The sequence below is a fragment of the Leuresthes tenuis genome, unplaced genomic scaffold (genome assembly GCF_036924035.1).
Source record: "Leuresthes tenuis unplaced genomic scaffold, fLeuTen1.0.hap1 SCAF_10, whole genome shotgun sequence".
Lineage (NCBI taxonomy): Eukaryota > Metazoa > Chordata > Actinopteri > Atheriniformes > Atherinopsidae > Leuresthes > Leuresthes tenuis.
In genome coordinates, this window is record NW_027325364.1 from 32,122,734 (window position 1) to 32,194,822 (window position 72,089).

Consider the following 72,089-nt stretch of genomic DNA (forward strand, 5'->3'; position numbering starts at 1 on the left):
CAAAAATCATTAAAATGTTACCCAACCCGGGACACGTTGTACTACAATATATTTCAGTCTCATTATGCTGGCTATTACGGTTTTTGAGAAATTTAACGTTAAAATTTGCCCAACCGTTAACATGAGGCTTGTTACCGTGGCAAAACAAATCCTATGCATTCCTAAGTGGGAGCCTCAGAGTGAATGCAATATAACCAGAGCCACCTCAGACATAACCAGAACCAACTTAGACATAACCAGCAGATGCTAACATAATGCTAAAATGCTAACATACTAGCATCATTAGCATTTTGCAGGGAATCCTAAAATGCTAATGTTACATCACGTAGACATGCTCTAAGAGCTGATGCTATGAGGTTATTATGCCGATTTTCGGAGGACTTTTGCTCGGCCGCACTATAACGTAGAGACATCGTTCAAATGTTCAAACACGCGGGACGCTTTGGACTACAACATATTAGCGTCTCGTTATGCTGGCCACTACGATTTTTGAGATATGACACTTTAAATTGGTCATAATTTTAATGCTAATGATTGACATGCTGATTTTGGAGAGGCTTTGCTCGGCCAAACTTTATCATACAGACATCGTTCAAACTTTTAAAGACTCGGGAAGGTTTGGACTACAACATACTTAAGTCTCATTGGCGTGGCTTTTACAATTTTTGAGAATCTTCAACGTTAATTCTATCGTAACTTTAATGCTAATGAACACACATGCTGAATTCGGAAGCCTTTTGCTCGGCCATAGTTTATCGTACACACATCGTACAAACATTTAAAGACTCTGGACAATTTGGACCACAACATATTGTAACCTCATAAGCAAAGCAGCAAGGGGGCAGAAATGGGCAGTAGGGCATGCCCATATCAAAATTTCCAGAAATTTTCTAGTTAATATTAAAATTCTGCACAGGGAGGGCATTTCCATGTCTTTCGATCAGGTCAGAGAAAAATTCTCTTTACCTGTACATAATATTTTCCGATATTTACAAGTCAGACATTTCATAAAGAATCATTTAACTCAGTTTCCCTCAATGCCACCACTTGATTCTATTCTTGAAACTCCACCTGAGGTGAAATGTATCAATGCTGTACACTACAATATTTTAAATGGAGGGTTCCTCATTATCGATAATAAAAGATCACTGGGAAAAAGATGCAAATATAACAATGGTCCAACATACTTCAAAGAATTCAATCTTTCTCCATCTGTGCAAGGCATAGGCTCATTCAATTTAAGATTGGACATAGGCTCCATATGTCCAAAGTTAAACTGTCAAAAAATATTTCCTGATGTTAATCCCTTTGTGATTGGTATAAACAAGCACCTGCCACTCTCTACCACACAATTTGGTGGTGTCCTAGCCAAACGGCATTTTGGAAGTTTATTCAGCAGTTTTTGGAGCTACCATTCACCCATGCCCCTTCATTGGACTCTTTGGTGTATCAATAGACAATATCTCCCTCAGAAAGCTGCAATTGAACTGTAGGCTATACAGTTGCGGCCGCTTATTCTTTTAAATTGGAAAAGTGAGCGCTCCACTTCTTTTGGCAGATGGATCTGTGATGTTTTTTGCTTTTTTCAAAAAATTGAAAAAATGAGATAAACACTGAATGGATCAGTGACCAAGTTTGATGTGACATGGTGTCCTTTTATTTCCAACACTGATAAAAATATTTTTTGGTCCTGTGAATATTACTTCTACATTATAGTTAAATTTTACAAGAGATTTTTTATTGCCTTGTTTTTACTTTAAAATTTTTGTATTTTTATCTTATGCTACTTGACAATTATAAGTATATTCTTAACTTAATTAGCTAATGTAAATTCAAATGACATATTCAAGTAATTCATATTCAATGAATGCATTACGTTATCAACTTAGAAAGAGCAAGTAAAGTTGACTTTGCCAACCTGGCAACTTCATTGAAATCTGCATGGTCATGCAAATTCTCCTGTCTGTCTCAACAGCAACACGTTGAAAGCCACAGGGAGGCCATCATCCGCTGCCTAATGGAGTTCTTGGGGGAGTCTTCGGGGGATCTTATCAAAGATTACCATGTAAATTCCATTTTTTTCACATCACTGTGACTCGCGTATACGCAATACTTTGTTTTTACTAGCTCATGCAATAGGTGAATCGGTTGACATTTATGTGGTTTTAACAAATGAGTGTTAACATGAATTCTATCACTGATGAAACCTTGGAAGAAAATACAATGCAGCTGAACATAGATTCACATCAGGGCTCTAAATTAACTTTTTCGATCATCAGCCAATCAAAATTTCCACTAGCCACATTTTTTCCCATGCAAAAAAGACGAAGAAAAGAAGAAAAGCTTTCAATTAATCTTACAGTGAAGTTGGGAATGTATATCCAATTAAAATAATTACGATAAAATGAGACTTAAGTACATACAAAAATTATCCTAACATTTCATTACTCATGAACCCTTGCATACTATTCAGGGGTCTAATTTGACCAATTTTTTGTACATAAAAATAAAAAAACAAACATTAAAACTTTTCTTTTTAGCTAGAAATTTGACGATTTATTTTAATGTGACCCTTAATATACAAAAATGGAAATATTTTACAACTTTCTAAACGTGTTTTAGTGCAGATAATGCACAAAATTACACACAAAATGTAAATGTACAGAGAGACTAATCATGAGGGGGATACTGTGAAATGCTTGAATATGAACAATATGTAAAGGTTAAACATGGTCAGAGCTCTCTGAACTGACTTTGGACTCTGACTCAGAGTCCCCATCTAAATCGGTTCCATTTTTCCCTTTTCTCACAAAGTGTGGCTGGCGTGTGCGCACTCTGTCACCATGCCAGATTTCTATGGCTTTGCGTGGGTCGAAGTCTTTGATGTCTGGTGAGCGTAATTGTGTTTTCAAGAGGTCAGCGAGTGTCTCCCCTTTCAGGCTTGAGCATCAGTCATTCTTTACCTGCTTCATAACACTAAACCCTGTCTCACAGTCAGCTGTACTAGTTGGAATGATGAGGAGGGCATCGAACAGCTCTCGGCTGTCAGGACACTCATGGCGCAGCATTCTGTTGACTGTAGGCTCAAAGGTCCCTGTTGCAGGGTCAGACAGACGATACAAAATGAGATGTTACGGTACGCCCTTTCAATGACTTTCAAGCACATAGAAAACAAATTTTCTAATGCAACTTTAGTTAGTAAAAGATGGCACCACATTTGGATTGTACCTTTTAACAAATGACCTACTCAAGACTCAAGAGTAATTCTGCTGTAAATTGACCCATAGCCCTATTGTTCAAGGTCATCACAAGGTACATCAGATGTTTTTCTTAAACTCAATTTTCTTAAACTTTATTCAACAGTACCTTGGCTGAACCCTGCAGTATATAGTTGTGTTTTCAGAATGGTCCACTGATCTGGAATCAAGTCGATATCCACTCCAGCTGTCAGTAGAAGAGGTCTGAAGTGACTAATAACCTGGTCTACGTCATCATCACCAAAATCTGAGAACAAAGGGGAAAGACGTTGATACAAAGTTAAAGCTGCAGTCTGTAACTATTTTTTAGTTATATTTATATCTGTGGGGAGGGGCTTAGAGGGCAGAGCTGCAGCGCAGCAGAGAAGAAGGAAGAGGGACCTGGAGGCTGTACTCGTTCAAATCTTCTGGCTAAGTCCACTTTTTTCTCAACACTACAACTGCAGCTTTAAGGAGTTGTCTTACAACATAAATGGGCATATATTTGTTTATTACGTTTTAATTACTGACCTGCACTTGTGTCTGTCCCTGGCCAGCACTGGAAATTTATCAGTCGCATTGCCTTCAGGACACCACTGTTTACACCGGCAAACCTAGAAGTGATGCACTGACACAGGGCAGATCTGGCACAGGGCATCTATGAGATCATTCTTGGACTTGTCATGCTGGTCAGGCTTAGTCGGTTTCAGGAGAAGTCCCTCATAGATGTCCGTCTCCAGTGCTGCTCTCAGCTTAGGCCTGGATCTACAGTTGTGCACAAATCAATGGATTAATTATTTATCTTTACATACATATTGTGAAAAAACACAACCTAAAATCAAATAATGAATTGTATGACATATGATACATGCCTTATACATAATCACCATATTTTAGATTTATTATTATACCGAGACCTCAGTTCCGCATTTCGTTCTTTTCATGTCTCATGGGCAGAATGACAATAAAGTATTCTATTCTATACCTTGATTGTACTTTTCTATGACAGCCTGAGTGGAGGACAGGCAGCTATGAGCCTCAGCCAGGGTTACTGCTGACTTCTGCAGTGAGTTGGAAAGGTTGCTCAATTGAAAGATGATGTCATGCAGAAGACAGCAAAACTGTGGGACTCGGCCATCCTTGGCTATGTTAAGGAAGCCCTTGGCCTTTTGCCTCTGAACATCTTTGTTAGGAGTGGTCTCCTCCTGGGAATACAAACAAAACAACAGCATTACATCACAGAGAACATTTACACTGAATTCCAAATTATTATGCACATATGATTTTAGTCTCATATTCATTTTGTTTTTCCAATGCAATTGTTGCCTGGTATTGTGTCTCCTACCTGTTTTAACAGACATGTGTAAGGAGGTTGTCCCACATTGTTAAGCAAGGCACAAATATTAAATTATCCACCTACACTGCTGGTTTTAGTAGGCTATAAATTATCATACATTTTCCTGTAAATGACGTCCAACAGCAGCATAGCCCCTGAGGAAATGGTCTAGTGCTTTGAGGAGATGTGGCAGCCACCTGGTTCCACCTACTCTGGTTGGCATCAAAGCCTTCATGTGGAGCTCCCTGAAGTGTTGCTTTAGGCTGGCCCTGTTTGCTCCACTCTTGCGATACAAGGTGTGAAGTCCACTCAATATGTCCTCAACCTTCTTGGCCATCACATTTCTCCTCACTGCATCTGAAAAGGCGAGCTTAAGTCTATGGGCCATGCAATGGATTCCCAGCACATACTATCGGTCTGCACGCAGCTTGGTAACTATGCCATTGTTGACTCCTGTCATTACAGCTGCTCCATCTGTGGTGATGGCCACCAGCTTGCTCTTCCAATCAGTGCTCACTTCACTCTCCATTACATTACACACAGCTTCAGCTATGCTTGCAGCATCTTCCCTTCTTCCCCTCACTGACACTCCTGACATAGACCATCTCTTCCTCAATCACTGCACTGTCCAGGGATCCTCTGACATGGTAGACATCAACTTGCCCTCATCTTTCTCATCACATCCTCAACGATGTAGCGAATCAACTATTTTGCCTGATGGTCATTTGTGTATGTCTCTCCTATCTTCAAGCCTTTCTTTCTATCAACCCTGAAATAAATAATAACCAAAAACACATTAAAAAAAAATGTATAAAAATGCTTGTATTAGGGCAATCGTGGGGGCCACATGATACGTTCCTGTTAAACCTTTGCATTTTATGTGACTGATAACGATAATGATAGCCTCTGAAACGTGTACCACACGTTTAACGTCTATACGTTCGTGTTATTTTGTTCAATTTTAAGATACAGAACAGCTCGGAAAAGAAATTGCTTATGGGCTAACGACCGGAGATTTTGCTCAGCAGAACGTGAGTGCGCATGCGCGTCTATTTCCTGAAACATGGAAACAATAAAGTTCATCCATTTACTCACACATCCATGCGAAGTCGGTGAAAGGCCTGCCTTTTTTCCGATGGCGTGGGCATTGCTAAAAAGTAGCTCCATCTTCTCGAACTCGGACGTCTTCATTCAATCAAGGCTCCTTCCAGCTCGGCTCTCTTCGATAAGACTCGTCTTGGCGGTTTTCGTTGTCAGGCTCTCCTGATGACTTCGGGCACTCTCATGATCCTTTACAGCCTCTACTTTAAAATTATTAGTTCCTACCACGAAATGATTAGTTTTGTGTTTTTCTTTAGCTTATATTCGGCAATCCTTGCAGAACATTACGTTGTTTTCGTGATCATAAACAAGCCACTCACACCAGTTAGCCATTTCCAATTAAATTTCCTTTTTTCTGTTTCGCTAGATCCAGTACCAGTGAATTTGGCGGGTTGGTGGCTGTTAATTTAGAGCTATGATCCACATTTATTTTACAGGATGTAACAGGATGTCAGTGAAGCTGTTCAAGTGGACCAGGCTGAGCAAGTCTTGAGAATTTGTGTCTTCCATTCAAGTGACAAAGATGAAGGCCCAGCCCATGCTGATATATCCTTTGTACTTGAAGGAACTGAGGTACTTCACAAATGCGGAAGTCTTGCAAAGGCCTGTCTCCTGCTCGTGGGCATCATCTATGCCATCAATCTCAGTTAGCCACCAAAATTAAAATACACATTCGAAGTTTTACAGAAGCTCTTTCTTGAGCTTGATGCCCTGAAACTTTCACCCAAGGTCCAGTCACTGAGAAACAAACTTGTGATGAAAAAGGAAAAAGTATGTTTGAAATTTTTGACGTTTCAAAAAGAGTTTTTTCCCTTCAAAATGGGTCATTTGATGGCCAAAAACACTTGATGTCTCTTAACAGTGCACAGTCAATTTTTTTTCATTCAGGTTTTAATGATAAAATTTTGTGTTAAAAAAGAGTGAAAAAATTTTTTTTATATATAGGCCCATTGTTGATTGTTAAATTTGTGGCTGAAAGAAAAGCACTGTTGCCCTTGTCATTTTAATGATGTTAAAAAAGGCCCTATATAGAGCTGTTTTTGAATGTTTGTGGCCACCTTTGAATGTTAAATTTGAGGCTGGAAAAAAACTGACCAACAAAAACTAAATAAATAAAGGTGGTGTTGTTGAACAGAATGCTTCATTTGATTTTACTTCTTTAGTACTAAATTATGTAAGATATTGTGTAAATATTCTAAACTTCTAAATACAAGTGAGGGTTAATTTTTAAAAATGAATCATGAAAATGTATTCGTTTTAACGTCAGATTTCCAGTTAGATGCAAACTCGGTTCAAGTCGGACTTCCATTTAAGAACAGTGTAAAATTCAATGACAACATCGACATTTCTGAGTGAAGGTTACCGGAGTCATTTTTGTGGATATAACTTGCATTCTTTGGAAAATTTTACTTCACAATCACATCGTCTGTGGAAAAACTTACCTAGCATTTTTTCAGTAAACATCACTCCAATTTTTTTTCAGTGCATGTAGAACAGCTAACTAAGCATTTTGACTCTGAATAAGATGTTTTACATTTGTTTTTTAGATAACCACTGTGGATTTTTTGGTTTTGTTTCTTTTTCTTTCCTCTTTCTTTCCATGTATTATGTCCTGTTTTGTGGGTTTATTTTCTGTTTAAAATGACAAAAAAGTTCAATAAATATACATTGACAAAAAAAAAGTTTTGTTACTTAAAGATCTGACATTGAGTACTGCGTGTTTGAGATTAGCTAGAGTTGACCTGGATGCTGTGTTCTTGCAGGGGATATTGATAAGATGTCTCTGATTGGGCAGTCTGACTGTCCCTCTCTTATCTAATCTATGTGGTTTGACAATAGGTTTTATTTTAGAAGAGAACACTCTTAGCACTTACCAACACACAGGCCCTTAGCGTCCTCGACAACAGCAACTGACGCTGTTGCAAATAACAGCTGTGGGCACCGAAGGTGGGGGCCAAGCTGGGGGGCTTTGGTTGGTGGAGTAGGCTGAGGAGGGAGAGGAGCGCAACTCTTCTTTGAGGATAGAATCCTTGATCTTGCCATGTCTGGTGTAAGAGGAACCATTTGAATCCCTGATTTCACCAAGCTTTCAAGGTGATCAGGAAGTCTCATGGGTGACGGTGGAGAAGAGAACGATAGTGAAGCGTAACTGGAGGGTGTAGATGCAGCAGGTGGATCCCAGGCCTGTGATGAGGGCCATGGTGAAGGCAATGGAGGAGCAGATGCGTGGTTGTTTTTCCACAGCAAAACATGATGTTACTGTATTTCTAATAATTCATTAAGTAATTAACGCTTTACAGCAGGTTAGTGAGTATTTTGGTATTGTCCTAAAAACATCGTTCAAATCAACTGGGCAGTTGTTTTGTTTTTAGGTTCATATGATGTGCCCATCATGCCAAAATGATGGTGGAACAATCTCGCATCATCATCTTGTGCACAATGAGGGCCCAAAAGGGTGGACGGCAAAGCTAAGCACTCCGCCCCAACTGAGTGAAAAGCTCATTTCCAAAGAATTCATTCCACTAAATGGCCGCCAAACTTTCAACAATCTATAGCCTTCAACTACTGTCAAGAAAGTGTGTCTGTCCAAGTCAAGTCTCAAGTCTTTTTGTTTGAGTCCAAGTCAAGCCTCAAGTCTTTGAGGACCAATAACAAGTCAAGTCTTAACAGCAGCGCTCCGGTCTTCATTGTTCTCTGCTGTTTATTTATTCTTCAGGTCAGTACACGGTGAAAACACACCAGAACTATATTGTAAAATGGTTACAGATTCTTTTAGTAGTAGATGGTACTTTGACACGGTTTACGTGCGCCGTTCTGCTAATATATTTAAGTTTTATCAGCAGAGGGTTAGCTTGACAGGATGCTAGCCCGCGCCAGGGAAGTCTCGCGGGACTTGGTGATTAAAAGACCGTGATATTTGACCAACTCCGGTTTTGGGAGTTTTCTAATGATTTTATTTAAATCATCTTCCATGAATGTTATTTAGTGACACTGAAAGTAAAGTGAGTCCAGCTGAAGTTAAAAGTAAAGAGAGAAACCATTCTCTGTTCATTAAGTGTGGGAATTCTGAGGTTTATGTTGAAAGAATGCCATGCTAAATTCTACATTAGTTATAAGTCTGGTAATACTAGTTTTGATAGGTAGTAAGTTAAAAATGGAGTACATGTTGATGTTTAGACAAGTCAATATGCAGTTAAATCCAGTAAAGCTCAGAACAGTTAATTAATCCTGTTTAATACACTTAGTTGCCTTTATTGAAGTGAAGGATGGCAAAGTAAAAGGAGGTGGTAAATGTAATTATTACGTTTGAGGAAAAGAAAGGTCATGTAAAGCATCAATGTTGTACACTGAAACAGTTCTGTTGTAATCAATAAAAGAAGACGCAATCTGGATGCTAACAGCAGCGCTCCGGTCTTCATTGTTCTCTGCTGTTTATTTATTCTTCAGATTGTGCACGTCACTGTTTCATCAGTCCTGACACTCAGGACCTGTAACAGATATATATTATCCCTCTGTCCCAGGACAGTTCATTCCGTTTTATTCCTGATCCATGACTTGATGAAATTAATTCTCCAGTTTTACATTGTAACTCATTTGCAAATCACTTAGGATGAGGCTGATGTTCTCTGATATGATGTTGTTTCTGTTCCTTTAAGACTCTGAAAATGGCCAGATTTATATAACGGAATTAAAAAAACTTTCCAGGGGAGCGTGCCCCTGAACCCGCCTAGGAGTTCTGACTCATGACCTCAGTATTTTTTGGGCCCTGCGTACGGCCCAGCATGTCATACATCAGAATGAATTAAACAAAAATTAAAAACAATAATTTCATGAAATGAAGATTGTTTACGAGTCCCAAACCTCGAGTCCAAGTCAAGTCTCATATCTTTTGAGGGTAAGTCTCAAGTTAAGTCTTGAGTCTTTGTTTGTGCAACTGAAGTGCAACTCCAGTCCCCATCTCTGTGTTCGCATGCACATGTCATGATGTGACATGGGGTAAAGTTTAATGTTGAGTATTGTTTAGTTCTTTGTGACGTTCCCCCCATTGATCAGTCAATGTTTGATTGTTTGGTTGTTTATTGTTATTGTCTATTTGTTGTGTTTTTCTTTTCCAAAATGCTTTCTGTTTCATTATTTGGTGCATTCCTCTTTCATTTAGATAGATGGATAGAAATATATGTAGATAGATAGATTGATCCAGAAGGAAATTCAAGCATCCAGTAGCAGTAATATAACATACATTGAACATACAACACAGTAACCATACTGTATGTTGAAATTGAGAAATTTACTGAGGAATTAAACATTTGCATATAAAATAAATATAGGACTGTGTTAAGTAAACCCGTGCTAATCGTCTATGAAAAAACTAGATATAAAACTAGAGAGTAACTGTAGAAACAAAAGTCTTTTATACAACTATAAACTTTAAAAATATAAAGTGATTGTAGAAGTAGCAGAAGTACCACCACAGAGAGCTGTTGGACAGCCTGATGGCTAGAGGGACAAAAGAGTTCTTGAGTCTGTTGGAGCAGGATGGAGATAGCAGTCTGTTTGATGTTTTTTTTTGCATTAGTGCTACTTGTAGTTTTTCAACTTAGCTGTCCCTTGCCATTGACTAAAGTCAACAGTTCGTAGCGAGACCTTTTGGAAGTTCAGTGAGAATTTTCTCATTAATAAAGTTGTGAGTTATAACAGAAGCAGCTGGACAGGTTTTTTGCTCCTATACGCTGCGAACCGTGGATTAGCAAGATGTCAACAGTTAATTTGTTTGTTTTTTTAGGGTTAAGTAGTGTTTTCTTTTTAGTTATTTACCTATTTTAAGTTGTTAGTTGGGTTTTATTTGTTTAGTCAAGCAGTTTCTATTTAGTTAGCTTTAAATAGTTTTTTTTAGTTAGCTTTAATTTTCTTAGTTGTATAACTTTAACTTTTAAATCACTGATTAGTGATTTCAGGGGGGATATATGGGAGGGAGCAGGGCCTTGTCATTGCTCACATCACATATTGTTTAGGGCCAGAATGTTCTCTGTCAAGGGACAGATAACGGAAGATGTTGTGGAAATCTCAGACACAGTGGTGCCGGAAAGAGATTGGGTTTTGGTCACGTGCGCACAGAATGTTATCAGGAAGATTAAGAGGATCTCACAAGCTGTTGTCGTTGGGAATTCTGTGTATGCTGCTATGTAATATGTCTGTGTTGTTATTGTTAATGAATTCCCCATAGGAAGCAGCAAAGAAGAGTCCGACTACTGTTTTCTGTCACAAATAACATGTAGATTGATACACATTTGCTTTTCCAGGCCTCTTATGACACATTCAATTAATCGGCCTAGTTCCATGTTTAAAGTGAGTACAACTTTTCCGGACTGGATCCTCCTTTGGTCGAAAAATGATGACTGGTTCCCTGTCTACTAAGGGCAGAGTGGGAAGAATACTACGTAGCATTCATCAGCCCTACCACATCTCAAGGAAGCAGGTAGAGAATAAACAGACAAAATGATAAATACCACTAATGTAAATTAAAAATGTTTTGCCTTTTAATAAATTAAATCTTATATATTTTTTAGGGAGCCTGGAACCCTGTGCCCTGCAATGCATGGGTTACAGGTTGCATGTTGACCAAAATCAAAAGCTGGTTATGTTTGGAGTGACCCATGTAATGGCTATTGATGGTCTCAGTAAGTCATTCCACCATGCCGATAAAGAACAACCTCATCATATATGAGGAAGTTTACAGGTAAGATAGGAAATAGTTGTGTCCCAAATATACAGTGTAAGTTTGGTTAAGAGAATCCAGAACTGAGAATGCACATTGCTAAAACTAGCATATGGCAAAGAGTTATTATATGTGGTAGGTTCAGTCAAAATATGTTCCTTAATTAAATCACACCATACATTGAATTATCAGTTAAACTGCTGTCTCTTAAGTTTGGATGGAGACTTCTCCTCAAATTTTACTTTAAAATTCTCTAACCTTACCTTCTGCTGTTTATATATAACTTTTGTGGTGCTTTTGTGTTTTGCTTAGATCTGCTGTGCTCTCCTTTGGACTATGGGACCAGATGAGAGTGGATTGTGGTACAGAGTTTTATCTCTCCTTCTTTATCCAGGAAAACAATTCTGTTTTCCAAATCTAATTCAAATGTCGTGGTACGTGCCTAATGTGAGTACATATACCAAGTAAACTCCTCAAATCTTTAAATCTTTCTCAGAACCATGTAATAGAGAGAATGTGGTCGGAAGTGAATCTACCCATTAAAGGCAGCTTTGGTCCAGTTGGTGGACATGGAGGATAACACATCCAAACATTGTGTGTCAAATCTGACATGTCAGATGGCTGTAATTGGCATCACAAATGTTGTCCAGGCATGGAACACAGGATCCCAGGTGTGTTTTTCTTCCTTAAACGAGAACAGATTTAATCTGAACAGTATTTCTTTCTATATAATATGGACTTATATGGACTTCAAAAGTCATTGGACAATCACTATTCCATTCCATCTAATCTTTGATAGGTCAAACTGCTAGTCACTGTCTAATCACTTAACAATTCCAGCCTTGTGTCTGCCCTCAGTATAACTCGGTTTTATGCTCATTTCAACATTGTAGGGTAACTTGAATAATAACAATCTGCATGTAAATGTTTGTTGTCTGTTTTCACAATTAAGCCCCTTTGACTTTCATGTGTTTTTAGGGAAAGGAATACCAAATGAGCTGGCAAAGGAAGGATGTCCAGCAAAAGTCCCCGATGACCTTCTGCCTGTTGGAGCTGCTACAGCTGATCTGTATCAACAGGAAACTGGATCAGCGTTGAAAAGGGAATCCATATTTGGATGTGATCCTTTCCTCTTAGAAGACTGCAAACAACTGACTGAAACTGAGTTTGGTACTCACTTTGACTTACCATTGCTATATCAAAATGTGGTGCACCTTAACTATGGACCTTTCCAAGATGCAGTAAGATTTCTTATCGACATCTTATCGACACCAGAAGATATATTTGAACTAAGACCCCAGTGGTAAAAATGCTTTGAATCAGTGGTCAAAAACAACACAGTTCTGTTTACAAAATAAGTTTTATTAACTGTAAAGGCTTTTAGAGTGCAAAACATTTCATATAGTTTCACTTAAAACCATGCAACTGTGTTAGTGCAATAAACAATTTTCAAGTAACTTCCAGAGTACTTTTATGTGTTGAGTAAACAAATGCAGTTTGTGCTTTTGAGTGCAATCTTGATGAACAACAGCTCACCTTAAACATGTAGTTAAGACATTACACCAGAATATTAAATTCTAGAACCTCAAAATATGCTGGTGTGATCAAAAATAACAAGCAATCATAAACTTTAACTTATCTGTGTTCTAAGAAAAACATAAAATGCTTTAAACTGTTTGGCAACATTTTCCATGGCAAAATAAATGATCTTTTCTTCAGTAACTATTCCGTGGGCATATCTAAGAAAAAGGCCAAAACAGCATTAAGACCTTTCGCCTGGTGTCCCTTCGACTCAAAATCTTCTGCTCTGCATTTCAGACAGTAGTCTGTGCTTAACAGCCAATTCTCCACACATGTTCGACATCCCAGCAGAGACTGGCAGCATGTGGAAAACATTGGCTCTGACATCAGACCTAGATAGTGTTAAGTAAACATACATGTGAAAACTTCCAGATGTACTGAATGCCTTTATGCTAAACATTTACTTATGGGAGAAACTTGTCTCTCATACAGGCCTTTGCAGACAAGACAGCTGAGGGCATCCATAGTATGGTGCAGGTGGTCATCTTGTCTTGCTGCTGTGCTTTTAGCTTTAGCTAGCTCAGACAGCAGGTTTATTGTTTCAGTGACATCTTGAAGGGTCTCAGCAGCTTGTTTTAGTTGATCAATTTTCCCAGTGACCTCTTGTAGGTTTCAATTTTCTTCATTCATGAAGTTCTTTTGAAGAGTAATCATGGAACAATTTATAATCTCCATTGAGAAAATATGAATCAGGTAAATCCCTACTAATAATTACAAAAGTGCAAACTAAGGATATATGTCAGTCACATAGTAAATGGAGCATATTTTATAACAGTATTTATATAGATGTGGGCTTTTACATCAAATGTCATTACCTTGTTTTTGCTCTTCGACCATTTTGGTCCCAGACATGGGCTGTGCACCAGACCTGGGTCCCAGGAGCCCGAGCACCCCCAAACCCCTCGGCAGAGGCCCCACCCAATACCTGAGAGGGCCAGGCGCCCCAGACAGCCAACCAGGCAACCAGGCAACAGGGGTGTGGGAAAACCCCTCCCCTCGCCCCTCTGGATCTTCAATATTTTCTAATAGTGAGCGATTAAAATTGAGGGGCAGCCAGCCATGTAGAACCGGGAGATTCCCACCAGATACCACTCAGTGCTACCACCCCCCAAGACCTAATGTGTGTGTGTGTGTGTCTGATAAGTAGTAATGTCTAAGGTGTAATTACACCCATTTCCTGGGACCTGCCACAGGGCAGGAGGGCCTGATGTCCACCAGATCCGGGGCCTGCAGCGGCCATATTCGGGGAGCTACTGTGCACCCAGAAGACACCCGCCCCACCCCAGAGGGCCCCTACAAATAAAGAAAAGAAAGGAAAAAAAACAAACAGAAAAACTAAAACAAATCATGCAGTCACACCAGTTGCAGCAGCATGCCTGAGACACACCATCACCCAGGCCCACCGATTCTGCCCCCAGCAGGGGAAAAGCGCCGCCCCACCCCACCGCACGCCTCAACACCCAAAAATAAAAAACACCAGCCTGCGGACACATTGGATGAGCAACCAGCCCGACACCAGGACCCGCACCTACCCAAATACATTGTGGCGTGTCCAGGGCAACGCAGACCCCCCCAGGCACAGGCAGGGCTCCCCCCCAGGGCGCAACGCAATGTCCAGACACCAGGGCCCAGGCCCAGTACCACGACCCACGCCAGAGCAGCCCGGCCACCCGGCCCAGAGCCAGCGGCCACCACCCCAGGGCCCCTAAGTGACCCCGCCCCACGCCGCAAGACAGCTCCACCCGCAAGCCCCCAAAACTGCCCTCCAGGCCCGACACATAGTCGCCCCCAACATTGATCAACTTGGTCCCCACGACCCGAGAGACCACCAGACGCCCGAAGCCACACAGCCCCCCCAGTACACACCCAACCACCCAGATCGACGGGACAGCAGCCCACCACCACCACTATGTGATCAAGCTAATCAGAGGGGACCAGAGAGAATGAAATAATACATAAAACGATACATAACACTGTCAGGACCATGTGTGCTGAATTAATTTCCACGTTGATGTTGTCTAAGTCACCCAGTAGGCACAGTCTGGGGCATGCAGGAATGCTGCACTTTAGCCATGTTGATAGGTCCGTACAGACTTCAAACCAGAACTTCTGGACAGGCGCACAAAACCACAAAGCATGTGCATAATCATCAGGTGTGTTATCTGTGCAATGTGAGCAGATGTTTGAGTGTGTCAGACCCATCCTGAACATCCTTTGTCCTGTATAATGTGTTTTGTGAAGAATTTTGTATTGTATGAGCTGTAAATTAGGATTCCGAGTCATTCTGAAGGTGTTCAAACATATTTGTGGCCAGAAGTTATGATTAGAACTGATGGATTCAATTCCATTCAATTCAATTTTATTTATATAGCGCCAGATTACAACAATTGTCATCTGAAGGCACTTAAGTAATATAGTCTAATTCAAGCCAATTGGAATTCAATTCATTGTAATCATAATCCAATTAATTCATATAGAGCCAATTCAAAAAATTTATATCCTAGCTAAGGAAACCAACAGATTGCACCGAAACGTGTCTTCAGTCCAATCTCCCATCCTGAGCGTGCCTGTGGCGACTGTGGAAAGGAACGACTCCCTTTTAACAGGAAGACACCTCTGGCAGAACCAGACTCAGGAAGGGTGGCCATCCGCCTCGACCAGCTGGGGTTTGAGAAGACAGAAAAGAGGGAAAAGAGGGGGGAAAAACACCATAACGCCATTCAAAGGATATCTGTTGGAACAGGGAAACATAGGTTAATAATCACAATAATGTCACATGTACATAAAATCAATTTTTAAATTAAACAGGAGGAAAAAGAGAGCAAAGTGAGGAAAGGTGTGACAGATGAGGTCCCCCAGCAGTCTAAGCCTATAGCAGCTTAACTATGGGATGTTTCAGGATTACCTGAGCCATCCCTAACTATAAGCTTTATTGAAAAGAAAAGTTTTAAGCCTAATCTTAAAAGTGGAAAGGGTGTCTGCTTCCCGGACATTTACTGGCAGTTTATTCCACAAGAGAGGGGCCTGATAACTGAAGGCTCTACCTCCCATTCTACTTTTAGAAACTCTGGGAACAACAAGTAAACCTGCAGTTTGGGAGCGAAGTGCTCTGCTAGGAAAATATCTTACAATTAAATCTTTAAGATATGATGGAGCTCGGTCATTAAGAACTTTATATGTGAGAAGAAGAATCTTAAATTGTATTCTGAATTTAACAGGGAGCCAATGAAGAGAAGCTAAAACTGGAGAAACATGATCTCTCCTGTTAGTTCTCATCAGAACTCTGGCTGCAGCATTTTGGATCAGCTGGAGGCTTTTCAGAGAATATGTGGGACAGCCCAATAATAAGGAATTACAGTAGTCCAATCTTGAAGTAACAAATGCATGAACTAGTTTCTCTGCATCACCCTGAGACAGGATGTTCCTGATTTTAGCAATATTACGAAGGTGAAAGAAGGCAGTCCTAGAAACCAGTTTTATATGTGCGTCAAATGATAAATTCTGGTCAAAAATAACTCCAAGGTTCCTCACTGTAGAACTAGAAGCCAAGGAAATACCATCTAGAGTAACTATATAACTAGACAATTTCTCCCTGAAGCGCTCAGGTCCAAAGAGAACAACTTCAGTTTTGTCTGAATTTAAAAGCAGACAGTTCTGAGTCATCCAGGTCTTTATGTCTTTAAGACAGGCTTGTAGTCTGACCAACCTGTAGGTTTCATCTGGTTTCATAGATAAGTACAGCTGAGTATCATCAGCATAACAATGGAAATTTATGCCATGCTGTCTGATAATGTTACCTAATGGAAGCATGTATAAAGTAAAAAGAATCGGTCCAAGCACAGAACCCTGAGGAACTCCATGACTTACTCCAACGTGTGAGGAAGATTCTTCATTTACAAGAACAAACTGGAATCTATCAGATAAATATGACTTAAACCAGCCTAATGCAGTTCCTTTAATCCCAATAACATGTTCAAGTCTCTGTAACAGAATGCTGTGATCGATCGTATCAAATGTAGCACTGAGATCCAACAGGACAAGCACAGAAACAAGTCCGCTATCAGAGGCTAAGAGGAGATCATTGGTAACTTTCACCAGTGCTGTTTCTGTGCTATGATGCACTCAGAATCCTGGCTGAAACTCTTCAAACAGATTATTTCTATGTAAATGATCACAAAGTTGAACTGCAACTATTTTTTCAAGAACTTTGGACAAAAAAGGGAGATTGGATATAGGTTGATAATTAGCCAACACTTCTGAATCAAGAGTAGGTTTTTTAAGTAAAGGTTTAATTACAGCAACCTTAAAAGTCTGAGGTACATATCCTATCAACAAAGACCGATTGATCAAATCCAATATGGAAGTGTCAATTAAGGGGAAAACCTCCTTGAACAGTCTGGTTGGGATTGGGTCTAACATACAAGTTGATGGTTTAGAAGAGACTATTGCTGTTGTTAGCTCAGAAAGATCAACTGGACAGAAGCTGTCTAAATACAAATCAGGTTCGAAAGATACTTCTAAAGCTGCTCTACTTGATGATACATCAGTGATAATAGTGGGAAGGATTCCATTAATCTTCTCTCTGATAGAAACAATTTTATTGATGAAGAATCTCATGAAATCATCACTGCTGAGAGTTAAAGGAATACATGGCTCAACAGAGCTCGGACTCTTTGTCAGCCTGGCAACAGTGCTGAAAAGAAACCTGGGATTATTCTTATTCTCTTCTATCAATGATGAATAATAAGCAGTTCTAGCTTTACGAAGTGCTTTCTTATACGTTATTAAACTATCTTTCCAGACTAATTGAGACTCTTCTAAATTAGAGGAACGCCACTGTCTCTCCAGCTTTCTTGCAGTCTGCTTTAACGCACGCAGCTGTGAATTATACCAAGGAGCCAACCTCTTCTGACTGATTACCTTCCTTTTCAGAGGGGCAACATTGTCCAGTGTTGTACGCATTGAAGCTGTAGTGCTGTCAACAAGAGAGTCAAGTTCTACTGGAGTAAAATTTAGGTAGCCGTCCTCTGTCATATTTGCACATGGCAGTGAAGAAAAGGATGATGAAATCAACTCTTTAAATCTGGTTACAGCATTCTCTGACACCTTCTATATGTAGAATTCTTCTCTGAAACCGTTTAGTCAAGTAATGTAAATTCAAAAGTTATTAAAAAATGGTCAGACAAGACAGGGTTATGAGGGAACACTGTTAACTGTTCACTCTCAATGCCATAAGTCAGCACAAGGTCAATGGTATGATTAAGGCAGTGAGTAGGTCTGTGAACACTGAGAAAATCCAATAGTCTAATATAGAATTAAAGTTAATATTTAGGCTGTCATTTTCAACATCTACATGAATATTAAAGTCACCCACTACAATGACTTTATCTGTACTCAGCACTAACTGGGATAAAAACTCTGAGAATTCAGATAGAAACTCAGAATAAAGGCCAGGTGGACGATACACAACAACAAACGTGGGTTCAGTGTCTTGCCCAAGGACGCTTCGACATGTAGCCAGGGAAGCCAGAGTCGAACCACCAACCTTCCGATTGGTGGGCGACTGCTCTTCCTCTTCCTCCTGAGCTACAGCCGCCCCAATAGTGACAAAGTCTCTCCAACAGCAGAGAAAAGTCTTTCTTCAGGATCTCAGAGCCAGTCTTCCTTCTCAGAATATCTAAAGACCCTGTGTGGATGATCCTCATGCTACCTGGAAAATTCAGCATATCTTGTTCACTGACATGTCGCTGCCATTTAGCGTTGCTTGTTTTCCTCCCCGAAAGAGTACAAAACTTTCCCCATCTATTCCTCAACACCACTGAGCAACTTTCCTTGATGGGCGCGTAATGTGTGGGGACAGGATCACTTCTGGGTCATGACCAAAAAAATTCACACCATAGATGAATATCGAAAATCTAAATTTTACGTCTTTTTCTGATTTTCAGTTTTCTTCTTGAAACTAAAGTTTTCATTTTGAAAATAAAAAATGAAAAACAGGTTGTTTAGTCAATATTAAAAGGAAAATCGGTTCTCTCCCTCTTGGCTTCATTTTGAAGGAAGCAGGAGTTCATTCATTCTGTACATAATTATTTTATTCTAATAGTGCACTGTTGAATGTTTTAATATTATTATTTTTGCACTATTGTTTAGGTTACTTAAATGTTCTATTTGCGCACATTTTTATACATTTTATTATAAGTCTGCCCTATTTCGCACTGAATGTGAATTTATTGGCTGTTTGGGTAATTTGCATTTATGTAGAGAGAAAGAAAGAAAAATAAATGTTTCGCCTTGAAGACTTGATTTTAATCTTTTTAACTGTCACAACTGGTGGATGGGGGTTGTGCGTGACGTGGTAGAGGGAGGACCCAGATGCGGATTGTTGAAAGTAAAACTTTGTTTATTTCCACAAAAAACAAAAGGTGTGGCTGAGCCGGATTACAATAAACTAAACTGAATAAACTGAAAAAACATCAACAGCTATGGCTGTGGAAAAATGAGAGGAGAAACCTGACCTGACAAACTTGAAGAACATGGAACTCGTGGCATGAAGTGAGGTAAGGAGAGGTGAGGATTTTGCAAGGAACTGAGGGAACCTGGAAACCAAAATACTGTGGTGAGGTGACTGGGATCGACTGCAGCTGTGGAAACAAAGACAGGTGACTTAAATGAACCTAATGACGTGACAAGGAAAAACATAGCAAAACCTAAAACCTGAAAACAAGACATGACAAAAAAACAAAACCCAAAACATGACATGATATTCAAAATGATTTGGGGACTGGAGTGGTTTGGAACTTATTTGTACATTCTGTGGCGCACACTCTGAGTGACTGATTCAAGTGACTCGAAAATCCGATTCACTTTAGTGAAGGACTCATACAAACTCAAGTCAGTAAAAGGAATCGAGTATCCCATCACTACTGTTTATGTTGAGCATTTTATGTGGTAGTTAACATCCCTTGTTGGGCTGAATAACCTAGCATGTGGCTATGCAGCTTTGTAGATGAAAGCTACAGAAACTGGGGTGTTTTCCACAACATTTTTTTGGGGTTTTGCTATTATCATTATTTATTTATTTATTTATTTATTTATCTTTCTATTCTATTATTATTCGTTTTCATCTTCTTTTAATTTCTTTGGTAACTACTTAAGTGATGTAGGAATAATGTGTATAACATTATAGTTATTATGTTGAAAGTGTAAAAATTCTGGCATCTGTAAATACCAAACCAAAAATTTTATATATATTAACAAAGCAAGTCAGCAACGAAGTATGTATGACTCTGAATTGTTTACTTTTGAGACTTGTGTTGCAGGGATATAGCTGAAATACATTCAGGCAATGTTCTCATAGCAGGAAGAAGACAAGCACCATAGCAACGGCAGAAAGTTTGAAAAATAGAGCTGGAAGCAGCAGCAGAAGTGCTTGTGTTGAGTCATTGAACTGGAACAGATATACGTTAATTGGAAGTAAATCTGACAGCTCTGAAGGAAAAATGAGCTACAAGGCAAAAAAGAAAAAATGCAGGGGTGGGGAGAGTGGTTGGGGAGAATTAATATCAGCAGACACACCTAGACCCTGGAATGTATTAAGCAGTAAGCTCCCAGATCTGAGGAGTGTACTTCAAACATCTTGTCTTCATTATGTCTTTTTTGTTTGTATTTTAGCCTCTCTATTTTGTACAATCAGTCTGCATATGACGGAGGGGGTACACCAATCATCTGCATTCACAATTATAACTGAAAATGTTATAATTATACAAGTCTGATTATAGTCTGCACAAACAGAATAGAAAAGTAGCAATACGAGGGGATGAACGATGAGGGTAGCATGTTAGTGGTGCTGATGGTTGGGATGGTGAGGCTGGAGTTGGGAAGAGTATAGATACTGCTAACTGAAAGGGATGCTTTATACTTTCAGGTCGGGCTAGGTGTGTTTGAAGCTGACATCTTCCTTTGCCATCCGAAAGAGTGTTGAAAGTGGGAGGATAATATGGGTTATGAAAAAATAGGGGATAAGGGTCTGCATTGAAGCCAGCTGCCAGGAAAGCTGAGATGAAAGCAAAGGGAGATAATACAGGAGTATAAGAGATGTGTGGATTATCTATCGCTAACTGAATAACTTGGCTGATGAGGAAAACAAACATAACTCTAGTGTTTGTGAGTGATTATATTCTTTTAAATTGGGTAACATAACATATTTTTCAGTAACGTAACTGGAAGTTCAATTAACTGTCCATTACTTTAATGTTTCCTACATGTCATAAAATAAAAGACACACACAACACTGATTGTTTTTCTGTTTTTAAAACCATACCAGAGGTGACCTAAAGATTGTCCAAGAGTTGTTTCACACTGTTAACAAAGTACAAGTGGCTGCATACTTTGAATCTGTGGATGGATCTACCTTGGGCCAATGTTTCTAAGATATACAAATCCGCGTTATGTATGACTCACTCTATTGTCATCCACCAGGACTTAACTTTCTTTGGTTTAGTTACTTATTTGGTTTATCAAACCACATTTATATCTCACTATGCTCACTCAGACATATTCTATTATTTATATATAATATATATTTATTATTAATTAGACATACACTGTACTTCATATTAGTTTTGAGGTGATATTGGATTATAATACGTAATATTTGTCTTGTAATTCTGCGTCCCTTCCCATTTTCATCAGAAACCCATTAGCTAAGCTGTGTAGACAATATCTTCTGACAGGACACATCACTCTCGAACTCTGATGAACAGTCTTGGTCAGAAATACTGGCACAAAATAATTGAAAGAATTTAATGGTGAACTGCCTTCCTGTCAGATCAGGAAACAAAAGCTAAAACGATTGTCTAGCCACCATTGCAGTTCAAAATCAGAAACTACATTCTTTATTGAAATTGTACCATAGTTTAATTAAGCTTTTTGACCTGCCTAATGAGCCTCTATAAATAGGTGGATGCCATCTATGACACCAACTGAATTGTTCAATAAACGATTAATCAGTGATTTAACCATAGGTCAGATTTAACTGGTACAAATCCTGTTCATGTCCTGATGATGATAGGTTGCAGGTTCATCATGTTCAAACAATCCAATAAACTTTACATTTGGGATAAAAATCTGTTAAGTGTGTAATTTGGTGGCCTGTGAATCGCTGCAATTAGTGTTCTTACTGGGTCCTCAACTTTGATAACAATGAATTTAAGGTGATCACATTATGTATCTCAGAGGTTCTACTTTAATGCTGCTCTAACAGTAGAGTGCAACTCCACCTCCATCTTTTTTAAGCCATCTCAGAAAAGGTTGTGTAAGAGACGTGTCTGTTCTCGGTGAACATAGTGTATCCTTCCAATTGGATAAAGGGGGAAACAGAAGATCCAGACAAGTATGTTTCAGTCATGCATAAAACATCAGCCAACCATAATTCATGGTGGCATTTTAAGTTCTAAATGTAAGACAGAAGTCCTTCGGTGTTGTGGTGGATGATTGTCAAAAATGTAATTAAATTAGTCAGTTGTTTTTCCAAGTTGTAACAGTTGCCTTGTATTCTCAAATGAAGCTAATTTCATCTCCTGCAGTGCAGCTGTGATTTGTGGATCAGCATAAATTTTGTCTTGACTAAACTCTGTGATGTAGAGTTCCTGACGTGAAGTTGTCCTGCTGAAGGCGATGTAGGCCATTCCTGGGGCAAAAACACATTTTAAACACATCACAGCTGACTGCATGGTCATGCCTTGTACTTTGTGAGCTGTAGAGGCAAAGGCTAACTTCATAGGAAACTGCTGTGTAAAAACACCCTTCAAGCTGAGATTCTCCTCTGATTTTTCTATGTATACCAAATATCAGATGGTCCCTGAATCTGTGGGAAATTTTGTGACCCGTAATTGGACTCCAATGATTGACAGTTGTTCCAAATGTCCGGCGAATGACCCCATCCTTGACATCCAGGTTCCGAATGAGCATGACGTGTTCACCTATTGCTGAATGAATGTTGTCTGGTAAATGTATTTTTTCCATTTTAATGTTCCCAGTTTGATCACTTCTCCTTTTTTGTAAACTTCTGCTTAATATCTATGATATCAGGACAGAGAGCAGCAAGAGTTGGCAGTCGGAATTGTGGCAGTCATCTTGACCTGTCATGTTCGCTCAGAGAATCCGTCTTTTCCTTTACTCTGATCCTGTTGAGGAGTTCTGCAAAGTCTTTGAATCTATGGAGTTGGTGGAGAATATTTGTTGACTCCTCATGTATAGATTTGATGATATGTGATTTTCCACAGCCAGCTCCTCCAGAAACAAAATTAAAAAAAACTGTTCAGGACTGTGGGCTCCATATGCATTTGAAGCACCAGTCATGTCCAAAAACAGGATGTTTGCATTTCATTAAGGTTTCTGTACATCTTTCTGACAACATCGGGGCTCAGCCTTGGTACATCAATCGCTGGAATGGTTGCACCTCTCAAACTGATAATCAGGAATGATGTCTCTCTGATTCTCATCATCATTCAATTCAGTTTTGATTGAAGGTGGTGCCGAAAACAAGGTTAAATAAGGCTTATTCAGATAGCGTAATGTGATAAAATAGTTCTAACTATCTCACTATGTGTGCCCTTACAGCAGTTCCTTCAATGCCTATAACATGTTCAAGTCTCTGTAACAGAATGCTGTGATCGATCGTATCAAATGTAGCACTGAGATCCAACAGGACAAGCACAGAAACAAGTCCGCTATCAGAGGCTAAGAGGAGATCATTGGTAACTTTCACCAGTGCTGTTTCTGTGCTATGATGCACTCTGAATCCTGACTGAAACTCTTCAAACAGATTATTTCTATGTAAATGATCACAAAGTTGAACTGCAACTATTTTTTCAAGAACTTTAGACAAAAAAGGGAGATTGGATATAGGTCGATAATTAGCCAACACTTCTGAATCAAGAGTAGGTTTTTTAAGTAAAGGTTTAATTACAGCAACCTTAAAAGTCCGAGGTACATACCCTGTCAACAAAGACAGATTGATCAAATCCAATATGGAAGTGTCAATTAAGGGGAAAACCTCCTTGAACAGTCTGGTTGGGATTGGGTCTAAAATACAAGTTGATGGTTTAGAAGAGACTATTGCTGTTGTTGGCTCATAGAGATCAACTGGGCAGAAGTCGTCTGAATACAAATCAGGTTCGAAAGATACTTCTAAAGCTGCTCTACTTGATGATACATCAGTGATAATAGTGGGAAGGATTCCATTAATCTTCTCTCTGATAGAAACAATTTTATTGATGAAGAATCTCATGAAATCATCACTGCTGAGAGTTAAAGGAATACATGGCTCAACAGAGCTCGGACTCTTTGTCAGCCTGGCAACAGTGCTGAAAAGAAACCTGGGATTATTCTTATTCTCTTCTATCAATGATGAATAATAAGCAGTTCTAGCTTTACGAAGTGCTTTCTTATACGTTATTAAACTATCTTTCCAGACCAATTGAGACTCTTCTAAATTAGAGGAACACCACTGTCTCTCCAGCTTTCTTGCAGTCTGCTTTAACGCACGCAGCTGTGAATTATACCAAGGAGCCAACCTCTTCTGACTGATTGCCATCCTTTTCAGAGGGGCAACATTGTCCAGTGTTGTAAGCATTGAAGCTATAGTGCTGTCAACAAGAGAGTCAAGTTCTACTGGAGTAAAATTTAGGTAGCCGTCCTCTGTCATATCAGCACATGGCAGTGAAGAAAAGGATGATGAAATCAACTCTTTAAATCTGGTTACAGCATTCTCTGATAGACACCTTCTATCTGTAAAATTCTTCTCAGAAGCTGTATAGTCAAGTAGTGTAAATTCAAAAGTTATTAAAAAATGGTAAGACAAGACAGGGTTATGAGGGAACACTGTTAACTGTTCACTCTCAATGCCACAAGGCAGCACAAGGTCAAGGGTATGATTAAGGCAGTGAGTAGGTCTGTGAACACTTTGAGAAAATCCAATAGAGTCTAATATAGAATTAAAGTTAATATTTAGGCTGTCATTTTCAACATCTACATGAATATACTACAATGACTTTATCTGTACTCAGCACTAACTGGGATAAAAACTGAGAATTCAGACAGAAACTCAGAATAAGGGCCAGGTGGACGATACACAACAACAAATACAAGAGGTTTTTGTGATTTCCACTTTGGTTGGGAAAAACTGAGAATCAGAGATTCAAAAGAGCTAAAACTAATCTTGGGTCTAGGACTGATTAGTAACCCTGATCTGAAGATAGCTGCCACTCCTCCTCCTCTGCCTGTGGTTGGAGGAACGTGAACATTTAAATAGTCAGAGGGAGTTGATTCATTAATGCTAACATGATCCTCCTGCTGCAGCCAGGTTTCGATTAAATGAGAACATACGGCTAAACATGTCATCACTGGTCAGATTTGGCAGGGGTTCAGAGAAAACTACGGTGTCCGACATTGTTTTGGCAAAGTTACACACCGATGCAACATTAATTTAATAAATAAATAAATCTCACTATCAAAATTGCCCACTGTACCTAACATTTCACACAATTTCATTAATAATTAATTTAATTATGCATTTGGAGGCCTATAGCTACATCCTATCAGCAAAGGTTTCCAATGAGGTAAATTAATTTGCATCCATAGCACTTCAATATCAGCATACATCAAATCATATCTCACTTTTGCTGGTATATGATTTTGTACATACATTGCTACACCACCTCCATGTGCAGTCCTATCCCTTCTATAGACACTGTATCCCTGAATTCCCACAGCTGCATCACCAAAGGAACAATCTAAATAAGTCTCTGATACTGCAGATGAATTCGACATGACAAAATATATTTGATTTCATTCACTTTATTTCTTAAGCCACAAATATTAAAGTGAGCCAATTTCAACCATTTCTTGGGTTACTTAATTTAAGTCATTGTGGTTGTTTGTTCGGTATCTCATTTTCATTTTCTTTACATACGGGAGTCATATCAAAACACATATATAACATAGAATCAAGCATATATAGACTGCAAACCATAGGTCCATCGACTACGAGCCGGATGGTAACTCCATCATTTAATAATTTCATACTTAAATTAAGGTATTTTACATCGAGCTGATGACTCACAATTAGAGTTAAACAGGAAAACCTTAGCAACAGCTACGAGTATAGCTATAAATCATCAACTATAGCCATTCTATTGAATCATCATTTCAGCCTCCTGATTACTGTCAATACATTTTATTTCCCAGTTAATAGCTAGCCCATACATGAACTCTGCTAACATTATCCTACTACAGAAACCAGGAAAAGACCCCATACTTCCATCCAGCTACCGCCCAATATCTCTAATAAATGTAGACCTCAAAATAAGTTGTAAAGCCCTCGCCAAAAGAATAGAAACAATAACTCCACTTATAATATATCCTGACCAGACAGGTTTTATAAAGGGTCGACACTAACACTTGCAGGCTAATTAATCTCATAGATTATTCTACCATCAACAACCTGGAAACCACAATCGTCTCTCTAGATGCAGAAAAAGCATTTGATCGAGTGAACTGGAAATTTTTATTCGCAGCATTAAACAAATTTGGGTTTGGGTCACACTTCATCAACTGGATGAGGATATTATATAGCTCCCCAAATGCAAGTGTCAGGACAAATGATCAAACTTCTCCAAGCTTCAGTCTGCAGAGAGGTACAAGACAGGGTTGCCCACTTTCTCCCTCACTTTTTGCTATTTTCATCGAACCTTTAGCAGCTGCTATCAGACAAGATAGGTGTGATGCTGTAGGAGGTGTGTGATGCTGTAGTGTCGCGAGATTGTGTGAGACTATCGGCAGATTCAAACAAGGCGCGCCTCAAATAGAGCAAACAATATAATAAGATTATAATTACGCCAATAACTACTGTTTAAATAAATATATTATCGGGTGAAACAAAAACAAAACACTGGAGTACAGTGAAGAAAGCCTGGAGAGCCTCACGGATTTCATCGACGAGTGTTTTGACAGGATCGTCATGGGGAAAACCAACCAAACCCCATCTGCTAGCAGCAAGGCTTCAACTTCAAAGAGAAGTCGCAATGAAGAGTCACCCGGAGCGACGTCTCCAGCTGGTAATGATTCGACGGACATTTTAACATCGATCGATAACAAATTATCCAGCTTCGACGCCCGTATGTCTCTGTTAGAAATTCTACACAGAGAGTTCCAGGCATTACGGGAGTCGTTGGAGTTCAGCCAGCAACAGGTGCAGACGCTGGCTGCAGAAAACGCAGCCCTCAGAGGATCGGTGTAGAAGGAATGAGCCGGATCTCTGATGAGAACAAGAGGATAAAATAATCAATTATTGATCTCCAGGCTCGTAGTATGAGGGACAATCTGGTGTTTTCTGGAATCCCGGAGCAGGCAGACGAGGATCCTGAACTCACAGTGAAAAATTTCATCCAAAATCAACTGAAACTTCCAGGAGATGTAGTGAAAAACATTACTTTTCACCGAGTCCACCGCCTGGGAGGGAAGAGACCTGATGCCCGCCGACCGAGACCGATTGTGGCCAAGTTCGAGCATTTCCAACAGAAGGTCCAGGTGAGGGGACGCGGCAGGGAGCTGAGAGGAACGGACTTCAGCGTCAACGACCAGTTTCCCAAAGAAATCCTGGAAAGACGCAGGGTTCTGTTCCCCATCCGGAGAAAGTTCATGGAAGGAGGCTCCCGGGCTGTCATCGCGGTGGATAAGTTATTCATCAACGGGCAGCTGTACCGCGACCAGGAAACCACTCCTTGGCTCTTCTAAACTCCAGGTGATCTGTATTCGTTAACTTGTATAAATCATATCACCATAGATGGTACATAAGTAACTCTGAAATAGTCTATCCAATTCATATCTAGTTATCTATCAAGGCAAAATATATAGCTCACTGCCAGTCTCAGCAGCATAGGATATATGCAGCTCATATTTGTTTATTTGTTTTTGTTTTTTTGTTTTTGTTTTTCCTTTTTCTATCTCACACTTCCACTCTTTTGCACTGTTTTTCTATTCTGTCTTTCTTCCCCAACCCGCTGCGTTTCCACCTTAATAAGTAATGTTAACAAGCACGGCGCACATAGAGTTTTGAGCAGAGCACATAATGAAGTTCCACACAGCATCGACAGCGCAAGTGCATATTGTAGCAAGCTCATACTGACAACTGAAACACCAACAATGGCATGTTCATGGAAGCATATATGCACACACACGCACGGGATGCTTTTAGCAAGCATCCAGCACTCACTGCGTTAGTCTGAGCATGTCCACACTGAGGTTTATCTCATGGAATGTGCATGGAGCTGGGTCCAGGGAGAAGAGATTAAAAATCTCCAATAAATTGAAGGATTTACAGGCGGACATTGTTTTATTACAGGAGATTCATTTATCAGAGACTGCAGCTGATGTTCTCACCACAGCACAGTTTCCTCATGTGTACTCAGCCTGTTACAACTCCAGACAAAGAGGTGTAGCCATTCTGATAAATAGAAGAGTAAATTTCACCGTAAACAACACAGTTATAGATCCAGAAGGTAGATTTCTAATAGTTAATTTATCTGTTCAAAATATGAATTTATGCATTGCAAATATATATGGTCCAAATGTGGATGACCCCTCATTTTTTCACTCCTTTTTCACTTCACTCTCTGATCACTCAGATAACACACTCATCATAGGAGGGGACTTTAACATGGTATTAGACTCAGGACTAGACAGACTCAGTACTTCAGGAAGTCAGCGGAACTGGCAGTCCACGAATATTGTTAAACAGTATATGAAAGATTTTGGTCTTTGTGATGCTTGGCGCTCCCACCACCCCGCTCTTAGAGAATACACCTTCTTCTCACCGGTACACCACTCATACTCAAGAATAGATTATTTGTTAGTTAGCAGTTCCTTGTTGAGGGATATTTCAGACACCAAAATCCACCCCATCACTATCAGTGATCACGCTCCAGTTTCTATCACACTGAAGAATAACAGAGTTACACCACCAGCTAGGAATTGGAGATTTAATACATCATTACTAAAAGACCCTGATTTTATTAATTATTTCAAAAGGGAATGGTCTGTATATTTAGAAAATAATGACCTGCCAGGAATGTCAGCTTGTACTCTTTGGGAAGCCGGAAAAGCAGTTATGAGAGGCAAAATACTCTCTTTTTCATCAAATAAGAAAAAGAGGGAAAGTTCAAGGATATCAGATTTAGAACTCAGGATTAAATCATTAGAAATTGTCTACAGTACCTCCAAAGAGGAACACACACTGAATGAATTAAGAAAAGCTAAACTTGAATTAAACAAAATTATTGATAAACAAACACAGTTTCTCATACAAAGACTTCGCTTGGAGAACTTTGAGCACGGCAATAAATCTGGAAGGTTCCTAGCTAACCAACTAAAGAGAAACAAAGAGAAAACAACAATCACTTCTGTTAAAGACTCAAAAGGAAATGTCACCCATGACCCCGATGTAATCAACAATGCTTTTAGGGACTTCTATAAAACCTTATATTCATCACAAAATGATCCATCAGATAGTAACATAGATCAGTTTCTTAGTAATATCAACCTTCCAAAATTACAAACCGAACAGGCAATGGCTCTGGATTCACCTCTTTCAATAGGAGAACTCCATGAAGCCCTTCAACATATGCCTAGTAACAAAGCCCCGGGACCAGATGGTTTTCCAGCAGAGTTCTACAAAGAATTTTGGACTGTTTTGGCACCTGCATTTCACAAAATGGTATTACAAGTTAAGCAGAATGGCAGATTATCCCCACACATGAACTCTGCTAACATTATCTTGCTACAGAAACCAGGAAAAGACCCCATACTTCCATCCAGCTACCGCCCAATATCTCTAATAAATGCAGACCTCAAAATAATTTGTAAAGCCCTCGCCAAAAGAATAGAAAAAATAACTCCACTTATAATACATCCTGACCAGACAGGTTTCATAAAGGGTAGACACTCATCCACTAACACTCGCAGGCTAATTAATCTCATAGACTATTCTAACATCAACAACCTGGAAACCACAATAGTCTCTCTAGATGCAGAAAAAGCATTTGATCGAGTGAACTGGAAATTTTTATTCGCAGCATTAAACAAATTTGGGTTTGGGTCACACTTCATCAACTGGATAAGGATATTATATAGCTCCCCAAATGCGTGTGTCAGGACAAATGATCAAACCTCTCCAAACTTCAGTCTGCAGAGAGGTACAAGACAGGGTTGCCCACTAACTCCCTCACTTTTTGCTATTTTCATCGAACCTTTAGCAGCTGCTATCAGACAAGAAAGAAATATTAAAGGCATCCAACCCCAAAATATTGAGCATAAAATAAGTCTTTATGCTGATGATGTTTTACTTTTCCTTCAGAACTCTCAAACGTCTCTCACTCACACGATCACACTCATAAATAAATTCTCAGCACTTTCTGACTACTCTATCAATTGGTCTAAGACCACAGTTCTGCCCATTAACTGCAGAGTCCAGAATATACCAGCAATCACTTTACAGTCAGGAAATATCAGATATTTAGGCATAAACATTTCCTCCAGGCTCTCAGAGCTAACAAAGCTAAATTATGTGCAATTATTAAAGACAGTAGAGGACGATCTCTCTCGTTGGAAGTCCTTACCTATATCACTTATGGGGAGAGTTACAACCATTAAAATGATGATACTACCAAAAGTTAATTATTTGTTCTCAATGATCCCCATAAAACCATCTGCTACTTGGTTTAAGTCACTAGATTCTTGCATCTCCAAATTTCTGTGGAAAAACAAACCACCACGTATTAGTTTAAAAACCCTACAGAAGACCAAGGACTGTGGTGGATTAGATTTACCTAATTTTCAGCACTATTCCTTAGCCAATAGGTTACAGTATATATCAAAATGGTTTAAACCTAGCCCAATAGATGAACCATGGATAAATGTAGAACAAGCATTGTGTGATAATCTGGAAATCTCTGACCTGCCACTTATTAGTCAAAACGTAAAACATCACAAATGTTTCAAAAGCATTAACATCAGCACCTCTCTGACAGCCTGGTGGGAATTTCTTAAAATAACAAAGTCTTCAATTGTCCCATGTAAGCTTACACCCATCTGGAACAATCCTGACATACTGCAAAACAAAAAAATGCTAAACTTTACTCTGTGGAAGATCAAAGGAATCAAACATCTGGAACATATAATCCAAAATGGAAATTTTATTTCATTTGATGAGCTCATATCACAACATGAGATAGGCAGCAATAAATTCCTAGAATATCAACAACTTAAGTCTATAATAACAAAGAAATATATCCCCCACCAACCAGACTTACAACTCCCGACTAGGGTAGCAGAATTTCTAAGCATCTGCACCCCAAAACTACTATCAAAAATATATAAATTATTGTCTAAAATAGATGACACAATGTCTCTACCGTCCTCAAAATGGGAAGCAGATTTATCCATCAGTTCTAGTCATAGCTTCTGGCCACAAATATGTTTGAACACCTTTAGAATGACTCAGAATTCTAATTTACAGCTCATACAATACAAAATCCTTCATAGAACACACTATACAGGACAAAGGATGTTCAGGATGGGTCTAACACACTCAAACATCTGCTCACATTGCACAGATAACACACCTGATGATTATGCACACGCTTTGTGGTTCTGTGCGCCTGTCCAGAAGTTCTGGCTTGAAGTCTGTGCGGACCTATCAACATGGCTAAAGTGTAGCATCCCTGCATGCCCCACACTGTGCATACTGGGTGACTTAGACAACATCAACATGGAAATTAACTCAGCACACATGGTTCTCACAGTGTTATGTATCGCAAAGAAAACTATTCTCATGAACTGGAAAGCGAAGAACAATCTGTGTATTAACCAGTTTAGAAATTTTCTTTTAGACTATATTAGCATGGAAACAATGTCTGCCTCCTCAAAACATCAATTGGCTGAATTTAATTCTCTCTGGTCCCCTCTGATTAGCTTTATCACATAGTGGTGGTGGTGGGTTGCTGTCCCGTCGCTCTGGGCGGTTGGGTGTGTGCTGGGGGGGGCTGTGTGGCTTCGGGCGTCTGGTGGTCTCTCGGGTCGTGGGGACCGGGTTGGTCATTGCTGGGGGGGACTGTGTGTCAGGCTTGGAGGGCAGTTTTGGGGGCTTGCGGGTGGGACTGTCTTGCGGTGTGGGGCGGGGTCCCTTAGAGGCCTTGGGGTGGTGGCTGCTGGCTCTATGCCGGGTGGCTGGGCCGCTCCGGCATGGGTGGTGGTGCTGGGCCTGGGCCCTGGTGGCTGGGCGCTGCCTTGCGCCCGGGGGGGGGGGGGGGCCCTGCCTGTGCCTGGGGGGGCTGGGTTGTCCTGGACGCGCCACAGTATGGGTGGGTTGGTGCAGGTCCTGGTGCCGGGCTTGTTGCTCTGGGACCTCCAAGGTGTCCGCAGATGGTTGTTTTTTTTTTCAGGGTGTTGGGGCGTGCGGTGGGGGGGGGCGGTGCTTTTCCCCTGTTGGGGGGGTGGGTGGGGGGGCCTGGGTGATGGTCTGGGTGATGGTGGGTCTCAGGCCCGGGCTGCTGCGACTGGTGTGACCGGGTGGTTTGTTTGTTTGTCTGTTTGTTTTTTGTTGTTGTTTGTTTGTTGTTTGTAGAGGTCCTGTGGGGTGGGGTGGGGTGGGTACCTTCTGGGGGTACAGTAGCTCCCGCAATATGGTCGCTGCAGGCCCCGAGCCTGGTGGACATCAGCCCCTCCTGCCCTGTGTTGGCTCCCAGGTAGCGGGGATGCCTATTGCAGCCAGTCCCTGGCTGCCTTCTCCGGGGGAGAGTAGCTCCCCCCGGTGTATATCCCCATACCCCTCTCCCTTCTGGCTCCTGTACACAGCACACACTCACACATGAAGGGTTTTGGGGCCGTGTGTGTTCGGTGGGGTGTAGTGGATGGGGCCACGTAGGTGGTCCCCTTTGGTTGCACTCTGCAGTTCCCCGCCCCTGTTTTAATTACACCTTAGACATTACTACTTATCAAACACACACTCACACACACACATTAGGTCTTGGGGGGTGGTTACACTGAGTGGCATCTGGTGGGCGGGGCTCTTTGGGTATGTAGGCTGCCCAGAGGGCCGCGCTCCCAGTCCTACAAGTTTGGCTGCCCCTCAATTTTAATCGCTCACTATTAGAAAATATTGAAGAGCCAGAAGGGTGAGGGGAGGGGTCTTCTTCCCACACCCCTGCTTCCTGGTTGCTGCTCGAGGCGGGAGGGGCCAAGAGGATTAATTAATTGTTCTGCTGGTTCGGGGTCTGTGGTGGCTGGGGGGCTGCTGGCCCCCTGGTGTGCCCGCTGCGCTACACCCCAGCGGAGTTGAGGGAGGGAGGACGTGTGGATGTATGGGACGTGAAAGTGTGTGTGGTAATGATTGGGCCTGGATCTGGGACTTGCTGTCGCCGGGCCTGGCCTGGCCTGCCTGTGCTTCTCCCGATGGGGGGGCGGCATTGCCTCTCTCCGCTGCTCGCGACTTCACCCACCTGTGGGCACGTCTTGGCTCCCAGGGCACTTGGCCAGGGGTGCTGGGGCAGGCGCTGACCCACTGCGTGGCTGTCTGGGGCACTTGGCCCTCCTGGGTATTGGGTGGGGCCTCTGCCGGGGGGTTTGGGGGCGCTCGGGCTCCCGGGGCCCGGGTCCAGTGCACGGCCCATGTCTGGGCGGCTGGGACCTGGCGGGGTCAGTGGGCTGTTGCCCCTGGCTCTCTGAGGGCCTCTGCCCTATGCTTATGGGGGCTCTATCCGGGGGCTTCCTCTGCAGTCTTCTGGGTGGATGCGTGGTTGTCCCTGCGGTGGGCTTCCTGGGTTCTGTGCTCCGTGGGGGCTGCTGGTGGCCTGGGTCTTGTGGCCCTCTCTGCCTGCTTCTGATTGCTGGGGGGGGGGGGCTGTGGATTGTGGCCCTGTACACTTATACACTCATAACTAACCACGGTTACCATGTAGATCCTGTGCCATGGGTGTTGCATGTTCTCACACACACACACACACACACACACATTCATTAGCCCAGTAGCATGCTCGCTAAGCAGTTGATGTGTTATCATGTCGTCTCAGGTCATCTATCCACAGCTGTGTTGTATGCGATTACCGCTTCTTGTGCTTGTTTTTGTTTGTTTGTGTGTTTGTTTTTTCTCTGCTTGTCTGCTTTCAGGTGCTCCTGGTGGCGCTAAGGCTGGATTCCCCTCAGAGGCCATGGATTGTTGTCTGTTTTGTTTTTTACAGGTGTAGCAGCTGGTTGTCTGGTTTTTGTTTCTATTTTTGTTCTGTTTCCTCTTCTTTCCTCTTCTTCTTTCCTTGTCCCCCGGTCCGGTTCAGTTCTATTACATGTTATATATTGTAAACAAAAATAAATAAATGGGCATCAAGGGGAGCTTTACATTTATAAAACTTCCCTTGGCAAAGCAAATCTGTTTGGCATCAAAGGTATTCAGACTACAATTCTGCTGCCATAATGCTGAACAGGACAAGGGGGAAAAAAAAAAAAAAAAAGACAAGATAGAAATATTAAAGGCATCCAACCCCAAAATATGGAGCATAAAATAAGTCTTTATGCTGATGATGTATTATTTTTCCTTCAGAACTCACAGACGTCTCTCACTCACATGATCACACTCGTCTGGTGGTCTCTCGGGTCGTGGGGACCGGGTTGATCATTGTTGGGAGGGACTGTGTGTCGGGCTTGGAGGGCAGTTTTGGGGGCTTGCGGGTGGGTCTGTCTTGTGGTGTGGGGCGGGGTCCCTTAGGGGCCTTGGGGTGGTGTCTACTGGCTCTGTACAGGGTGGCCGGGCCGCTCTGGCATGGGTGGTGGTCCTGGGCCTGGGCCCTGGTGGCTGGGCGCTGCCATGCGGGGGGGGGTGCCTGGGGGGTCTGGGTTGCCCTGGACGTGCCACAGTATGGGTGGGTTGGTGCAGGTCCTGGTGCCGGGCTTGTTGCTCTGGGAACTCCAATGTGTCCGCAAGAGGTTGTTTTTTTTAGGGTGTTGGGGCATGCAGTGTGTGTGTGGGGGGGGGCGGAATATGGTCGCTGCAGGCCCCGAGCCTGGTGGACATCACGCCCTCCTGCCCTGTGTTGGGTCCCAGGTAACGGGGATTCCTATTTCAGCCAGTCCCTGGCTGCCCTCTCCGGGGGTGCTCCTCTCCTCCGGTCTATATTCCCATACAGACCGGGGGCGTGTGTGTTCTGTGGGGTGTCGTGGATGGGGCCACGTAGGTGGTCCCCTTGGCAGCCCCCCGCCCCTGTTTTAATTACACCTTAGACATCACACACACACACACACACATTAGGTCTTGGGGGGTGGTTACACTGAGTGGCATCTGGTGGGCGGGGCTCTTTGGGTATGTAGGCTGCCCAGAGGGCCACGCTCCCAGTTCTACAAGGTTGGCTGCCCCTCAATTTTAATCTAACTATTAGAAAATATTGAAGAACCAGAAAGGTGATGGGAAGGGGTCTTCTCACACCCATGCTTCCTGGTTGCTGCCTGGGGCGGGAGGGGCCAGGATCACCTGAATTATTCTGCTGGTACAGGGTCTGTGGTGGCTGGGGGGGCTGCTGGCCCCCTGGTGTGCCCGCTGCGCTACACCCCAGCGGAGTCGAGGGAGGGAGGACGTGTGGATGTGTGGATGTATGGGACATGCAAGTGTGTGTGGTGATGACTGGGCCTGGGTCTGGGACTTGCTGTCGCCTGGCCTGCTTGTGCTTCTTCCGATGGGGGGGCGGCGGGGGCAATTGCCTCTTCCCGCTGCCCGCGACTTCAACCACCTGTGGGCACTTCTTGAATCCCAGGGCACTTGGCCAGGGGCGCTGGGGCAGGCGCTGACCCACTGTATGGCTGTCTGGGGCGCTTGGCCCTCCCGGGTATTGGGTGTGGATTGTGGCCGTGTACACTTATACACTCATAACTAAGCATGGTAATCATGTAGATCCTATGCCATGGGTGTTGCATGTTCACACACACACGCGCACACACACACACACAAGTCCAGTAGCATGCTCACTAAGCAGTTGATGTATTATCATGTCGTCTCAGGTCATCTATATCCACAGTTGTGTTGTATGTGATTGCTGCTACTTGTGCTTGTTTTTGTTTGTTGGTGTGTTTGTTTTTTCTCTGCTTGTCTGCTTTCAGGTGCTCCTGGTGGCTCTAAGGCTGGATTCCCAACAGAGACCATGGATTGTTTGTTTTGTTTTTTACAGGTGTAGCAGCTGGTTGTCTGGTTTTTGTTTCTATTTTTGTTCAGTTTCCTCTTCTTTCCTCTTCTTCTTTCCTTGTCCGCCGGTCCGGTTCTGTTCTATTACATGTTATATATTGTAAACAGAAATAAATAAATGGGCATCAAGGGGAGCTTTACATTTATAAATCTTCCCTTGGCAAAGCAAATCTGTTTGGGATAAAAGGTATTCAGACTACAATTCTGCTGCCGTAATGCTGGACAGGACAAGGGGGAAAAAAAAGTAGCTTGGTGTCATAAAATGGTGTAAAAATATCACAATCAGTGTTGTCACTGTATAGTTTTTGCTTTTTAAGCCTCATCTAGCTAACTGAATAAGACGCCACATTGATCTTAACCTGAAAAAAAAAAAGAAAAGCTGGCCCACTTTATTTCTTCACATATAACTTCACAGCAAATTCCTGTTCATACTGTTTAGATGATCATTTTACATTTTTTCCCCTCTGTTTTTCTCACCTCATCAATTGTCTGTTTAGAGACATACATTGGATGACACTGTGAGGGTTTCAAGATCGGAACAGCAGTATCAGGCAACAATCCTGTCGTTATTTTGAATGTATTGTCACAGTTTAGTCATCCAATCATCAGTTAACTCCACTCACCTGTGCACACAGCTGCCTCTCATCACATGCAATCAGCCCAGCATATAGTCACCAGCTCCACACTCTATCCTTTGCCAGATTGTCTTTGCCATGCATGTCTTTCCAGCGTTCTCCTGCCGGCTTTACCGGTACCGACCTCGCCTGTCCCTGATTCCCTGCTTCGTCTGCCTCCTGGTAATTCGACCCAGCCTTCTGTCCCTGACCAAGAACTTTGCCTCTCCTCTCGTGATTCCTGTTTGCCGGTTTCTAAACCGTTTGTCTGTCTGCCAGAGTCTCAGTAAAGCCTTGAACCTTTTACCACTGTCTTCTGACTCCTTTGTACTGCAATTGGGTCCATACACCACCCGTTACATGTATAGTCACCCTCCTTTGCTCTTACTGAATCTCTGCTCTTTTCCTGCCAGCAGTTAGTGCAGCATGCTAGCTGTACTGCAGCATCTGGAATGAGCAGATGTAGCCAGGTTTCAATGATCTGTAGCTCTAGTTCATTGATTTTATTGGTGATGGATCTGGCATTTGCGATTACCAGAGGACGAATGACATCCTACTGGACATAGCAAGACTGCAGGAGTCGCAGTGGATTGTTCGTAGGCGATAGAGGCAGAGAAGAGAACAGACACAGAAGCGAGGTTGCCCGGCACACCTCCAGGTTAGGCTAAGGAAGTAACCATCCAAACCTTCACTCCAAAGTAATCCGTCGTGAGTGCGAAGGATGAGTTGAGGAGTCTCACAATCTGAGGAAAGAAGCTACTCTGTAGTCTGGTGGTGTGGCAGTGATCTCTTGTTTGACGACAGCAGGGTGAACAGGCTGTGTATCGTGGGTGTTGTCTTTTAGTTTCCTTTGAGTTCTGTGCAGCCACTTCACCCACTCCGTGATGCTCTGAAATGTGATGACCAAGACATGTTGTCTGTGATGTGTATTCATAGGAACCTAAAATTGTTCAGCTGCTCCACTGATGTAATCAGCCCCTTGGTTTTGTTTAGACTGAACAGTGGTGGTGTTATTAGACTGACTGTAGGGCAGTAGACATGTCATCCTCTGTGGATCTGTTGGTAGTGAAGGCAAACGGGGTTGGCTATGTTGTTCTACTAACCAGTTTTTCAAAACTCGTAATTAGAATGGGGTTGAGTGCTACAGAGTGGTAGTCATGTAGACTTTTGAGGTGCAGGGTCGATGGTGTCTGCGACAGTGATATGTTAAAAATGTCAGTAATAATAAGTAGCCGACTGGCATAAGTTTGTGTACATATTTTAAGGCGAGACACTACAGGTGAATAGGGTAACATTTTAAAATAATAGATATCACCATGAAACTTCCTCTGTTGATTACTTACACAAGTATGAAGAAAAAATGTGTTAAATGTTTTTGAAACTTGTATGTTTGATTATGCAAATTAGGCATTATCTCATTAAATAAGCGCAAATTTGCATATATTTCCAGTAGATAGATCTGAACATATGATAAAGCCAGGTGCAAAATTCTTTTTTCATTTTGTTTACACACCAGATGAAAAAAAATTACAGAAGGATTTTAGGATATCTGCTTTCATTACCTAGAAAATCAAAATATACTGTTAATAGCCTTAAAAAATAGATTTTCGCCATATTCTTTTATTATAATGTCACATAAATCTGGCCAGGAATCATTTATTAAGGAATCCTTCTGCAAATATCTTCAGAATACTGCTAAGTGGAAAGTTTGGTATGAATAGGTGCTACAGAGGCTGAGATATTGATTCTGGAAAAATACAAAAAACTGATTTTGAGAAAACGGCATTTAAAGATTTAAATAGGGGAATTTATAAGATTTGTATTGGAAACAATTGCTCAAAAAACAGAATAAATGCTCAGGCCATTAGTAATAATGATATAGAATAATAGAACAATATTAATATAGAATACAAGCTCATATAAATTGATTATTTAATTACATGGTAGGCATGTAAGGCCTATACTGCTGTAACTCAAATAACTAACATTGGCGTATCATGCAAGAAGTTGGCAACAAAAGTTGATAAACAGTATAAACACAGTAGATGTCACATCTTTCTAATTCTCCATTCCAGCACCATAGGTAGTTCCCTCTGACATCTCTTGCTGGTGCCTTTTCACTTTCTTGGCTGTGCTCACAAGTTTCCTTTTTCTTTTTGCACTTGTGGACTGAATGGCGTTTGCTTTGGCCACCCTGAGCAGGTCTGCCTGCTTGATGGTATAAACTGTAATAAGTGTGCTCTCCAGCCATAAGTTTGCCATCACATTGAGCATAGCTGAGGCACCCTCATTAAAAGAGGATATAGCCATGCTTGCTGCTGCCTCAACCCTGTTCTTGCCTACAAAAACAGTTTTGGGGCAGCAGGCCCATATTACAGAATTGAGGCACTCGTTTGCATTTTGTGGGCCACCATGCTGCATTCTTTGCAGCAAGCTGTCGCTTGACATGCGGTGATAAATTGGGAGAAGTTTCTGGCCCACCTTGTTGGATAGGTAATTTGCAGCGTGTCCTGTGTGGCTTTCGGGGGTCTCACCGTTGTCTTCTGCCCTCCGATACCAACACCAAGATAGATTGCACCTAGTATGCAATGGTGTTTCATCTGTTGACACGCAGTGGAGAAGGCCTGCCCATATCTCTGATTTGATTGAATCCAGTGAACCTTGCTTGTTTAAAATTGCCCCCCTGTAAAAATTTTGCAGTGCTTTTCATTTGTTTGCGGTCAGTTTCCCCAAACCCTTCGCACCCAATTTGCGTTCCGCACAAAATTTTCTGAGCGCTGTGCCCATTCGCTTGTGAGCATGATTTATACATTCCAGCTTTACAATGTCATGCCCAGGGTATGGATTCAGTGGCAGCACTTCCTTAAAAGCAGAGCTATCCCCATCTGAGAGCATCTCTGTGTACCGCAGCTGGTGGCGACTGACTGATCTGGCCCACATCCTTTTTGCTGCCTCCTGCTCCATTGCTTTACTGGACCCTGTGAAATTCTTTGCACAGTCAGTGTGCATCTCCCTCCAGCTATCAAATTCCTCCACAGTAATCTTACCCTCATTCTTGGCACCTTGCTTTAGGATACAAGCATGGCAGTATGTGGATAAAACCTCAAAATCAATGACCAGTCCTGTGAGAATGTCTATACAAATACCAATCCCATAATGGGAAGTGAACCCTCTTTTTTGCCAGGTGCCATTAAAAGATACACCGATGTTAACTACAGCATCAGCATCCTCCCTCAACAACTCTGCCAACTCTGGATCGACATCTGTGTACTTCTGCCTGATCTGCTCCCTGGCCTTGTGGAGTAACTCCAATCCTCTCTCAATTTCTGCCACTAAAAAAAATGCATAAATTAAATGAAAATATAAAAATGTTTAGTATATTATGTCAATAGCTGTTCCTTTTCTTTAGTTTATTGATACAGTACATATGATTACACTTGAGTGAGAAAAACAATTTATTTTGGAAAAGACCTTCAAAATCAACATCCCCGTTTCCATAGCCTACCAGTCACTCTCTTGTCATGCCTCTGGTATGTTTTCAGGTGAAGGGAAGGGATCCCCAACACCTTGCTGACCTTCCTCAGCGCAGTATATCCTATTCCCAATTCATGGGCCAAAAGCACCATGCGGACATTAACATCAAATGCGACATCACCTCTCGTCTCGCTTTGCAGCCGTGTGGATGTGTAAACGCTTCGTCTATACTGACTCTCTCCTTTGTAATTACTGCACTCTAAAAGCAGACTGCTACAAAATCCATGGTTAACTGGATCAATGTTAATAAATAGATCCGATGCAGCACAATTAGGGCACAAGAGATCGTGTATCAACTCATTGAGACGTGCTACATGTATGATAAGTCACTGTTGTGTCGCACAATCAGTGGCACTGTCATTAACTCCCTCTTGGTTTTCTAACGACAGTTTACGGTCAGAAGTGCTGCTACCTGATGGCTGATCAGCTACTTTAATGGCTTTCCTTGAATTGCACCTTGCAAAGCGCAATTGTTGCTTTCTTTTCTTTGAAAGGGGCATTTCGGAGATACCGCGAAAAGCTAAACACGGAAGTGTCAAAGTCCACCACGTGATGCGTCTGAGCGAATCAAGTTAGCAGAAACAAACAGTAGCCAATGAGATTTCGCCATTAGCTATAAATCCGCCTTCAGACATTCCCGATTGGTTATTGATAGAAAGGAAGTGCAATTATTTGGGTTACATATCATTGTGCAGGGGAGTCAGAGCTTTACAACCATACCGGCCATTACAGACTTCAGTAAATAGACGAAGCTCGGTATGTCGGGTTGGAACGCTAACTTCTTGGTAAATTCGGGAGAAACGTACTGCCGCGAGTAAACAAAGTGTAATAAAATAAACATTTTAATGTATGTTTTCAACATTTTCTTTATAGCAGGTTGAAAGAACACATATTGAAGGAGTAAACTAGCCCAAAATCTCAAAATTGACCACTGCATGAAAAATCACTGTTTTTGCCTGCCGTGTCTCGCCTTAATAAATTCCTTCAAACCAGAGTAGTGTTCAGGTGTCAAAGTAACTGATTGTTTTGGTTGATCTAGAACAGCCTTGATAGTTTAAAACGGTCACCATTGTTCTTGCCTTTCCTCCTCAGTTCTGGTATGCAGCTTGGTGCTTAACAACAACATTACAATAGCATTGATCCTGCCCATGGTGAAATGCAATTAGTTAGATACACTTAATTTAATTTGAGAAATATAGGCTCAGTTTGCTTTGCAAAACAGTTGGCTTGAGTTTAACTTGAGCTTATACTGGCCATCTCTCAATCCAATTATTTAGCTGTCTGTTAGCTAGTCGTGACTTGTGATAGATGGTCATTGCAGTCAAGGCACAGAGAACCCAGTAAGTGAACTTGGAGTGCTGGGTATTCCTTTTAGAGTCTTGCACACAAATGGCATTAAGGGTATGAAAATATTAAATAATTCCTAAGATTAACATGGAATTAACATTTTAATGACATCAAATGCATTGTTTATATATAGAACCAACATTGATGCAAAACAATAAACAAAAATTATAGAATTAATTTAGAAAAAAAGCTAATAAGCTAAACTATGTACCTAAATAAATAAAAATCAAATAATTCCAGGAGACCAACATTTTACATCATTTGACATCATCTTCTGGCGTATTAAGTCCTCTAACTTGACAAAGGGAGCCAATGTAAACGGTTTATTTTACTGGGAACATGAGTACAGAGCCACCCATTGCATGAAATTGAATTATCTATTGGAAATGTAATCATAAATAGAATTATATATCCATCCATTTTCTATACCATCAATCTGTTAATCGGGTAGCGTAGAATTATATAAATTGTTAAAAATATATCTTAAAATATAAATCTATTATGTAAAATATTAAAAAATATACATTTTGTAATCATTATTTATTCAATATTGTGTGATCTTTGATATATTTGTATTAACAATATAAATAATGTATACATAACACACAAATTTATGTTTTTCAAATGTAAGGCATTTACAAAAGAAATTATTAATTTTAAGGTCTTTCATACTTCTGTTACATAATTGGGTCAAAAGGGCTGCACTTCAAAAATTCTACCCACTCTTGTTATTACATATGTTGGCCAAAGGGGGAGCACCTCTTAAAACCAATACACACACTTCCCTAAAATCCCTCCTTCTAGGGTCCGTACCGTTCTTTCTAGATTTCACCACCAGGGGTGTTTAAAAAGTTATTCTCTATCAGATACAGTGATTTTCCTTTCCAGGACCAGGTTTTTTGTCCTAACTTGTCCATCGGTCCTAATATGGAAGGTACTTTTATGGGTTGATGTCCCAAGAAGGGTAAAAATACAAGCGCACACACACAGTCACTCAAAAAAGGTATCAATTTATCAACCAACAATTTGACACCATTTTGCCATAAAGAACAGTTTTAACTATGACCAGGGGTACTGTCTGACTGCCAAACTATCCTTGGTCTAAGTAGAACATAGTGAAGAGCTTAGTTATGACCAGAGACACTAGCCAAGTGTCAAACTACCTTATGCAGGTCAGAAAAGCATATCCTTCGGTTGTGGTGAGAAGCAGCAAAATGTTTCACAAACTCATCCAAATTTTAGGCATGGGACCTCCTTGACTCGGCAAGATGACTTAACCGGTCATCAGCCTTTGTTCTCCTGAGGTGAGTCCTAATCAGTTTTAAAGCAGAGAAGCTTCTCTCACAGGAAGCAATGCTGACTGGAGTAACAACAGCAATCTTACAAAGTCTGAATACCTCATGGAAAACCTCTTTGTAAGGTTCAAGAAACAGTAAAAATCAAGAACAGTAGATCTGGTCTGTCTAATCCACTTTTCACTCTCCTATCAAGAAGTCACTTGGTTTGGAGAACTTTATGTTTGAGATCACCTAGATCTGACTCAAAGGTCTGTCCAAAGGCAAAAAGAGGCTCCTCATTTAAGAAAGTTGCACTCTTTAGGCTCAGAGACTGCACACCTTGCATGATCTCACAACTTTTCTTTGAAAAACGCCTCTTCAGCTCAGTTATGAGACAGTCAGTCGCCTGATAAAAGAGTGATCTCAGGAAGCCCTCATAATCACAGTTTCTCTGTCCTATACTGCTTATCACCAGTGAGTGAAGAAATCTTGAGCTTATTCTAGGATGTCTTTTATACCATGTGAGTACACCAGTTTTGCACTGCTCAGCAAGCTCCTCAACCTCTTTCCATAGTTCAAAGGAACTCTCATTTCTGAAGTCTTGGAATGTGTCTGTAAGGGCACCTACTAGATCCACAGCCCTTGCTAGATCAAGTGTGCTGGACTGGATCATATCAGAAAGACATTTGGCATCACCAAGCACTTTACAAAAAGTAACCAAAAGTCCTATGAACTGTAAATCTATATGAGAAACAAGACCCCTTGCTTCCACTGATCTTTCGCCATGTCTTTCAAGTGCAAGTTACTACAATAGTCTCAGAACTGCTGGAAGTCTATCTCTCAGATTACGGCATGCTGTGTATCTGCATGCCCACCTTGTGTCTGTAAGTGCCTGTCGCTCCCTGGGCTGCTGCTCTTTATGAACTGCAAACCACTTCAGATGCACATAAGAGCCAGATACAGCTGCTGCAGAAGTGCAAAACAGTCAACAACCTCAGGCACTGCTTTTGTAGCATCAACAATAACTAAATCCAAGCAATGCACATTACAGTGAATGTAAAATGCAAATCTGACATCGCTTTGAATTCTTGCAGATACACCAGAATGTTTCCCTCTCATGGCAGTGTCACAACCTGGCTCCGAGATAGGACAAAAGATGGAGACCACACAAATTTAAACTATAAAACATACATTTATTTAATTAAACCACAAGGTTAACTGTGTATGTCAGTTCATCAGTAATGTTTGTAATGTATGGGTGTGTGAGAATGTGTGTAAATGTAAGATGAAACAAAACATACATAACCAAAGCTCAAACAAACCCAGCAACTCAAACAGGAGAGAGAGAGTGAGTGCTCAGAGCTTTTCTTATAACTGAACATTCACACCAATGCAGGTGCTGACCATCTCTCCTGATGAGATCCCAGACAACCAATCAAAAATTGGGTTAGGCAATGAGGCCGTTACAACAGAAGCACTGCCATACCCTTGTACCACAAAGTTATTTCTGTAGTCCAGACCATCTCTCTTTAGACTACTGACAATCATTTTACTGAGACCTGTTCTATCAAGGCTTTCAGCTGCCTGGAAGCATTGGAAGCTTTCATATATAGCACCATTATAATAATACCGTACAACCAAAGACATTTGTTCCTTTTTTTGCAAGTATTTAATTTCATCTGCAATCATACTGAACACTTCATTTTCTTTCACTTCTTTTATGATTTCATTCTGTACCATCTCAGCTAAGCCCTGAAGAATTTCGTTTTGGATTTGGTGACTTGTGTATTTTGCATTGCCATATGCACCCAGCCTTTTTTCAATAAATTATTTCATCTAATAAGGCCAACAAATTTTCCTTAATGTGAGTCCTCAGACTCTCGATGACCCCTCTGTGCTATATTTTGGGTTGCAGTCAAAAGAAGCACATTTGCTATTGTTTTGACAAAATGTTGATTTTCTTTCGCTTTATTTTGTCGATTTATATTCATAGAATTTAACATGGTTGTGTTCATCTTAGTACCCCTTTTATACTGACTCCATGTATACATTGCATTGATTTGTAGCTCTGACTTTGAGTTGAGCTTCAACCCAGACTCTACACAATGCTTTTTTCCCCAATTGGAGAAGCCTGACTGTGATGCAATGGCTGAATCCGGTTTCTACAACAGAAAAATGTCTACAGGCGAAGCAGTAGGAAGAGTCATGAAGGATAGAGTATTCAAGCCAAGAATTGTCTGTGTACCAGGAGCTGTTGAATGACCTCTTCCTTGTTCCATGCTGTGTTCTGGGGAATTTTGACAGACACGGCAGAACAGGACCCTCTTCTTTTTATCTTGAAATATCTGGAATACAAATAAAATGGTCATGGAAACACAGTTGGGGGATCCAGAAGATTATTAGACGATAACTGCAGCTAACTAGCAGGTTTTCAGGTAAGTAGAACAAAAGCAGTGCTGGATACAGCTGGTTCCTGCTCTTCTGGCTCACCATCATCCTCGTCAGGAGGTTTCTGTGTCCTCCCTCAATGGCACTGCATTGTCTAAGAATACAAGTGCAATCAAAATAAACATGCAACCCTCGTAAAAAAAACATACATTATCAGAAACCAACATTTCAAAATATCTAAAACTTAACTTAAAATGACATGTGAGCATGTGACTGCTTCTGTAGATGCTCTGACCAGGTAATGATGGGCTGGGTTCTGCCTGACATTCCTGACTAGTCCCAGGATGGGAGCTGCCAGGACTGCTGATGACAGAGCTGAGTTCTGACTGTGTGTCTGATCTTTCCTGATTTACTTCTTTTGACAAAAATTGATTCTTAACTGACCCTATGAACAAAATAAGCCTTGTTACTCCTAGCATCACTTACAATCACACAATGTTATCAAGTCTCCACTTCCAGTCTAAAAAATGTAAATAGACCACCGTAGATGTAAGTTTAATATTGAAACTTTTCAGCTAGTTGACTGTCTAGCATCTTCATGTTACATTTCATTTAAGTCAACAAAGCATGAAAAAGCTAGCAGGCTGATTGTCTGCTAGTTTAATTCCTCTAAAATCATCAATCTGACGCTGGTCATCTGTAGACGCCATTAGATGTAATGTTAATGTTAGCTTGATAGCTATCCAAACGCAAAAGTGATTTTAAACAGTCACTCTTTAGTGAACCACCATGAAATTTATTTTAGAATGAGGATTTCACTGTCCATAAAGGCATTCTATCCTTCTCCTCTGCCTCCTCCTCCTTTGTTTAATGCTCTTTTTGGGAAGTCCAGTTAAAAGACCATTACAGTAATGGAGTCTACTGGAGATGAATGCATGGATGAGTTTCTCCTGGTCTTTTCGTGAGAGAAAACCTTTAATTCTGTTGACGTTTCTGAGTTGGTAAAAAGCTGCTTTGGTGACAGCTTTGATGTGGCTGCTGAAAGTCAGATCTGAGTCTATCAACACTCCAAGGTTACCAACTTGGTCAGTGATTGTAAGGGCTCGAGTCTCAAGATATTTTCCAATGCTGACCCTCTTCTCTTTGCTACCAAACAGAATTATCTCAGTTTTGTTTTAATTTAATTGTAGAAAAGTCTCTCTCATCCAGGTGTTTATTTCCTCCAGACACTGACACAATACATCTGCTGGGCTGCAGTCCTCTGGTGACAGATACACATAAAGTGGTGTATCCTCTGTATAACTGTGATAATTGATGTTAAAGTTCTGCAATATCTGACCCAAAGGGAGCATATACAAGTTAAACAGAAGAGGTCCAACAACTGACCCCTGGGGGATCATGGCCACTCGCTCAGACTCATAGCTGCCAATTGTAACAAAATAACTCTGGCCTTCTAAATAGGACCTGAACCAGTTATGGACCGCTCTAGAAAGTCCAACCCAGTTTTCCAGCCTGTGCAACAGGATTCTGTGATCTACAGTATCAAACGCAGCACTGAGATCCAACAGAACCAGGACTGAAACATAACCAGAACCAGTATTCAACCAAATGTCGTTTAACACTTTGACCAGAGCTGTTTCAGTGTTGTGATGACGTCGGAAGCCTGATTGAAAGTTATCAAGAATTCCACTTTCACTCAGAAAGTCGTTAAACTGGTTAAATACAACTTTCTCAATAATCTTGGATATAAAAGAGAGGTTAGAGATAGGTCTGTAGTTGTTAATCACAGAGGTGTCTAGAGTTCTCTTCTTTAGGAGTGGCTTAATGGCAGCTGTCTTTAGTGACTTGGGAAAAATGCCTGATGCCAGTGAGCTGTTAACTATTTGTAGGAGATCACTTTCTACTGAGGTAAAAACAGTTTTTAAAAAGTCAGATGGTATTATGTCCAGAGTGCAAGTTATTGATTTCAGATGCTGAACTGTTTCCTCCAGGATTTTTAAATCATCAATATGTGATAATGTGACACAACGTCAGAGTTATTTCTAGGTTCTAGACACAGATTAGTTTTCTTGTTGGTCTGTGAGGAGATGAGCAAGCTAACACACAGCTAAGGAGCACAGATAACACAACCAAGAAAGTAGACTGTGCATTATAATAAATCAGTGAATAATAATCCTCCCTGGAACTGTCTCGGTGCAAAACCAAAGAGTAAATCATGTCTCCTGAAAGTGGGAGGACGAGAAACTGACTTCACTCCCTACGAGGCAGAGGAGCTCTTCTACCCCTGTACATGGGAGGAAACAGGACTGGACATCTCTGAATGGGAAGGTTAACAACAAACCTCCAAAACAACCGAGTGTGAAACTGCAGAACAGATTTGCTCCACTATCGAAGGACTCTGGATCTCTATTGGATGACCATCCATCCCAAAGCAACAAGGCAAGGACTGAAAACCAGTTGGAAAGTAAAAGGCCACAGGGAAAGCTAAAGGCTGGGCCTCAAACTCTGAACATAATTTACGGCAGAGTCACCCACAATCAAAGAATGTGCGGTAAGAACACTAAAGTCCTCTGCTTTCCTCGGGATATGGTTAACGATCTGAAGGAGAGAAATCTTGGAATTGCAAATGAATATACAACTGTGACAAACATCGTTCTGCATACAGGGTCAAACGATGTGTCCAAGCAACAGTCTGAGGTTCTGAAACGGGACTTCATTGGATTATTAAACACAGTGAGCTCACTGAATGCAGCTGTATTCGACAGTGGACCTGTACCACCAGTCCAAGGAGGAGAGGAAAGATTCAGCAGGTTGTTGGCACTGAATAAATGGCTTTTATTGGCATGAGCTGACCACTCAGTGCATTTTATTAATAATTTTAACATTTTTTGGGAACGCAGGCATCTTTTTAAGGCAAATGGATTTAATTTTAACAAGTCAGGGGTGAAACTGTTCACCTCCAACATATTTTATTTCCTACGTCATCCATCTGTGCTCGGTGCCAAGGCTGAGATAAACAAGGAGTTATCTCAGAGAGAGGAACAAACAAATCCCAGCAGAAACTTTGAGGAGGAACTCCATCTGCCCCCACCCAAGAGGAACTTTGGAAAGGAGAGACATCAGAGGCAAGAAGAGGGGTCTTTATTGGTCCCCAACCCTCTCAACAGTACTAATGACCAGGACCAGGACCTTCCCCTGCCCCCCAAACCCCTGACAGGTCATCGTAATCCTCACCCTCCCTTTCTCCCTCTTTCCCTCACCTGAAATTCACTGAGCAGATGATGGAGCGGGTCAATGCTGGGCTTAGATCTACCCCCCAGCGCAATCCCTTTTTGTCCCCCATAAACCCCCCACCAGAGAGGCCAAAGGTTCCCCGCCGAGTCCCTTCTGTCCCTTCACGCTGCCATCATGTTCTGTCTCCGCAGTCTGATGTGTGGAGGGTCCAGGCTGTGTGGATTCTGACAGTCGTGACTTTTCCCAGGACAAGCTGGGACCCTGTTTATTAGAAGGTTTTAAAATTTCTGTACTTTTAGGTGACAGAAGGAGAAATGTGGCCCAGTCAAAACACAGAGTTGCACTCAAAAAGATCTTTAAATAAAGTAATCATACCTTGTGTGCCACAGACTGCTGCCAAACACGAGGGGGCAAATAATACCTTCTAAAACACTTAAGTTGGTTTTATTAAATGTTAGGTCTTTAGCTTGGAAAACATTCTTAACCCTGGATTTTATTTTTTTAACTGAAACTTGGTTAGACCAAAATAACAATGCTGTTGTTCTCATTGAGTCGACCCCTCCTGGTTACAGTTTTATCAGCAAGGCCAGAGTGAGCAGGAGAGGAGGAGACGCAGTCTTATTCAATGAATCATTTCAATGTAAGCAGTTATCTCCTGGAAGTTTTCAGTACTTTGAATATATGGTTATACAGCTTAAGGCCTCACCCAGAGTCCTGTTTCTGAATGTTTACAGGACCCCTAAATACTGTGCAGATTTTTCTGAAGACCTCAGGGAACTGCTGTCTCTGATCTGTGTTGATTTTGACTGTGTAATTATTGTTGGTGATTTTAACATCCATATGGACAACCCTCAGGACAGAGGGACTAAAGACCTGAGTAACACTCTGGACAGCTTTAGGCTGACTCAGCATGTAACAGAGCCCACGCACAATAGGGGGCACACTCTAGACTTACTGATCTCTAAGGGTCTGAGCATTTCAAAGTCTGTCTGTATTACTGTGTCTGATGTGGGCCTGTCTGACCATTCCTGTGTTTTCTTTGAGAGTACGATTTCAGTGCACACAAATGTCTCAACAGCAGTTGAAAGATCTCACTACTGAAAACAGTAGTGAGATCAGGTCTTCCCTTTAACACCTGCCCTGTCCGGGGGTTCAGTCAGTGAGCTCGCCAGTAGCTTCAATACTAAAATGTTAAATGTTATGGATACTATTGCTCCTATTAAGGTGAAGGTTATCTCTGGAAGGAAGAAGTCTCCATGGTGAAATTCCACACTGGTGAAAAATGGGAAAAGAGAGTGTCGGAAAGCTGAGTGCAGATGGAGAAAAACAAATCTCCAGTTTCATTATGACATCTATAAAGAGAAACTTCACTCTTATAATTTACAACTGAGGAATGCAAGGAAGTCCTACTTATCTGATATCATCACCAAAAACAGTCATAATGCTCAGGCCTTATTTGCTACAGTTGACAGGCTAACAAACCATCCTGTGTCAGTGGCAACTGAACTTCATTCCACCATGGCCTGCAATGACTTTGCCTAATTCTTCACAGACAAAGTCCAAAATATTAGACAAGGAGTTGGTTCCTCAGCAGCAGGTTCAGCATATGTACCGTGTCCACCGAAAACCGGTTTAAACACCATGACACTGTTTCAATCCATTAACAGTAAAGACCTGGAGGACATCTTATGTCACCTGAACTCCTCCTCTTGCTGTTTAGACCTCCTGCCAACAGATTTTTTCAGAGAGGACTAAAAGATTTTAGAGTCAGACCTGTTACTGATTGTGAACTTGTCTTTAATGTCAGGTGTGTTTCCAGAGATTGTCCTTTTTATGCTGAAAAAGGACAATCTTGACAAGACGCAAATGAACAACTACAGGCCCATCTCAAATCTCCCCTTTTTAAGTAATATCATTGAAAAAGCGGTTTTTCAACAACTTAATTACTTTTTAACACAAAATAACTGCTATGATACCTTCCAGTCAGGCTGTATACAGCACCACAGCACTGAGACTGCTCTGACCAAAGTGTTTAATGACATAGGTTTGAATACAGATGGTGGAAAAATGTCAGTCTTAGTTTTACTGGATCTCAGTGCTGCTTTTGATACAGTTGACAATATATTACTCAAACGACTGGAGAACTGGGTGGGTCTTTCCGGAACTGTACAAAACTGGTTCAAAACATACTTAGAGAACAAATAAAACTAAGATATTCAAAAGAAGTGAAATCACCAAATGATATATCTTTACACTGAAATGTATCTTTAAATAAGGCAGCTTCTCCCCCACCTTCCCTCCCATTTCAGCATTTATCTATGAAACTAAAATTTGGGGGTGCTGTTTCATTAAGAACAGTAGCACTTGTGCTCTCTGTTAACCATGTTTTTGTCAAGAAAAGAAAATCTAAATTGTGTGAAATAATAGTCATTAACTAACAGTGACTTATTGGACACAGATCTAATATTAAGTAGAGCGAGCTTTGTGGAGTTTACACTGGTCTCTGTTGTAGTCTGAGTTGTACGTGGTACCGTTAACAGAATAGATAGATTCATCCAGCAAGTTGACTGTTTTCGATTCCTTCTTTTACTCACTAATACAGGAATCCTACTGGGTCCCAGCTTGTTCTCAGAACAGCTGTCAGTAGTAAGACCCTGAACGCATCATGGCATGTTATCTTTGTTCTGAACTCTGCTGCTGCTCCTTGAACATCCTGCACATCATAGTAGTCTCATGGCATTTGGGATGAAACTGTTGTGAAATCTGGCTGTTCTGCTTTTGATGCTGCTGAACCTCTTACCATTGGGCAGCAGGGAAAACAGTCCGTGATGGGGGTGGGAGGGGTCTTTGATGCCAGACTGAGCCCAGGTCAAGCAGCATCTGCAAGCAGTTTCATGGATGGAGGGGAGTGCTGTCCCGATGATTCTCTCCGCTGTCCTCAGTATGCTCTCTATTGTCCCTCTGTAAAAACAGGTGAGGATGGGAGGGGAGATGTTTTTTCTTCTCATCCGACAAAGAGTGCAGACGCTGGTGTCCTCTCTTCACGAGAGCAGAGGTGTGAAGGAATTAAGTGCTGCTGACTTGCTCCACTGCAGTGTCATTGATGAGGAGGGGGGTGTGACTGGGCTGTTTTTTGCTGAAGTCAACGGCGATCTCTTTTGTTTTGTTGACATTCAGGATTAAATTGTTCGTGTCACACCAGTCCACTGGGTGTTTCACCTCCTCTCTGTAGGCCAGTTCGTTGTTGTCCCTGATGAGGCCCACCACTGTTGTGTCGTCCGCATACTTTATGATGTGGTTCGCACTGAACCTGGCTTGGCAGTTGTGGGTCATCAGGGTGAAGACCAGGGTGGGCTCAGCACGCAGTGCTGGGGGGAGCCAGTGCTGAAGGAGATAACGCTGGAGGTGTTCTTCTCCAGGTGCGATGCCTTTCTGTTTTGTGTTGTCTCACAAATAAAACAATGAAAAGAAACTCTCCCCTAAAACAAGCATTAAAACCTTTAATATTGTCTGTTGAATTTCTGGTGGTTCTATTTAGTTTTTTTATATGCAAATTGAAAAGGCACCTTTTGTTTTCGTCTTATGTACATATTATTACTTATGTAGTTCAAGATAGTCTTCACAAAAGCAGTCATTATCTGAATTAAATCACACAACTTCTATATGATTGAATTTTTCTTCAACAAATGAGTTTGTTTGTCTTAATTACAGTGTTTGTATCTAAAAGGGAATTACAGAGACCATTGTTCATGAGGGTCTTAAAATGAAGAGTATTCTACGTCTGCCATGAGCAACATGCGGTAGGAGTTATCATTGAGCGAATACCAGTCCTAACTCATCTTGGAAATCTGGCTAAAGCATGCTGCTTACTGCTTGGGCTGACATATGTACTTAAAGGGGGAACTCCAGTATTTTTAAACCCAGACCTTATTTCTGGTATGAAATACGTTCATCTACTCACCAAGAACAGTTTGGTGAAAGTCGGCGTCCTTCAGAAGATATTTAGATAACTCGAGATCCATATAACACCCTTCCTGAGTCTGGTTCTGCCAGTAGTTTCTTCCTGTTAAAAAGGGAGTCGTTCCTTTCCACAGTCGCCACAGGCACGCTCAGGACGGGAGATTGGACTGAAGACAAGTTTCGGTGCAATCTGTTAGTTTCCTTAGCTAGGATATAAATTTTTTTAATTGGCTCTATATGAATTAATTGGATTATTATTACAATGAATTTAATTCCAATTGGCTTGAATTGGACTATATTACTTAAGTGCCTTGAGATGACAATTGTTGTAATCTGGCGCTATATAAATAAAATTGAATTGAAATTGAATATAACGGAGTGAACGGGGCTTAGACGATGCAGCCTCTAAATAAGGCATTATCTGTCTTTATTTCACCAATACTTTAAGAATGAATGAACGAATGTGTACTATAGCTCTGTGTTGTTGTTATTGGCGGCTATCGGGGGCTTAGAGGGCTTTCTACACACTCTACTGGGATGATGTCATCGATGCCCGCTGCAGCACAGTTTATTCACTCCGTGCTCTGTGACAGTCGGCTAACTTCACACAGAGTTTGCTGCTGATAGTTTTGTGCAACATGGCAGGATATTTATCAGATTTTGACGACGTGGACAACAACTTTGTGTTTGATGGACGTCCTTACCGGAGTGAATGAGCTGTGCTGCAGCGGCTGGCATCGCTGACGTCATCCCAGTAGACGAGTCTACTGTAAGAGTCCGTAAGTCTCTTATTTTTCCTCTGCGCAGGGGGTCTGCTGAAATTATTGAAAGAAAAGTGTTGGGCATAAAAGCGCTGAGTGTTTGAATTGGGCAAACAGCAGCTTGTGAGATGTGTTTGTGAGGCAGGTGGCTGTGAAGGAAGCCAGGTTGATGGTGAACCACGGGCTAGACTTTAGGACTATGACTCCTCTTCCTGACAGTCACCCAGCCACTCTAGGGTCCCGGCTGCTCGGGATCTGCTCGGGGATGACTAAAAGAGCCAACTACGCTAGGTGGCTCCGCACTGACTAAAGGGGCCTGGCTCACTAGCGGGTGGTTTTCAACAGTGCAGACCCGAGCTTCCAATTCAGATAACCTCGTCTCCAAAACTACAAAAAGACTACATTTGTTACATGTACCATTACTACTAAAGGAGGCAGAGGAGTAACTAAACATCACATGGAACAAGTAAAAGTGGGCGATGGAGGAAGATAACTGGTAGCTATGCTAAGCTAGAAAACAAGGCACCCCGCTAAAAAGTGAAAATAAACACCAAAGATCTGTAGGAGTGAGTGTTAGAATAGAGCAAGTACGGGATAGAGTTAACTATGCAAAAATGTGTAACTCATAAGGAGAAATTAAGGGGATTTTAATAGTCCAAGAGGAGCAAGAAATTAATTAACAGTAACAGGAAGTGTTGAAATACGTCTTACCACAAAGCGTCCGCAGCGTCACCAGGTCCTTGGGTGCTGAAAAATTCCTTCTATCAAACTGACAAAACTTATTTATCCACTTCTAATCAAGTTTCAACATTAAACAACTTTGATCTGACACAGATCAATTGATCACAGCATTCTGTTACAGAGACTTGAACATGTTATTTGGATTAAAGGAACTGCATTTTTCTGGTTTAAGTTAAAATAAATATGATAGATTCAAATTTCTACAAAATTTCAGTTATAGTAAATGAAGAATCTTCCTAACACAACAGAGTAAGTCATGGAGTTCCTCAGGGTTCTGTGCTTGGACCAATTCTTTTTACTTTATACATGCTTCCATTAGGTAACATTATTAGACAGCATGGCATACATTTCCATTGCTATGCTGATGATACTCAGCTGTAGTTAGCACTGAGTTGCACTTGTGTATGAAATGCGCTATACAAATAAAATTGCCTTGCCTTGTCTTGCCTATGAAACCAGTAGGTTGATCAGACTACAAGTATGTCTTAAAGACATTAAGACCCGGATGACTTTCTGCTTTGAAATTCAGACAAAATTGAAGTTGTTGCCTTTGGACCTTAGCGCTTCAGGGAGAAATTGTTATAAGTGTTATGCTTATTTGAAATTTAATTAATTGGATTTGCTTGGATTACAATGAATTAGATTCCAACTTGCTTAAATTTAACAGCATCGAGGGGGCGCGGCTGGACACCGAACAAGTGAGACGCATCTCCCAATGCTCCTGAGTCTGACCGAAATTTATATATTCATTCTTTGTTAATAGTTCCTACTATTACTCGGCCTTCGAGAGGTTTCAACACTTCAACAAAACCTCAACACTTTGTAATTCAAGCCAGAAATGACTTCTTCCCGACCGAATAGGGACTCTATGAGGGCAGGCCGTAACAGCCTGCAACTTCTCCTAAGTCATCCTCGCCCACCGGCGCTAATACCCTGCAGCTACTCTGACGGTGGAGCTACTGCATTCTGTTGTTGAGACTCTCAAGACGGATATTTTTGGTAAAATCTACTCTCTCTCTAGTAACCTTAGGTCAGAGATCTCTGCTATCAAAGACAAACTTAAAGGGTCTATTGACAGTGTGCAAAAGAAACTTGACACACATGGTGTGACTTCAGAGTTGGAACGTGGCGCTTCAGACCATAGCACTTGCATTAGCGAGTTTGAGGCTAACGTGAACTCGCTAACATCCAGAGTGGCTTTCTTGGATAGCCAATGTGAGGATATGGAAAGCAGAATGCGGAGGAACAACATCCGCCTTCTGGGGGTGCTGAAGGGAGTGGAGGGACCGCTACTGGTGGAGTTTATAGCTTAGAGGAAAAACCACTGCTTGACCAGGCCCACTGCACTCTGCGCAACCACCCCCATGATGGAAACCCACCGCGACCTTTTGTCATCAGAGTGCACTTTTTCCATGTGCGTAACAACATTTTAAAGAAATCCGGTGAGACATATCCCCTTTTGTACAAGGGTAAGAAACTGAAAAAAAATTTCCGGACTATACCACGGCTGTGGCTAAAAAACAAGCAAACTTCAGTAAGGTGAAATGTCAGCTGCTAGCCTGCCCGGGAGTGAAGTTTGGACTTCTTTATCTGGCTGTTCAGAGGCCCACCCTGCGCAACAGCTCCTCACACAGATTTGATGATGCATCCCACGAGCAGCCGATTTTGTTCACAAAAACATCAAATCTGCTGTTGAACAGATTAGGATCACTTAAATTAGAATTCAGCTAATTTTTCGAGAAAATTGAGAGGCTCTCATTTGTGGTTACTCAAAGTTAACTTATTTTGCCAACCTATGTTTAGAATGTTATTTTCCCTGTTAATGGACTTTCAGGTTCTATTATATACTTTTAATTTGATACTTTTATATTATATACTTTTGATTATAATTATATGATATTATATAATATATAATGATTATAATTATGTATAATATATTATATAATGATTATAATTTTAACACCTTTTGGAATCTTCTGTGTGCCTTTTTTACATAGATTTATTTTTTCAGTATTTTACCTTTTTTATACTGGTCATGGACCTCAAATAGCAAGAGTATAGGTAATGATACTTAGCTCTAAGCTCCTTGTTTATTTAGGGTTTTGCTTGCATCTCAGTTGGGGAGATGCTTCGGCATGGGGGTTGGGAGGGGGAGGAGCTCCTTGCTTCTTTTTTGTAACTTTTGTCACTTCTTACATGTTCTTTTACTGTACTGTTATTGTGTACTCTTCCTTTTATTGTTTACTTTTGGTTACATTTAAATTCAGATTTACAGTGCCAACCATGACCATGTGTTTATATTATGCCCTCACACATCTTTTTTTTTATCTTAATACATGACTTCTTTTGATATAACACATCTGGCAGGGGGGTAATGGTCTTAACGTCCTCACCTGGAATTGTAGCGGTGTCAACAATCCGGTTAAACGTAGCAAGGTACTTTACCACCTCCATATGCTAAAGCTCATATCATCTTCCTACAAGAAACTCATCTCAAGGTATCACAACACAAGTCTTAGATGCAGATGGGTAGGACAGGTGTTTGATTCTTCATTTCAGAGTAGGGCGAGAGGTGTAGGCCATTGTAGTTCATAATTATGATAATATTTTTTAATATTTGCAAATTAGGAGTTATATGCATGGCCTGGAACCTCGGTCCACCTCTCCCGAGCGACACACCGCTCGACATGTTTCCTACCCCTCTCCCTGCAACTAAGGGTGCTTTAACTTCCATTTACAAGAGAATTTCTTCCCTGCTGGCTGTTTCACTGGGTAGTATAAAATCTGTATGGGTGAGGGAGCTTGAGGAGGAATTTCCATAAGAGATAATAATACATTTTATTTGGAGGCACCTTTCAAGTCACCCAAGGTCACCTTTGTAGCGAACTTGACGAGAGACAGACGTCTCATGGAACTCTTAAAATTGCCTTGTTAAGATTCACTTTCAGCTGAATCTTGGAACTGTATTAAATGTGCTTTATATCTTTGTAGCGGTTCTTTCAGGTTCTCAGTGAAATCCCAAGCTGCATTTTAAAGCCTTTTTCATGATCGTACTTGGAATAATATCGCAGAAATCATTTTGGAAAATGACTAACTTGCCTATGGAGCCACATTGCCCCCCAGTGGTCCGTAGTACTGAATATTTTGTTATGAAGTGAACAACTTGCATATTACATTTTACATTTATATGAAGTAATCCAACTGTAAACCAATGTCTCTGGCTGTTCTTGTATTCCATGTTTAACACAGGAAAATAACACTGTTTGGTTTGTTGATCATACGTCATAACTTTACATATCTGAATCTTTACAGAATCTGAATTTTGAAACTAATAATCAGTACCTATGTTATTTGATGTTTCTATATTATAAGTCTATGTTATAGCTTTAACCTTCACATCTTCGTTGTTTTCAGAATCCTTTAGATGAATGACTATGAAACAGAGGAATGGAGAAATCAAGTTTCTTTGTTTCATCCAAAATCTCTTAATGCTAGAATTAGATGGTCTTACAAAACACACCCAGGCGGACGTCACAACATTTTCTGGCATGCCATTGGCTGAAAGTGTAGCGTAAGCCTACGTCATGCCCCGCCTCCGCGAATCAAACTCCAGAACCCACGATGTAAAGTCAGAAAGAAAATGATGGAATGAGAGCAGGGATGAGCAGAAGAAGAGATATTAAGGAATCAGAAAGATGACCGGAGAGGAAGATGAGAAGGAAGAAAAAGATACGAACAAAGAAAGAAACAGGATGAAGAAGTAGAAAGACAGACGCTTTTGTGTTTCTTCGTTCGTCCATCTCATCTGTCTCAATGTCTGTTACGTCACACGTTTCCTCCGCTGCGGCACACGTCATTACATAGTTTTGCTCACCAGGCGAGCCAGCATTAATTCAATTCAATTCAATTTTATTTATATAGCGCCAGATTACAACAATTGTCATCTCAAGGCACTTAAGTAATATAGTCCAATTCAAGCCAATTGGAATTCAATTCATTGTAATCATAATCCAATTAATTCATATAGAGCTAATTCAAAAAATTAATATCCTAGCTAAGGAAACCAACAGATTGCACCGAAATGTGTCTTCAGTCCAATCTCCCGTCCTGAGCGTGCCTGTGGCAACTGTGGAAAGGAACGACTCCCTTTTAACAGGAAGAAACCTCTGGCAGAACCAGACTCAGGAAGGGTGGCCATCCGCCTCGACCAGCTGGGGTTTGAGAAGACAGAAAAGAGGGAAAAGAGGGGGGAAAAACACCATAACGCCATTCAAAGGATATCTGTTGGAACAGGGAAACATAGGTTGATAACCACAATAATGTCACATGTACATAAAATCAATTTTGAAATTAAACAGGGGGAAAAAAGAGAGCAAAGTGAGGAAAGGTGTGACAGATGAGGTCCCCCAGCAGTCTAAGCCTATAGCAGCTTAACTATGGGATGTTTCAGGATTACCTGAGCCATCCCTAACTGTAAGCTTTATCGAAAAGAAAAGTTTTAAGCCTAATCTTAAAAGTGGAAAGGGTGTCTGCTTCCCGGACATTTACTGGCAGCTTATTCCACAAGAGAGGGGCCTGATAACTGAAGGCTCTACCTCCCATTCTACTTTTAGAAACTCTGGGAACAACAAGTAAACCTGCAGTTTGGGAGCGAAGTGCTCTGTTAGGAAAATATCTTACAATTAAATCTTTAAGATATGATGGAGCTCGGTCATTAAGAACTTTATATGTCAGAAGAAGAATCTTAAATTCTATTCTGAATTTAACAGGGAGCCAATGAAGAGAAGCTAAAACTGGAGAAACATGATCTCTCCTGTTAGTTCTCATCAGAACTCTGGCTGCAGCATTTTGGATCAGCTGGAGGCTTTTCAGAGAATATGTGGGACAGCCCAATAATAAGGAATTACAGTAGTCCAATCTTGAAGTAACAAATGCATGAACTAGTTTCTCTGCATCACCCTGAGACAGGATGTTCCTGATTTTAGCAATATTACGAAGGTGAAAGAAGGCAGTCCTAGAAACCAGTTTTATATGTGCGTCAAATGATAAATTCTGGTCAAAAATAACTCCAAGGTTCCTCACTGTAGAACTAGAAGCCAAGGAAATACCATCTAGAGTAACTATATAACTAGACAATTTCTCCCTGAAGCGCTCAGGTCCAAAGAGAACAACTTCAGTTTTGTCTGAATTTAAAAGCAGACAGTTCTGAGTCATCCAGGTCTTTATGTCTTTAAGACAGGCTTGTAGCCTGACCAACCTGTAGGTTTCATCTGGTTTCATAGATAAGTACAGCTGAGTATCATCAGCATAACAATGGAAATTTATGCCATGCTGTCTGATAATGTTACCTAATGGAAGCATGTATAAAGTAAAAAGAATCGGTCCAAGCACAGAACCCTGAGGAACTCCATGACTTACTCCAACGTGTGAGGAAGATTCCTCATTTACAAGAACAAACTGGAATCTATCAGATAAATATGACTTAAACCAGCCTAATGCAGTTCCTTTAATCCCAATAACATGTTCAAGTCTCTGTAACAGAATGCTGTGATCGATCGTATCAAAAGCTATTAAGCTTGTATTAAGCTTGTCAAACTTTGTTTATGTTTTGTGAATTTAAGTTCACCTCAGAGTTGGTCAGCAACCAAACCAACTCCACTTTTGCCATTGTTTACTGTAAATTCCTCTATACCATCGAGTTCCATCTCCTTACACGGAGCTACTGTGTAGAAGTAGCGACCTGCCTCAGACAACTTAAAAGTCCACAAAGTCACCCACAACTAAGGAAGGCCGTGAGACACGGAACCGAGAGAAACCACTTGGACCGGCTGGCGATTCAGTTCACTAAATGTTTCATATATTATCCTCCATATTCAAAGCATTTCTACTGTTTGTCTTAAGGTTCATATATATAAATAAAAACAATTAACCGGTTGTGGTGTATGTTTTCTTTGCGTATTTGTCAGTCCAACCAAACGAGAATTTTGGCATACCAGAATCGTAAGATTGTCTTTTCCTTTGATTGAAGCTGGTGCCCAAAACATGACGTTATATAAGGCTTATTTAGATAGTGAGAACTTTCTTATAATCCTTATATTTTAATCACACTACACCTTACAATAAAAAATATAAGATAAAAGCATGAAAGATAGAAACAACATTAATACAGAACATCAACATTAGTGAACAAGTGAAGTGCACAGGGTCCCGTTATAGAGAGTATGCCTGTTTGAACAGGTGAGTTTTGAGTTGAGACTTGAATGATGTGATGGAGTCTGACTGTCTTATGTGTGGGGGGGAGGAAGTTCCAGAGCCTGGGTGCTGAGCAGCTGAAGGCTCGGGCACCCGTGGTACTGAGGCGTGACGTGGGGATGGTTACCAGTCCAGAAGAAGATGAGCGGAGGGTGCTGGAAGAAGTGTATTTGTGAAGGAGGTTGCAGAGGTAAGTAGGGGCTAGATTGTGGAGAGCTTTATAGGTGAGAAGGTTTTTGTAGTCGATGCGGGATGTGACAAATGAGTGGACCGACATTTCAGTGCTGGATTGGGTCAGTGATGGGCGGAGTCTGGAGATGTTGCGAAATTGGAAGAATGCACTCCGGGTGATATTTTAAATATGGGGTGCAAATGAAAGGGTGCAATCCAGAATGACGCCGAGGCTCTTGACTTGAGAGGAGAAGGGTACAGGGAATTCATCAACGATGATGGGTGGAGCTGGGGTGTGTTGTGATTTGGTGAGGATGGATTTGGAGCCAATGAGCAGGGCCTCTGTTTTATTGCCGTTTAGCTTTAGGAAGTTCCTGCTCATCCAGCTCCGGATGTCATCAAGACAGGTGATGAGGGAGGTAGGAGGGATGGCAGCGGTCGGTTTAGAGGAGACATAGACCTCTGTGTCATTGGTGAAAAGAAGGGGACCCAATACTGACCCCTGGGGCACACCCAATGAACCACCCGAACACCCAGACTTATGGTTCCTTAGTTGCACAAATTGTTGGCGGTCAGGTATGATGTGAACCAGGAGAGTGCAGCAACAGTGATTCCAATGCCAGCCAGGCGGTCCAGGAGCAGAGGGTACGAGATGGTATCAAATGCTGCACTGAGGTCAAGGAGGATGAGAATGGTAAGTAGTCCAGAGTCAGCTACATGGAGGAGGATCATTGGTGATTTTGACCAGGGCTTTTTCAGTGCTATGTTTTGGACGGTAGCTAGATTGGAAGGGTTCTTGGAGGTTGTTTGTGTCAGGTGGGACTATAATTGTGCGGCACCCACCGTTTCAAGTGTTTTGGAGATGAAGGGGAGGTTAGAGATGGGCCGATAATGGTTAAGGACAGCTGGGTCAGCACCGGGTTTTTTTCAGGATGGGTGTGATGGCAGCAAGTTTGAGAGTGAGGGGTACAGTACGAGTGGTGAGGGAGGAGTTAATTATGTTGGTGATCGTGGGGAAAATGGACAGCAGACAGGCTTTGACAAGGGAGGTGGGAAGAGGATTGAACTGACAGGTGGTGTTTTTGGCTTTATGGATGAGTTCCGAAATGGTGTGTTCTGATAGTGGGATGAAGTCGGTAAGGGAGCTGATGAGAGGTTGGCCATCCAGGGTGGATCGCTTGAGGAGGTGCAAGATTAGGCCAGTTGTTGGTGAATGCTGTTGATTTTAGAGCTGAAGAAGTCCAGGAAGGCAGTACAGTGAATCCAGTCTCTTTGTAGAGTCGCTCCAGTTGACGGCCAGTGGCTTTGAGCTGGCGGAGCTCTGGGGTGAACCAGGGATTGGCTCCCTGTTAAATTCCTCATATGTAAAACTCGTAATGACCGACCTCCATCATATCTTAAAGATCTCATTGTAAGATATTTTCCGAACAGAGCACTTCGCTCCCAAACTGGCCAAAATGGCCACCATTCCTGAGTCCGGTTCTGCCAGAGGTTTCTTCCTGGTTCTGGTTCTGCCAGAGGTTTCTTCCTGTTAAAAGGGAGTCGTTCCTTTCCACAGTCGCCACAGGCACGCTCAGGACGGGAGATTGGACTGAAGACAAGTTTCGGTGCAATCTGTTGGTTTCCTTAGCTAGGATATTAATTTTGAATTGGCTCCATATGAATTAATTGGATTATTTTTAAATTTATTAATTGGATTATGATTACAATGAATTGAACTCCAATTGAATTGAAATGGACTATATTATTTAAGTGCCTTGAGATGACAATTGTTGTAATTTGGCGCTATATGAATAAAACTGAATTACCCCCCTCCCCCCAATCGCTGCTTGCAGCTATATTGTCATTTGTTTTTCTTTTATTTCTGTATGTCTATATTCCTGTATTAATGTATGCATGTGGATACATGTGTACGTATTTTCCTTGTTTTTGTTTGTTTTTCTCTTCCTTTTCTTTCTCTGAAGTGTTCTGCATAAAATCTACAAGTGGAATTATTGTATAATTTACGTTTGATATATGAAATATATTAATTTGATTGTGTCTTTTAAGTGCCTTGAGATGACATTTGTTGTGATTTGGTGTTATATTGAATTGAAACATTGATTGGTTTTCATGTTATAACTATGCACATGATAAAGGATGTTTCCTGACTTTGCCTTACTCATTCATCTCTGGTCAATGTGTAATTGAAACTTTACTGTAATATCAGTCCATTAAAGCATTTCTTTTCTTTACTTCTCGGTTTATTGTGCAGCTGTGTCTCCTGCCTCCACACCATGCCATTACACGGGCTGCATCGGAGATGACCACTGTCATTTTCCCTGTGCCTCTGTCTGTATGCACTCTCCAGTGCTCAGTGCCTGAAAATTGCAGTTGGAACACAATGATGTGATGTGACTACTGATGCTTCACAGTTTCCCTCAAACTGGATTACCTGCTTTTAGTCTAAGATGGTCTGAGGCAGACAACATTTGTCTTCTACAGGCTGCAAAAAACTGCACTTATGTTAATGTGTAGCTAATGTGGATGTAGTACTTGTTGATTGCTATGTGTGATCAAGAGGTTTTTACAGAAACTTAACTCAACCCAATATGATATGCAAGAAACACTTCCACTGGAAATTGTGTTGAAATTTCCTGGGTTTATTACAATCAGAAACAGAGACTGATTATTCAAAAAATAGCCACAATGTTTACCTCTTTTCAAACAGACACGATCAGGAACAGCAATGAGTTATTCCCATTGCTTCATGATGATTGAAAAACGTGTTGAGAAAAAAAAATAAATTTAATGAAAATAACAAAGAGCTTCAGCTCTATTTCTGGTTCAGTAGTAGAAGAAGTTTGAGATTTACAATAAACTCATTAAGCCATTTTTAAAGAATTTGAATTAAATTCCATTTTCTATTTTTAGAGGTCTCTTAAAATAGAATCAACTTTAAATAATCGTTCAAAATCACTCATTTAATTTCTTAACTTTGTAGAAGTTATCACAGTTATGTCTTTTAAAGATTAGTCTCTTTAAATTGCCATGGGCATGATTTGATATGTATGTATGTTACACAGTATTTTAACTTATAAGTATATAACTTATCGCTGGATTTGTTTGTTTTGTTTAATTTCCCTGTGTCTTGGCATGCAATGCTGCACTGTAAATTCTGTTGTAATCTGTTCAGTAACAATAAGGGGGTTTGTCTTTCCTTCTGGGTTTACAGCTCATCAGTAGTAAACCTGTCTTGAGACTATCTGGACTGAGACAGAATTCCAGGCAATCCTTGTGCATTGTGAAAGTGTCACAACAAGGCCATCAAAGAGAAGACACACAGAAAACTCTGCCCTTGCTGACTATGTGGTTGAGGAAATCAGCACACATGTAGATGGTAATACTGAAACAGAGCTACGCAGGATTTATTACAGTTGAAAGGACTCAGTATATGGGGAAATGAAAAATTGATTCGGGAAACATAATTTGACCTGATGGACCACTCAATGCCCTGGATCCTGTGCAAGCTACATTCTTGGATGTCACCAAGGTGAAGCCTTTACTTGACCAGACCAAGACACCTGCTGTGGACTCTGAATTCGAGGTGGCTCGCAACTTCCTCGGGACACAAATGAAAGAGTCTTCTCCACCGGATGAGGCGAAGTGGACAATGAAACAGGTGATTAAGGCTTGGCAAAAGTTCAGTGTTGTTTTTATTATATTCAAAAAGCTACAAGGCTCCTTTTGAATCATTAAATAGCCTATAGTCTCATGGCATGTCAGACAGTCGGACATATCACACCTAACATGATTTGGTTCAATAAGATGAGCATTTATTTGATTGTTCAATATGATGTTAGCTGCATACATATTTTAATGAATATTGTTATCTGGGAAATCATTATAGTTATAATGATTTCACCTTATTTCTCAATGCTTACAGATTCTGAAACAGTTCCAGAAGCCGCTGGAAGCAATGCCCACCGTCTTCACAGCATTTAAACATGGACTGACTTCTGGAGCCAGCACCGCATTCTGTGGAGATTAATTTTCCACTATTAAAAATGTCTTCACAGAGCATTGTCTAACTATGCTTCATCAGCGCAAGGCCAACCTCATCCAGTTGGCAGTTGAGAAGGACTTGACTTGGAAATTTAGGAATGAGGGGAAGGACAGGGTTTTAAGGTTTCACACAGTCCACAAACGCCGCCTGCCACTCTACTAAAAGTGGTTAAACCACCCCCCCACCACACACACACACCTCACAGATACTCCTTGTAAAATGAACTTACATTACTTGCAGGCAGAAGGGTCACACTGCTTTGTTCTGCTCCTTGTGCTGCCTCGCTGCTGTAGCTACCTCCCCTAGCATCAATGTTTACTCCAGTGTTCAGTTTGACATCAGTGCTCATGTGTCTAAGAGAAGGGAAGCTGTATGGTGCTGCTCTCTGTTGCTGTTCGTGTTGTCATAAAGGCTTGACTTTTGAGTTGAATAAATGGACACAGCACTACACTACTGTATTTTTTATATATATATATACACACACACACATATATATATATAGTAGGTATAGCAATTTAGTGAGAGAAAATTATTTGTCAATACTGTAGAAGTGGCTACAGAGCCACTGTTCAGCCAGAGGCAGATAAAATGTATATCGAAAAAGTATGTCCCCCTGAAAAAATGTAATGCCCCCCTCTAATTTGTTTCTGCAGTCGGGTCTGGAGAAGCCTTTTGTAGAAGGTTGTAGCTAGTCAGTTAAGGTGTATGTAAAGGACCTGATAGCCCAATTCAGTGTTTCTAGATTAAAATATTCCTTATAAATCAGATCTGAAAGGCACCAACACAACTCTATGGGAACTAAGCCCTCCAGAAGATCATGCATGAGGTCAGGAGGATAAGCTTCACACAACAACATCAAAGTGCTCCAGTTTTGCCATTAAAGGGTACTCTTTTTTCACACTGTATGTTCTGCCCAGTTCTGGGTCTTCCACCACTTCCTGCACTTGTCTGCCATGCCTGTCTTTGTCTCTGAGCACCAGAGGCACCTCTTGTTCTTGAGTGCCACCTCTACTTGCCATGCAGACTCTGCAGAACTTAGGCTATGCTCAGATTTTTTGCATCCGATTTTTTCGCTCATATGTGACCCATATCTGATTTGCTTTTGGCAGTGTGAACAGCACAGGTCGCATTGGATCTGACATTTCCGAATCGGAATCAGACCACTTTTAAATGTGGTACTGAATCGGATAGTATCTGATTTTTTTTAATGCAATCACAGTCCGAACAGCCAGGTCGCGTTTAATGCGTCATTCTGACCCGAGCTGCACTGCTCCCGTCGGTGTGTAATAGTGTAATACAGTCAGGCATGAGGACCTGGTGCACAGCTTTGCAGAAGTCATGCACAATAGCGCAAACGGAGGACTTTGCGATGCCAAACAGGTTGGCCAAGGTGCGGTAACCCGCCCCCGTTGCTACCCACTATAGCCCCACTCCCACTCGCTTTCTCAAGGAGATGGATCTCCTGAATGACTGTCTCCTCTTGAAAGTCTCGGAGAGGCGCTGACAAATGTGATGAAAGGCATTCCTCCACATTCTAAATTTCTGGAAGAATTCCTGCTCCGTGTACCCAGCCACATGCTGATCCCACCACTCCTGGCTCCGACGCCGCATCCAAATACTTCTGTGCGGATGTTGCGGTTATTGCTCCACACAGAGCCATCATTAACATCTGAATTTTATTCCTCCTTCGTGATCTCACAGATTTCCCAGCTGCCGCCACACACTATGTTTAGCAGGGATCTCTTTCTCTAGCGGCGCGCTAGAGAAATTTATATTATACTTTTTTTTTTTCAGTGTGAGAAATACCTTGTGTCACGTGTGAGCGTGAGAACTTGTTAAATGAATGTGTCTCGTCAGACTTGAGAGCCCTGATTTTTAGCATTAAGCCATCCAGTCCTGTAGCACCGGTTGCCGTTTCCATGGTTGCTTCAGGAAACACTATTGTGGCGTGGTCTATGGGCGTGATGTCAATGATCAACTACGCGTGCAGGTCACTTCAGGAACGTGAGCTGTTCACACAGCAATCCGTAGACAGGTCAAATGTAAAGAGGTAATGTGAACAGCCAAACAAAAATCGGATATGAGCATAAAGACCTGCAGTGTGAACGTAGCCTTTATTGACACCGAAGTTCTTGTAGAATCCTGCCAGTGCATGCGCACCTGGGTTGTCAGCGACTACATATAAAACAGTTCCTTTCACACCTTTCACCTAAGGCCTCTAGTAAACGCCATCTTTTTCTAGTGACATTGGATCATGCATAAGTGGGTCAAGCACTTTAGCATAACCACATTATGTTACAGTCGTTGTGTTGCATGTAAGAGCAAGTTGGATAGAGCTGAGTGATGCTCTATATTTTGCTGGCTTACCGGCAATTACCCAGTACACTGCACAAACCTTGTTGCCTCTTCTTCGATGTTCATAATGGATTGGTGACTTCAGAGTCATCGATGTGCAGCCCAATGGCAATGGTGTGAAGTATACACCATCTACATGAGTTTTGCATTGATTTGGAACATGTATTTCTTCAGGCATGGGTTATCTAGCACATCTGCCCTGCTCAGCAACTTCTGCAGCATTTGCTGTATGAGAACATATACAGCCAATTTCTCATCTTTGTCAACTACACAGGCAATACCAGCGGACATTCTTTAGACACACAGGATGCTCTCTTTTTTGTAGTTGCTAAGGAACCATCTTTGCTGCAAATTGTTGTCATTGTGTATATTATGGACTCATCTATCTTAGAATCATAGTCCTTAAGAATCATCTTTACACCTTACAATGCACAAGCGGTTCTGGCAAATAATGTATATCACAAAGCTATTTCATAACTTCATGTACAGAGCGCTGGAGTATAGTCTGCATTTTTAAAACAAGTGCAGCCAAGTTGTGCTCTAACTGCTTTTCTAAATCATGAAGATCAAGCTCACAAGCTTCTTGACGGAAATTTTCTATTTCCCCTGTGTCTTCAGTTGGCATTTGCTCATCTGCAACATCACTGTCTTTGTTTTCATCACTTATGTTAACATTAACTACTTCTTTCTTGAACATCTTCCAGTTGTCTTTTCCATGTGCATTGAAAGTTGAATACACACTGCTCTCAAAGCTACAGCCTGCATATGGACACTGAACCTTTTGGTTAACGTTTAAGTGTCTGCTTCGGAGGTGGGTGAAACATTCTGTTTCAGAGCAGGGTTCACTAAATACACACAATTGACAGAGTTTGACAGCTTCATTTTCTCCTGGTTGTTCCTTATTAGTTTTGGAGTGAACACGAGATAAGTGTGCTTTAAGGCAAGGATAAGTTTATTTGTAGAGCACAATTCGTACACAAGGCAAGTCAAAGTGCTTTACAGCTACATAAAATCACAAGAAAGCAAATAAAATCATTCCATAAAATATAAAAATAATCATAAAGATTAAAAGCGAAAGATACTTTTAGTTGTCATATGCACAGCTAAATAAACCGTTTTCAGTCTGGATTTAAACATTGTCAGAGTTGAGGCCTGTCTCACATCTTCTGGAGGACTGTTCCAGATTTTAGGAGCATAAACATGAAATGCAGCCTCATCTTGTTTTGTCCTGACTCTGGGCACCACCAGGAGACCCCTCCCTGAGGTTCTCAGAGTCCCAGTTGGTTCATATGGCTCTAACATGTCAGACATGTACTTTGGCACTAGACCATGAAGAGACTTGTACACGAGCAGAACTGTTTTAAAGTCCATTCTCTGAGCGACAGGAAGCCAGTGTAGGATGTTTAGGACTTGAATGTGCACAAACAGTCTGGTGCAAACAAGGAAATGGTACTGTCCTTGTGTAACTTCCTGTCAGGGACTGTGGAGAGGTAGGACCCAGATGCAGCTCTTTGGATTCACAAAAAGGGTTTATTTCCAAAAAACAGGGAGCAAAAGGCAAGAACAAAAGGTGTGACAGAGCCAGATTCAAAAATACTTAAAGTTAACAAAAACCAAGGATATAGAAAAACAAAACAAGACTATGATTTACTGTGGCTATGAATAAATAAAGGACTATGGTAACAAGACTATAGCTATGAGGCAGGACCCCAGCCTTAACTCTCGTGATCTGTAGCATGAAGGGTAGGTGAGGATTCTGCAATGGGTGAAAGGAAACCAGGAGACTAAATACTGTGGAGGGAGTGATCAGTGAATGACGTGCAGCTGTGAACAATGAAGCAAGTGGCGTGAGTGAAACTAGGTGGCAGGAAAAAAACATGACCAGAACATAACCTGAAAACAAGACTATTAAAACATAAACTGTGACACTTCCATGTTTTAGCCGGTAGTATTTAAATAGCTGGGCTCTCTTTTCTCTAATAAAACCACAATATTTACACTTACACTCCATCTTCAGCTAGATAAAATCACATGAAATTACATGTATTGTAATCAAAACCCTGATTATTCTGTAACCCTACCAAAGGAATATTATTGTCTAAACCCAACGCAGGAGTGACAGAGGTGTCCTGGTAATGTGTTTTATGTGAAAGACAGAACAGTGTCATCATTCTTTGTCCTTTGGAGGATGTTGTTAAATACTTTTAGAGGAAATGAATACTAAATTTCTAGTATTTCTATCCTTCTGTTTTGTAGGGCATCTTTTAAGTGAGATCATTTGAGTAGGAGGACATGTTGCATATCTACCAGTGCAACCGTTGGAAATAAACATCTCAGGTCACAGTTTAAAAAGAAAAAAAACAAACAAAAAAAAAACAGTGTTGGTTGCTATGTAAAGTAGGATGTTTTAGTCTTTTTGGAGCCAGAAGTGACTGTATTTTGTCCTTTAGAGTCACAGATGTTTTTGGAGGGCCTTGCGGCTGTCAGTAGTCTGACTGGTTTTGAATTAGTTTCATGTCTGGCTATAGATGTCATGTCCATCTTTTATTCATAATTCATATAAAGGTGCTTCTAAAAAAAATATTTTTCTACTGGAGCGTAGTAAAAACAAGATTTGTCTGACCCCAAATCTAAGAATACTATTTTGAATTTCATAAGTAAAGCTGAGCAAAAATAGTACAATGTTCACAAACGTTTCATATCACCAACAATTTATAAAGGATTTTTTGGGGATTTCACAGTTGCCATCACACTTAAATGATTCTGATGTTTCAGAGCTTTTATACATTTTTTTGGCATGGATTTCTGAGGCAGCTGTGAATCATGGCTTGATGTTTTGAGCAAATAACAATTAATTTAAAGGGATGATTGATGTCAGAAGGACAAATTTTCCTCCACAGGAAAAAATCTACGACATGTTCAGCAGCAACCTACATTTTCCACTATCTTATAATCCAATTAGCAGAGCAGCAAACATAGAGGGTCTGAGCACAAAGATAAATCTCTGTTTCACTCACTGCAATTGATAAAAGAGTGTTTAAAGCTACTCAAAATTACAATGCCAGTGAAAAATATGCCAGCACCTTTTTCCTGCAATACTTCTATAGCTATGTACCCTTTTAGGTTATTATCTCCTTAATGTATGACACACGATGTCAAAGTGGAAACAAACAGGTCTTTAAAATCAACATGATTTTCACACAAAGAAAAAAGGGTATACCAAAGACGGTCTTTGCAATGTCAGAGAAAGCACTGAAGTATTGAGAGAACAGTTCCAGTTGCTATATTTGCTGAAAAGAGACAATGAGTTAGAACAGAAAATGAGTGTTAAATGAGTGCTCAGCTGGCCTTTCTGCATTCCAAACATTTGGTGCAAAAATATGAAAAAAGGAGGCCCCAAGATGGTGAGCATATGAAGTCATGTATGAAGCAAGAATAGGAAAAGATTTCTTTAAAGCTACATTAATTTGTGTCCTTAGAAACCAAATGCTGATAGAGTGTTGTGAATAGAGAAGGTGATGTAACATTATATATTTTTGCCTTTTTTTCATAGCATATAGATTTTAATTGATTTGCATCATTGTGTTCTCTTTGAATTAAAATTTGACACTTAGTCTTAAGTTTTTTTGGATGGAAGTTTCTGGGTTTTAATGCCAATCTGGCTTAACTTTAAACTCAATGAAGCTATAATAATTTCCTTTGTGGTCTCAATAAATAAGCAGGTTTAAAACTTTTTCCTCTATCTTTGATCTTGTGGATCAGTGACAATAGAAGCTTGAATGTTATATCGTTGACCTGCATTATACCTCACTGTACTACTGTGCTGCTGCTCCATGTGAAAATCAGCCTTCCTTTTGAAATCATGGTATAGTTACATTTGTTAGTACATGAGAATGGCAATAGTAATGTTTGCCTCTTTTAAGATGTCCAAAACCTTTTGTTTGTGCTGTGCATGTTTAGGACTTGGAATTGAATTCAAACTGAGGACTTGGTGCAATCTGTTGGTTTCCTTGGTCAGACAACTTTTTACGAATTGGTTCTTTATAAATATTTCATATGGAATTAGATTTTATTTAGCTGAACTGTAATGAAATCAAATTAATTGGACTTTAATGAATAGGATTTATTGGTATTATAACAGGATTGATTTGGAGTATATTTAATTGGACAATAATTGAAAGTGATAGCTTCCTCTGTAAAGTGCCCTGAATTGACGACCATATGAATAATCTTAACTGAAGTGAATAAAATTTGTAAAGATCTATGAGGGACTAGGGGGTGGTATTATTACCCATACTTTCATGCAGAAGAACAAAGCAGTGTTTGCATTTCTGTTGTATATTGTGGATACAATTCATGTTCAAATCCAAGTGAAATAAATTCTTTTCACAGAAACGATACGACATTAATGGCTTCATTAATCTGTTAATGTGATGGCATTTAGTCATTTGCCACTTCTCTGTTAATGTTCCTGAAGCTTCATTCAAAGATTGCCATAACAAATTATGTTAATAGCTGGGTAAAAATAGTGACAGTGGGTGGAAGCACCTGGAAATCTCTCTTTGCTACATGTTTAAGCTTGTGGAATAGTCAGTAATATACTTATTGATTCCACTACAGTAAGAGCACAGCTGTTAAGGACCTAATAAGGAGATCTGATACATTCTACTCACTCTGTCAGGAATGGTGTAGAGGGAGGACCCAGATGCAGAATTTCAAAAGAAAAACTTGCTTTACTAACACAAGAAACAAAAGGCGCAGCTGAGCCAGATAACAGGAAATCTTAACTGTGGAATAAATAAAACAAAACAAGACTATGGCGATGGAAAACAAAGGCAAAACCTGACCTGACCAAATCTGAAGACCGTGAAACTTGTTGCATGAAGTGAGGTGAGGATTTTTCCCTGAACTGAGGGAAACCTGGAAACTAAATACTGTGGGGAGGTTATTGTTGACGGGGTGCAGCTAATGAGTAAACCTAATGTGACAGGAGAAAAAACATGACAAGAAATAAACCTAAAACCTGAAAAGAAGGGTAATCCCCAATGTACAGACTCACAGCCGGGGGGCAATGAGTATGCCCACACCTGCTCTGCGCCTGTCATCACAGGCAACTCCAGAGTGAAAGAGAGTCCGACCTCTCTCAAGGAGACTGGTTCCAG

The 72,089-nt window shown here is 41.0% G+C and overlaps 2 protein-coding genes and 1 pseudogene across 2 annotated transcripts; 1 reads left to right on the top strand and 2 right to left on the bottom strand.

Annotated features, from left to right (window-relative positions):
- Positions 1 to 7,835: 7,835 nt before the first annotated feature.
- Positions 7,836 to 14,683, top strand: LOC140316992 (uncharacterized; annotated as a pseudogene).
- A 1,203-nt stretch (positions 14,684 to 15,886) lies between these two features.
- LOC140316993 (uncharacterized) lies at positions 15,887 to 37,796 on the bottom strand. Its single transcript, XM_072395071.1, has 3 exons — positions 37,623 to 37,796; positions 19,486 to 19,611; positions 15,887 to 16,816 (listed from the first exon to the last, which is right to left on the bottom strand). Exons 1-3 carry the CDS (start codon positions 37,794 to 37,796, stop codon positions 15,887 to 15,889), a joined length of 1,230 nt encoding a protein of 409 aa, XP_072251172.1.
- Positions 37,797 to 58,571: 20,775 nt separating this feature from the next.
- On the bottom strand, positions 58,572 to 60,633 carry LOC140316994 (uncharacterized). The gene is made up of 3 exons (XM_072395072.1): positions 60,450 to 60,633; positions 59,780 to 59,844; positions 58,572 to 59,501 (listed from the first exon to the last, which is right to left on the bottom strand). Exons 1-3 carry the CDS (start codon positions 60,631 to 60,633, stop codon positions 58,572 to 58,574), a joined length of 1,179 nt encoding a protein of 392 aa, XP_072251173.1.
- Positions 60,634 to 72,089: the final 11,456 nt, after the last annotated feature.

Coding starts and splice junctions, on each gene's coding strand:
- LOC140316993 (XM_072395071.1), bottom strand. CDS start 37,796: ATGAATACACATCACAGACAACATGTCTTGGTCATCACATTTCAGAGC. Junction 19,612..37,622: donor CCACACCACCAGACTACAGA/GTAGCTTCTTTC, acceptor TTGTTTCCACAG/CTGCAGTCGATCCCAGTCAC. Junction 16,817..19,485: donor ATGTTCTTCAAGTTTGTCAG/GTCAGGTTTCTC, acceptor GGAGTTCCTCAG/GGTTCTGTGCTTGGACCGAT.
- LOC140316994 (XM_072395072.1), bottom strand. CDS start 60,633: ATGTCGGTCCACTCATTTGTCACATCCCGCATCGACTACAAAAACCTT. Junction 59,845..60,449: donor GTCACGCCTCAGTACCACGG/GTGCCCGAGCCT, acceptor TGTCTGAGGCAG/GTCGCTACTTCTACACAGTA. Junction 59,502..59,779: donor ATGGTATAGAGGAATTTACA/GTAAACAATGGC, acceptor GGAGTTCCTCAG/GGTTCTGTGCTTGGACCGAT.